At 44.9% G+C, this 60948-nt stretch overlaps 1 protein-coding gene across 2 annotated transcripts; it reads right to left on the bottom strand.

Annotated features, from left to right (window-relative positions):
• Positions 1 to 744: 744 nt before the first annotated feature.
• On the bottom strand, positions 745 to 46520 carry GPR160 (G protein-coupled receptor 160). 2 transcript variants are annotated; one of them, XM_056110747.1, is made up of 4 exons: positions 46405 to 46520; positions 45852 to 45970; positions 4264 to 4391; positions 745 to 1930 (listed from the first exon to the last, which is right to left on the bottom strand). In XM_056110747.1, exon 4 carries the CDS (start codon positions 1860 to 1862, stop codon positions 849 to 851), a length of 1014 nt encoding a protein of 337 aa, XP_055966722.1. In that variant the 5' UTR covers positions 1863 to 1930; positions 4264 to 4391; positions 45852 to 45970; positions 46405 to 46520; the 3' UTR covers positions 745 to 848. The 2 variants fall into 2 exon arrangements, with proteins under 2 accessions (XP_055966722.1, XP_055966723.1); XM_056110748.1 differs by lacking the exons at positions 45852 to 45970; positions 46405 to 46520 and adding an exon at positions 5655 to 5763.
• Between the last annotated feature and the right edge of the window lie 14428 nt (positions 46521 to 60948).

Here is a 60948-nt window from a genome sequence, read left to right as displayed (position 1 = left end):
TCTAGATAGTGTGGTCTTTTCTAGACTTGTGTGGTCAAGCAAACTGTTTTCTTGATAGTGTCAAAACTCAAGGCAAATTTTGAGATATTTATGGGGACTGCATAATTTTAAGTGAAAAATATTAGGCAACAGCATTCTTCACATTTAACTTGAGATCATTCTAGGTCTTTGCTTTATTTTTGTGGGCAGTACCTGGTGGTGCGCAGGGGCTCCAGTGCGTGAGACCCACTCACTGGGGTCCTCGCCTGGTCCTCCAGCCGACCAAGCATGCACACCGGCCCTTTGAGCTATCGTCCGACCTGACTTGAGCTCCATCCTTTTTGTTTTGTTTTGTTTTGTTTTGGGGCCACACCTGGTGATGCTCTGGGGTCACTCCTGGCTCTGCACTCAGTAATTACTCCTGGCGGTACTGGGGGACCAAATGGGATGCTGGGGATTGAACCAGTGCCCTACTGGCTGTACTGTCACTCCAACCCCACATATCTGGGTTTTTTTTTTTTTTAGCAAGTATGATTTTTTCCCCTTGGAATTATTTTAAAATAAATGAATAGGTCGAGAGGGATAGCAAAGTGCCTTGGTTCGACACCTGGCACCACATATGATCCCCCTAGTCCCATCAGGAGTGATCCTTGAGTGCAGAGCAAGGAGAAAGCCCTGCGCACTGCCAAGTGTGACTCAAAAAAACATAAAATGAATGAATTCCATAGCCATCAAAGTATATAAAGATGAAAGCCAGAGGAGGGGTATGAAAAGTTTCAGTTTATTCTTTGTGTATCTGAATCATCATTCCCATTTGTAAAATTAGAACTATGGTTGTTAGTTTCAGTTATTTCAAACAGGGTAACGTATTAACAAACTATTATTGATATAGGCTTTTCAATTTGCTCCAGAGTATTGATTGTAAAGGGAATGAAGCAGCATTTCCAGCTAACAAACGGATCTATAGGTAACACAAGACCTTGTAACGTAAGCTTGTGACAGTTACACCAATAAACTGTAGCAATGAGAAAACTATTGACAAAAAACAACCATGGAATATTCATCTCAATATACGCGGGAATCTGTACTTTAAATAAAAGAATGATTACTTGAAGAAATACAAATGGTAACCAGGTACCAAGGAAACAGACGATGAGCTTGGGCAAAAGCGTTTTTTTACAGTTGACAGTATAAATAGAGTGGGATGGCGCTGGAAAATACAGGATAGTCTCGTTCATGTAAGAAGTGATCCTGATAGCCTGGACCAAGGTGACAACATCTGTCCAACAGGCTAGAAAAGCTATAAATAGGATAATCACCATGAAACATGAAAGCCAGTAGCCCTGCGTGCTGACACAGACAGGACACTGAGAAGAAGTCACATGCTGTGCCTGCAGGCTTTGGTAGATGGCTGGATCTCCCAAAATATAAGCAAGGATAGAAATCCAAATTAAAAGGACTGTAAAGATGTAAAATAATTTTTGCCACTTATCTGGAAGTTTGGCGGTTTTAGAGAAATTCAGGTAATAATCTATACAAGCTATGAAGAAAACTGGGTAATGCAAAAAACCGTAAGTACAAGAAATAATTTGAGTAAACAAGCAGATGTGGTATTTCGTAAACCTCATACCTAAAAGAACAAACTCCCTGGAATAGAATATAACGGAAATATTTACCAAGAGTAAAAGGTCCATGAATGCCAGAGAAATGCAAAAGTATTCCATAAAATTCTGATAGGTGTTTTTCCTTCTCATTCCCAGTGTTAGGATATTTAATAATATTTTCCCAAGAATAATCAAGAAAAGCAAACAGTTACCATCAAGGGGTTGATTTGTCTGAAGTACCTGGTATTGAAAAGAACAGTTCTCTGAAGAAAGAGTCATATCTTCAGTTAAATTTCAGAAGGCCTGCTGAAATGCAAACAATAAAATTGTCACCTTGTTTTTCATGCCTGCAAAGAGAAGTGAAATAAAAACCTCGATATTACCTTGATGCTTTACATTTCAAAACTTTACAGAACAAGTCGGTTCTGGATTTTTAACTATCCAGTTTAATCCAACCATTTTCTAAAACGAGTAGGAATTATTTCTCATAATAAAGACTACGATCAGGGGGAATTAGTGTCTACTTTTGTTGTTTATCTGAATCCCAAATGATCCCCAAATCTTGGATCTATGAGCAAAATTTCAGATAGAAGTTACAAGTGACAATAAAACAAGTTTTAATAATACAAAAATAGAAAGTTTTTCTGTTAGAACCAAAACACAGGCTTAAAACTGCAGTCTGACAGTAATATACTCAGAATAATCACAGACACAGTCAACTATGTTCTACTCCAACTCCAGACAATACTCCATTCCCTATTTCTATCTCAGTGAGATTTCCCAGTTCTTGTTAGGGACCCTGTCTGATAGCCCTTTTCAAAAATAGATACATATCTATTTTAGGGGGAGGGTTTCTTTTTTTTTTTTTTTTTGTCTTAAGCTTTAAGATGCTTAAGGTTTTATTTTCCGAAGATTAATCAAGAGAAAGATTTCCTTTCTTCCTGCCCTTTTTGGGCAGGGCAGTGAGGGACAGGGAGCCCAGAGAGAAGGAAGGACGGGGCCACACAGTGACACCTGAGGACTGGGGGCTGAGATGGAAAACGCTTTCAGAAGTGGGGAAAAGATGAGAGAGAACGTCAGACGATTCCTAAAAGGCAGATAACTTCATCAAAGTTACTTCTGCAAGACTGTCTAACAACCACAGAATCATACAAAACCTGGCAAGATCAAACCAATGACCCTACCCACATACAGCATTTGGAGACTTTAAAAGTGCTGCCCAGGAGCTGGAGGGACAGTGCAGTGGGGAGCCCAGGCTCCATCCCCTGCACTCACCATGGTCCCCTAGGACCCACCTGGAGTGATTCCAGAGCACACAGGAAGGAAAGAAAAAACCCTGGACACGGCTGGATGGCCCCCCCAAAAAACAAAAGTGATATACAGAGGACTGAGGAGAAGGCTCAGTGGGCAGGAGTTCACTCTGTATCCAGAAGCCCCGGGTTCGAGTTTCCAATACACGCCCCAAGCAGTACTTCCCAGCTCCCATGGTGGCATTCCAGATGTGATCCTTATGATACACTATTATGCATTCGTTAAAATATTTCTCAATCTCATCACTAGGAAAAAAGTTACAATAATGTATGGGTAAAACTAGATTTATTGTGCATTAAGTCACTATAATCATTTCATAATGAAATGGGTTATATCACTATGATCAACATATAAATGGCATACCAGCAGCTACATACCTGAAACTAATGGAATGTTTATAAAAAAAAATTACACTTTGGGGCTGGAGCGATAGTACAGCCAGGCAGGACAGTTTCCTTGTAGGCGGCTGACCCGGGTTCGTTTCCCAGCATCCCATATGGTCCCCCGAGCACCGCCAGGAGTAATTCCTGAGTGCAGAGCCAGGAGTAAACCCTGTGCATTGCTGGGTGTGACCCAAAGAAGAAAAAAAAAAATTACACTTCAACTAAAAAAAATGTTTCTCAGGATAGATAGGAGGAAGACAATTTTCATTCTGCCTTTTCTATATCTTGTGAATTTATTTCTTTTTTTAAAAAAAGTAAAACACAATCATGTGACATGTCCACAGTATTGCAGGCTTCTGTGAAATGCAGGCTTCAAAATCACGTGGACAACAAATATCTAATTTTATGACATTATGTGCATATAGTGTACACAAAAATCTTGTAAGGGTGGGAGGGTTGCTGGGAGATAGTTCAGCTGTTAGGGCACATGCTTAGCATACACCTGACCCAACACCACACGGTCCCCTGAGGTCACTAGGTGCAGCCTTGTAAGTCCCCAGCACCCAAGAGTGGCCCCAGGTAATCCGCAGTACCACAGGGTTGAGCCTCATCTCCCCCCTGCTGACCCCCCCCCCCCATAGTGATGAAGAGATTGAAAAGATAAGGCAATTTTCCTGCACGACTTTTTGGAACTACTTAAGAATCAGTTCACATAGTTTAATAACAAAAGTTAACGCAGACATTCTTTTAAAATAATTTTTGGCTTGCTTTGTGACCTGGCCAGCACAGATTAATAAGTTTCCAGGAAAACAAAACTTGATTTCTTCTATCTCTGCTTTTCGATTTAAAATCCATTTCTTTGCTTGTCCTTTTTCCTTTCAGGGCTGGGAACCAAACCCACGTCTTCAGCCAGGCAATGCAGATTCTCTACTGCCGAAATCATCCACAGCCTGCATTAATGTTTTTAAACAATATACCATACTTACTCTCTTTTCTCTGGTAGATCTTAGCCGATGATCTTCCTATTCTATTTCAGCTTTCCCACCTTTAGATGACCGTATTTCTGATTTTTGGCATTTCGTTTTGCTATAGCAAAAAGGCATTTTAATCCGCTCTGTGAAAAAGAACAAAAACATCCATCACTGATAGTCATCTTAATAATGGGAATCCAGTATAACTGATTCTAGATCTCTGCTTAGGGGAATCTGAATGTTTGCAGGATTAAAGCAAATAACCATTTATTTCCTTCCTTCTGGCAAAAGGAAGGAAGGGGATACTTAGATTGAATGCCCATCGAAGACTCCAGTAGTTGAGGATCTTGAAACATTTTCCCGGGCCAGAGAGAGAGAATATAGGGGATAAAGTGGTTGCTTTGCATGCTGCTGACCCCAGTTGGATCTCTGGCACCCATATGGTCCCATGAGCACCATCAGGTGTGGCCCGAGCTGCCTCCCTGGCCCTCACCCCCAATCGAAGGGGATCCTGCATACTCTGCAGTTTAAATTAATAGCTCCCAAGCGGGAAGCTTCAGGGCTTTTGGATACTTGTGGCATGTTAACAAAAATAACATTTTCTTAAATGAAAAAATTATGAAATTTTTCCCTAAACAATTTAGTGAGCAATCATTCCACATTTCACACACTGTTTTCTGTGTCTGACTCCATGACAGACAGCTGTGCTATGACCTACCACGTCACTTCTGGACAGCGCTCTACAAACACGGAAAGTCTGAGAGACAGAAAGGCCACGTTGCCTCCTAACGTCGCTCCACTCAAGCAGCAGTGCTGCTCAGTGGTGTGCGCTCTGAGGCAACGCTGGCCTCACCTCTCTGGGGGAGACGCTGCCACAGAAGGGCCTGCCTGCAAGTCTGGCCCCAGCACTGCTGGCTGGTGCGACCCAATCCCACGCCTCTCCCGTCTCAGTCCCTGGCCCGTGGCAGCGGTGTGAGTCTGTGTGCAAGTGCTCCAACTGAAGTGTCACCCTGGCAAGCACCAACTAAAGGAGCGTGAGCAGGGGTGTGAGTCTGGCATGAACCTGGGCAAGCACTGTGAGCATCGCATCTGCATGCAATCCCCCAGTGGGAGCTGCCCCCCGGGTGCTCCCCAATGAACACCAGACCCACTGCGCGCCACCTGCCATCACTGAAACAACTGCCATGAAGGTAAGACGGGAAGTAAAGCCAACCCCTAACACACACACACACACACACACACACACACACACACGTCTGTACGAAACCATGGCGTGAGGAGATGAAAGTGACCACTTCGGCATGAGTGCTGTCACTCACAGTGCAGAAAGCCCGTGGGAAGCAACGTACTGAGCCTGAGTCACAATTATGTGTGTCAACCCAACCCTATGACAATCATTAACGTACAATATTACTTTCCTCCGGAGGAAACTGGCTCGAGGGTTAATAAGTACTTTTCCCTGTGAAATAATATATAAGGGACGGAACTAGAGTTCATCCTAAGGTCTGATTTCTTCAGTAAATCTCAATGAAGGCTGGACTCACTCTGGAAATGAAGAAAAGAACCCAAGTTACGTCAGTGAAAGAACCTTCCCAGAAGGTAAATGTCCAAATAAAAGCAAGAAAGTTGATTCATGGGTACCCTGATGGCCATGATTAAACTAATTTGCTCATCTGGATAATGTAATTTTATTTCTACAAAAGGTAAATATAAACTAGCTTTAAAATTTTTTAAAAAATTTTTATTAGTGAGACACCATGAGGTACAGTAAACTAGCTTTTAAAAGTGTAGTCCATGCCTGATACGAGAATTCATTGAAAAAAAAAATACCACACTTGATCTTAGTCAAAAGGGTAAGAAGTGATTGAACTTAGTGAAAAAATATGATTCAACCCTGACACATTTTTGTGTTTCTGTTCTTAGGAGGGAGGGGGTTTTAAGGCAGCAGTGCTCAGGGGCTACTCAGCTACTTTTGGCGTTGTGTCTGGGGCTGCCCAGGTCGTGCCTGGGAGACCAGGTGGTGCCAGGGTCAAACCCAGGCAGCTTCTTGCATGCAAAACATGTGCTCAACCTGTTTAGCTTCCTTTTTTGGGGGGGAGGTCACACCCAGCGATGCACAGGGGTTACTCCTGGCTTTGCACTCACGAATTTCTCCTGGCAGTGCTGGGGGCCCTATGGGATGCTGGGAATCGAACCCGGGTCGGTCATGTGCAAGGCAAATGCCCTTCCCGCTGTGCTATTGCTCCGGCCCTTTACCTTCCTCTTGGGACCAGTTTGACAAGTTTTTCTAAAAGTGTGTTGATAAATATAAATTCATTTACAAAGCATAATTAAATCCAGTACAGAAAAAAAAATCAAGTGGAGAAAACAAAACTTTTTATTTCACTTTTAAAAATAGGAAATACAATCTTCAGTCTAAAACTTGAATTATATACCAATTAAGGACAATATTTAGAACTTAGTTGAATTCACTGAAATCAAGAATTACAGAGGACAACTACAACTCTGAACTTTTTTTTTTTTTTTTTTTTTTGCTTTTTGGGTCACACCCGGCAATGCACAGGGGTTACTCCTGGCTCTGCACTCAGGAATTACCCCTGGCGGTGTTCAGGGGACCATATGGGATGCTGGGAATCGAACCTGGGTTGGCCGCGTGCTAGGCAAACGCCCTACCCCTGTGCTATTGCTCCAGTCCAACAACTCTGAACTATTTGTATGTGAGAAGAGTATTTGGCGATAGGCTGAAATGTGTTCTCTGAGTATCTGTATAGTGAAGTCCCACCTACCCCGCCATCTCAGACTGTGACTGTACTTGGGAGAGAGGGCTGATGAAGAGGCGATCAAAAGGTAACGAGGTCAATTAGATGGATCCCATCCAACTGACCCATTCTTTTAAGAAGCGCTGTGGATGCACCGGGGACCTCAGGAGTGTGTGAGAGAGGAGAAGCGCGGGAGGGCGTGGCAGGGAGAGGCGTCAGAGAAGCCTAACTGCTGAAGACCTTTACTGTGCACTTCCAGCCTCAGAATTGCCAGAAAACAGATTTCTATGGCTTAACTTAGCCAAGCACCAGTATTTTATTAGGATGGCCGTAACAGCTCGTATAAATTGCTGGAGAGACATAAGTATCGGGTAGGGCACCTGCCTTGCGGACAGACAACCCGGTTTGAACCCCAGAACCACATATGGTTCCCACGAGCTCTGCCACGAGTGAGCCGGAGTGCAGGGCCAGGAACAAGTCGTGAGCACAGCTGGGTGTAGTCCCCGAATAGAACTAATACAAATAGCTATTTTTTTTCTTTAAAAAAATCATTTTTAAAGTAAAAATACATCAAGATTAGAGATCTTCTCTAGAATTTGCTTCAAAATAACTGGGAAGGGGAGAATGGGGGGTGGGAGGAATACTGGGACCCTTGATGGTGGAGGATGGGCACTGGTGGAGGGATGGGTACTTGATCATTGTATAACTGAAACCCAAGCACAAAAATTTGTAAGTCTACAACTGTACCTCATGGTGTTTCACTAATCACTTGATCACTTGATACCCCGTTACTCATGGATTTACTCTAGCGGGTGCCAGTAGTGTCTCCATTCATCCCTGTTGCGTGCTAACTTTTGGCTATTATTAGGTGTTTCACTAATAAAAATTTAAAAAAAACTGTATATGTGTTTAGGGTGGGAGCGGTACTGATGGGGACACAGAGGTAAATTTGTGTCTTTAAAGTTCTTAATACACTTGTAATCCTGACACCTCTGATCATATTTTACAGTGTAGGTGGCATGATCACAACAGTGTTGACATTTATGGCATTGACTGCTTCACTGCCACAGTGAGCCTAACCCTCCACCAACGTCATGGCGCTACTAATAAATCTCTTCCTTTCTCGCCTCTGCTCCCCCTCACTGCTGGGTCACACACAGTCCTCCCGTTGTTTGCTCGAGCGCGCCCAGTAACGTCTCCATTGTGAAACTTATTACTTTACCGTGTTTGGCATATCGAATACGTCACGGGGAGCTTGCCAGGCTTTGCTGTGCGGGCGAGATACTCTAGGTAGCTTGCCAGGCTCTCCAAGAGGGACAGAGGAATCAAACCTGGCTCGGCTGGCTGTGCGCAAGGCAAACGCCCTAGCTCCAGCCCTGGGTAATCTGAGTTTTTGAATTTTTGAATTCAAGGCCCAGAGTCTGCCATCATTTGAGACTGTCTCAAGGCACTATTTTAAACACGGGCCCCACCCAGCGGTGCTAGGGGAGTTTGATGTCGGGGAGCTGTGTAGTGCCACGGATCAAACTCAGGGTCCTGCCCAGGCTAGGCATTTGCTTGTTCTACTGCTACAGTCACATCTCCAAACCTTTCATAATATATATATATATATATATATATATATATATATATATATATATATATATATTTCTGCTTTTTGGATCACACCCAGCGATGCACAGGGGTTCCTGCTGGCTCTGCACTCAGGAGTTACTCCTGGCGGTACTCGAGGGACCATATGGGATGCTGGGAATCGAACCCGGCTCGGCCGCATGCAAGGCAAACGCCCTACCCGTGCTATCTCTCCAGACTCTATACCTGTGCTATCTCTCCAGCCCTTTTCATAATTTTTTAAAGACACAAACTTACAATGACAAAAAAAATTATCAGGGCCCAGGAGCTATTACAAGAGTCTGAGCACATGCTCTGCGTGCAGGAGCCCTGGCTGGGTTCCCAGTCCCGGATGGTCCCTTGAGCACCACAGGGAGTAATACCCAGCACAGAGCCAAAGTAGCTCCTGAGCACACTGGGTATAAGCCCACTCCCCCCCCCCAAAAAAATAAGAAGAATTGAGAAAAAAATCCAAAGGTCAGAAAATGAATGGCTGAATGAATAAGAACACATAACTTAGCGCCTTGCCACTCAAAGTGTGATTCGAAAGAACAGTCACTGAAGCATTGTCAAAAAGCGTGTTATACCGAAACTCAGGTCAACTCGGACTCGCTGAATGAGCCTGTGATTTCTCACTTCCACTCCCGCTGCTGCTGTTTCTGTTGCTGTTGATTACATACCTGAGCTGGTGCACACCTCGAGCTGTGGTGCTCACTGGGGTTACCTCAGGTTGTGGTGCTCACACACCCAGCTGAGGAGCTCAGTGGGGTGTGCACTTCCTTATTTATAACAAGTTCTTAGGCAATGCGTAAGCTGCTGTTCTTCTGAATCATGTTTTGAGTAGCAAGATGCTAAGTTATCAGTTATTAGCCTGGTGGAGTGCACACCTGCTTGCCGAAGGTTTCGTTCCTTAGCTGTGCTGCTCGCACATATTCTGGCTGTAGCAGCCACCAGGGGTTGTAATTCCTGGCCATGGCCCTCAGATGCATTTTTAGCTGTGGTGCTTGCCAGAAGTTAGCAGCACTCAGACCCTTTTGTGGTGCTTACACACGCTGTGGTGCAACTGGAAATCACTTGCAGCACCAAGGCTCACAGAGGAGGAGACACTAGGCTTGCATGCGGGGACATCAGTGATTAAATTTGACCACGCCGTTGCAAGACAGTCTGCTAAGTCACTGAGCTTTTCCTAATTCTGCATTTTAAATAAAATCCACAAGCCAACTGCATATTCTGATACATGACGGAAGAAAACCAACCAGCATGGAGTAAGGAAAATGGTGATCAAAAGCAAACACAATAGATCCTCATACATGGTAGGAACTGTCGGCTCAGAAAACTTTGGGAAACGGCGCAATGATGCGGCAAAACCACAGGATCATTCGTTGCAAAGGAACTAGGCAGATTTCTGATCCCTTGCTAACCTCAATGCAGTCGAGAGAGGAGCCTTTCTCCCCAGCCGTGGAATAAGAATAGACGTTTTCTCTGTGGCAGGGGAGCAGTATGTGTAAAGACTTGACGATGGAGGGGTACTTGTTGCCGAAAAAGGGGGGTGGGAGTGAGGAGCTGAATGCAAAATATACACCCTAAAAGTCGTCCGGCTTCCCACCCCCACAGTTGGATTTTAAGAATACCAACCTCACAAAATGAAGATACGGAAACTCTTCCGTAGGAATCAACGAGAAAGACATATGTAGAGCCAAATGTTACCTTTTCTGTAATGCCCTACTCATGTAAACTCCGATTCAGAATCGTTTTCCTGCCGCTTAATTTTTTTTGTCTTTGGTGTGGGGACCCACCCATACCCGTTGGTTCTGGCCGTCACTCCTGGTAGTACCACGGGAACACGCAGGGGTCAAACCTGGGTCTCTGGCATGCAGAGATGTGCTCGAGCCCTTTGTCTCCCCTTTCGTTGCTGCTGCTGTTTGGGTGACGGAGTGTCGCCAATCTTGGTTTTGGAGCTTGGAGTACTCATGCTCAGCCTTGGGGCTCACTGCGGACTGCACGCAGTCGTGGTGCTAGTATACAGGACGTGGCACTGCTCACGAGAAGTCACTGTCTGGCACCTCTATTCCTAGCAAAGGGACTCTCACATCTTTGTTGTTGTTGTTGTTGTTGTACTTGACTCACCTGAACTACATCATCACAAAGTTGTTCATGATTGGGTTTCAGTCAGACAAATGTTCCAGCACCCGTCCCTTCACGAGTGTACATTTCCCACCAACAATGTCCCCAGTTTCCTTCCCCTACCCCAGCCTGCCTCTACTGCAGACATTTTTCTTCTCCGTCTCTCCCTCTCCACCCTTTTAGGCACTGCTGGCCTGCAATACTGTTACTGAGAGGATCAGATATATCACTTTACCTCCTGTCAGGACTTCGTTATTATCCAGAGCAATCATTTTTGATGATTGTCACCATGGTCTCTTCTCTGTCCTATCTTCACTCCTCCACAACTTATGGCAACTTATGTGATCATTCTATGTCTGTCACTTCCCTTTGACTCATTTCACTCAGCATGATAATCTTTATGTCTAAGCAGATTTCATGGCTTCATTTTTTCCTAACAGCTGCGTAGTATTCCATTGCGTAGATGTACCATAGTTTCTTAATCCAATCATCTGTTCTCAGAATCTGTTGTTTCTAGATTTTGTGACTAGTGCTGCAATAAACACAGGAGTACAGATGCATTGTTTCACTTTGGGTCACACCCGGCAATGCTCAGGGGTTACTCCTGGCTATGCACTCAGGAATTACTTCTGGCGGTACTGGAGGGACCATATGGAATGTCGGGAATCAAACCCAGGTCTGCCGTGTGCAAAGCAAATGCCCTACGTGCTGTACTATCGCTCCAGCCCCACGTCTTTTTTTAGTTGTCCTGCTCACCAGGGGTCTTTGCTTCGGTTGTTCTCACACACGCTGGCTCTGTTGGGTCAGAAAGCACACTGGCTGTGGGAGGGTCTCACCTCAAGAACCCTGAAGAACCAGCTGAACCATAAAGACTGCACTTGGCACAAGAGGGTGGCACTGGGCTTTGCATCCATGGCCTCATGCTTGCAAGAGCATCTGAGCCACTGAGCAATGCCTTGGTTCCCTTAATTCCTTTAGTAAAAAAAAATGTAAATATCATTACACAGAAAGCAGAAAATGGGTACAGGCTATGCATGTTGCTACTGGAGTGTTATTGTGTCCAGACCCTATTGGTTGACAAAATTATAACTGGTTTCATTATTTTATTTATTTCTTATATTTATTTATCGAATCACTGTGGGAAAAGTTACAAAGTTTTCAGGTTTAAGTCTCGGTCATACAATAATCAAACACCTCTCCCTTCACCAGTACTCATTTTTCACCACCAAGAATCCCAGTATACCGCCCCCTCCCAACCCTCCCAATACCTGTGAGGCAGATGATTTCTACTGAACTCTTCTCTACATTGATTACATTCATTATCTCAACAAATGTTTCATTATTTTAAATCAAAAGTTCATGCTGGTAGTTCCAATTCAAAACTAACATTATTGGCTTCATATAATACCTTATTTCATTCCATATTTTAAAATCTCCTTTTCCCCAGACTGATAAACTGGCTCCTAGTTACATTAGTATATAGTTTATTTCTTCCAACTATAATATAACTGGTTTCTAACTTACTATGCTGATTTTTTTTTTAGAAAGTAGAAAAGTTTATTGGAAAGCAGAGGAACTCCCTTTTTGAAGAGGAACTTAGTATAGGACTAACTGCATTGAGATTAATGCCAACAACTAATCCCATAAATACAGTGCAACACTTCTTTCCCACTCTTTTTGTCCTTAGTAAGTACCCTATTATGGGTATAAAGTCTGAGGAGTTAATCAAGAGGGCTAGAGAGATAATACAGCAGGTAAGGCACTTGCCTTGCACATGGCTGATGCAGGTTCAATCCCCAGGATCCCATATGGTCCCCTGGGCACTCCCAGGAGTGATCCCTGAGCACAGAGCCAGGAATAACCCCTGAGCATTGCCAGGTATGGATAACCCCCAAAAGTTAACTGAATTAATTCTTTTTGTGTACATGTGGTCATATAATGAATTTGCTAAAGCAGTTTTAATTATTAGTTGCTCTTTGCATATTCAATTACTGGGTATGGTTTGGCTTTTTTAATTTAAGCAATGTATACGTAAAAGTTCATTTGCTCTGAAGTCAACAGTCCATAAAAAGAAATACTCAGAAAAGTAGATTTCCCTCCATTCAAGTTGTCTTCCCTTTTCATTTATTTCTGGTATAGTTCCTGAGCACCTACGAAAAAGTATTATCTGTGGAAGAGTTTTCTCTCACTCAGGACTAGAAGTGGGGCTGCCAGATACTTCCCTCAGATGTTGCCAAATTCTCTCCCATACGCACTGCTGAACTCTTGTTCGTGAATGACAATTCAACCAGCATTTAATTCTAAGCTGAAGATCTATTCTCTTGTGTCCTAAATTCTATTGCAGGTGACGAACCTGTAGTCAACGAAACTCACTTCTCGGCAGTAAAGTTAGGTTAGTAGTTCTCAAAATCTGTGTGCTTTTCTTTTTCTCAAACACCTCGCTGACATTCCCAGGCTTGACTGACTTCTAGCCAGAGGGTAAGAGTGGATAAGGTACAGAGACTGCTTTAAAGCTGGGCTCGATTCCCTGCCTCTGGGCACCCAGGGTGCCTCTGAAAGACATCACGATGGGCATCTTCACATGCAGGAGTACCCAAAGGCCTGTGTGACCTACCCAGAACGGTACAGAGAAATAAATCTGTACTGAGCTACTACAACTGGGGGCTAAATTTGACAGCACTTTAGACCACCCTACTCAACACACAAATATTCTAACTGGTTCTTATCTCTATCATTCCCCACTTGCTTATGTTTCTGTGTCTATTTCAAAATTTTTATTCACCATAATCTTTAACTCTTGCCTCTTGCCTGCTTTCAGCAACATGTATTTTTCTCTTTCATTTTCTCTGCTGGCCTCCTCCTCTCTCTCCCTGGTTTTCGTGTCTCTGACTGGACACAAGAGCTCAGTGAAGCAGGCACTGGACCACTGCGCTCTATCTAGGCCCCAAGTAAGAATGTCAAACCAGAACAACAACTTAAAAGATGGTTCTGCATATATTCCAAATAGTATTGAGATAAGTCAATTGCCGTGTGATTTCAGAGTCCAGGGGCTTTTTCTACCAGAAATAGGCATGAAAATAAATTCTCCAATATGTATTTCTTAGAAGATCACCTCTTAGATGTATTTCTACATCTACAATATGTATTTCTTGGAAGATCATTTTCCTCTGCTCAATTTGTAAGTACCATTTATCCAGATGATTTTTTGACTTCTACATCCAGTATTTCTGAAACCCAAATACATATATAGAATATACCACTAAACACGGATTGAAATAATGAAGTTAAAGTGGGTGCTTTTGTGGAGTTCATGCCCAAGCAACTCACTTAATCAATGGCAGAATAAACAGCAGTACTTCTACAGTAAAAAAAAAAAGGAAGAAAAAAAAAGTGGGTGCTATTCAGACCTTTGTAAAGGCAACTGCAAAGTTACCAGCACTAAATCCTCAGTAATGTCTCTGTATAAACAGTCTGCCATCGAACTGTTACATGATCTGAACTGGACTATTTTAGAAAGCAGAAAAAGGGTTATTGTTGATTTAAGTAACTATATATATATGCTCTGCTTCCTCCAGATCCTTGTCTTGAAAAAACTAAATTTATATGAATACGACTTCATTTTCTTTAAAATTATCATTTTTCAAACCCACTGTCCTATGTTTTGCTTGGAAATAAGGATTCTGGTTTTATATATATATATATATATATTCACACACACATACATATATATGTATTTACTGTTGTTACTGTGCTTGGCATATCGAATATGTCACAGGGAGCTTGCCAGGTTTTGCCATGAGGGATACTCTTGGTAGCTTGCCAGGCTCTCCGAGAGGGGCAAAGGAATCAGGCCTGGGTTGGCCAGGTCAGCCGTGTGCAAGGCAAACGCCCTACCACTGTGCTATTGCTCCAGCCCATATATATATATATATATACATACATATATATACACATATATATGACATATATACACACACACATACATATATACACACACATACACGTATACAATCACATTACTTTCTCTTACAAGGAGACAGTATTCTCTTAGTTATTACAAATTCTCTCTATTCATTTCTTCACTTACATTAATTATGTATTGCCACCAAAATCTGGTAGCAACATATAATTAATTTGGTGGCATCATATAATTAATACAAGTACAATGCTAAGAACGACAGAGAAAGAAGTTCACGTCTTGTACTCGCCTTTCCACATTTTTGAGGGAACTTTAGGAAAGATACTAATAGATAGGAAACATAAGGAAGTCAACAAATAAGGAAAGGGTATTCAGAAGAGTAATAGTTGAGGGACTCTAAAAAAATGGGAGTTGTTCAAGAGTAGGACACGTCAGTTTGGGAACCAGCACTTGCACTCCCACCAGTAATGTCCACCCTCTCACTGAATGACTGCTTAGCAAGCATAATTACAAAAGAGGCTCCGTCTTCAAAGGACGTTGAATTAGGGACTGCCTTCGTCTCCTCAATGATTATCATCAGCTTCAGTCTCGGCATTAAGCAAAGGAAGGCAGGAAGCATATAATGACCCGGTAAGGACCATCAGAAATCTGTACTCAATAGCCCTTGAGACCCCGCCCACAGGCTCAGGGTTCTGAACATGGCCTCTGGGATGATGGAGAGAAGGACGCTGCTCATATTCAGTTACTCGATTTCTAAAACCCTGGTTTTATCAGTGCTAAGAAAGTAAACCTGCCTACCCCTGAGCAAGAGCCTTTCCTTCGCATCACCTCACCTGGGACGGCCTTCCCAGGCAGCCAGGTCAAGTTCTCCCCAGAGTCTCTCCCAAGAGCTTCCTAGACTGCACCTGGAACAACACAGTAGCTTGTTCTACTAATCCTCACCTACTTGTTTCTATTCCTTTGGGAGTCAGAAAACACCACATAAACATCTCCTCAGCCTAACTTTGTAGTTTTTGATTTTGGGGCCACACCCAGTGGTGTTTAGGGGGCAACTCTGAGCTCAGTACTCAGAGTATTCACGAGGTACTGGGGATTGAACTCATCTCCTGCACACAAGGTCTGTACTCCAGACCCCTCTAAGTTATCCTCCTGACCCTATACTTTCTTTTCTTTTTTCTTATTACTTTTTAAAGCAGTAGACAAATATGGGAAGTTTCAGAGCTTGAGAAGCTTTTATTTTTCTCTTTCTTTTTTTTTTTTTGTTGAGGATCATGCCACTCAAGTCAAATAAGCCCGTATCTATAAAGTACTTTTTAAAAAAACTTATAATCTATACATAAAATCAAAATATTCAAATGTTAGAAGTGAATACTAGTATTCTTTCCCTTACCTTGAGGTGAGGAAAAGTACCAACATATGAAAAAGAGATATAATCACATAAAGAGAAAAACAAGAATGATCTCGAAAGCTTTTGATGAAATTCAATACTTACTCATGATTAAAAAAAAATCTCCCAAGGAAAGCCCATCAAGATTCACAGCAGAATAAATGGGACCTTATGAGCTAGACGGGAATGGAAGAACACAGTACAAAAACTCAACGAAATGAGCACCTGAGCAAGAATCCTCTAACCAGCTAAATTATCACTCAGATCTGAAGGAACTGTACAGAGCTTCATGGACAGGCAACAGCTGAGGAACCTTGGAACTCAGTTTTGCAAGAGGCATTAGAGGAGCTTCTTAAAAGGACAGGACGAACTTCCCAGCACATGCCCCGAGTGTGGTGCTCAATCACGGTGCTTATGGAGAAAGAAAGGTATGTTCACTCCTAGTTTGTTAGGGGATTTCATACACTTCCAATAAACATCTCACTTATATTGATTGTTCTGTGCTTGATCAGTTTTACATCCATAGAGATTTTTATTATAATCTTTTGCTTAATAATACACTTAAGCAGTAGCCATAATATATTTTCTAATATAAAACCAATATTCCTTTTTTTCAGACGAAACGCTGTACTTTTAAAGGCTGATCATATTTTCCCATTCAAATTTTCTTAATTCTCTTTACTCTTACTAAAATTTACATTTGTAAGTTTTATTTCATGTAAACTCTTAGCCCAGAATTTTTAGAAAAGTTTTATTTATCATAGGGAAGACGTGATAATTACCACAATAAGATCCAAGAACAAAATAAAATTTAATGCAATATATTTTAGATGCCAGAGTTGAAAACTTATTTATGTAAATGACAATAGGCACTGTATAAAATTGTATCAGACAATATGAATTTCATTATTTACACAGGTTAAAATCATGCAACAATCAATCATCACAAATTGACTTTTATTGATTTATTTTTTTGGTAATTCCTTTTGCCATTGCTTTAAGTTTTGTTCCTGGAAGTAATATGAAATAAATTTGTTTTATGATAGCCAAGGGGACCGGCTGGTGGGTGGGAAAAAACCTGGGGACATCGGTGGAGGGACACAGACACTGGTGGTGGACTGGTGTTGGGAGATACTACATGCCTGAAACAACTCTTAGGTACAACTTTGTAAGTCATAGTGTCTTAATAAAAATAAATTGTAAAAAGGACCCCCTGAATCTCTCAACAAAGTGAAAACTGAGTGATGTTCCCTGCCTCTATCAAAGCACCTATATGGAAAAGCTACAGTGATCATTAAGCTGAACTGTGAGAGACTGACTGACCTTGGTGCCGCCAGCAGGTCAACCTGGACGTGTGGGCCAAGTGCATCAGCCACCTGATGGTGCCTTCAGGCTTCCTGATACCCCAAAATTGCTGCTGTGCCTTGGTAAACTTGGGGCCAAGTTTACCAAGAAATTAAATGGCCAAAAGTTAGGTATGTGGGAGTCACACCCACAAACCACCTCCGGCTCAGCTATACAAGCTCATTTATTGGCCTTATTTCAGAGGCCCATAAACCTTGAAAGAGATCAAAAGGGCAGTTAGGGCCAGCAGTGTGCTGTGTTCAACCAGGCTCGCCCTGCCTGGCATATGCCAATAGTTTATTTCTCTGGAAAAGATGGAAACAATGATGAAACAAATGAAACAAATGATCCAGGGACAGATAAAAGAATCTCAGAGCCAGGCAGCTCACTGCAGAGATGCCTCTGGACTTTAAGCCAAGTCGACTTCACCGGGATGTCTCAGATGGGGGCAGGCATTGTCTCTCCACTTGCCCCCTAAAAACCCCAGCGACCGCCAACTTCCAGAACTCAATGAGAAGTGCAGGTATGTGGGTTCAGTGACGGCAAACTCCAGGTTTCAAGGGATAAGGGATGGGCCGGTCCCTCTCATCCCCCGTCCCCATGGGACGCTGGAGGTCACGTCCACACAGACTGCCTCTGGCTGCTACCTAAGCTCCTTAGTGGCCATGATACAGAGACACGCAAAAGAATCTCCAAACTGAGCAGCTCACTGCAGAGATTTCTCCAGACCCTAATTATCTAACTTTTTAGAATTCCAGGAGCATGCGGCCGCTCCTGTGGCTGCACAACAATGTATGCTATTCATAACAAGCAATACAACAGAGAGTATGGAGGATACTGTCTGCCACAGAGGCAGGGGGAGGGGTGGGATGTGGGGAGGATACTGAAGACCTTGGTGGTGGAAGATGTGCACTGGTGGAAAGTTGGGTGATTGATCATTGTGTGACTGAAACTCAAACAGAAAAACTTTATAACTGTATCTCACAGTAATTTTAAAATAATAATAAAATAATAAAATAAAATTAACATTCTGAATAAAAAAAAGTAATGTGGAGTTCATGCCCAATTCAATCAGTTTAATCAATGGCTGAATAAATAGCAATACTTGTACGTTAAAAAAAAAAGACTGATCACTTTACCATTAAAAACAAGAAACATGGCCAGGCTGTGATCTATGTGATCACCTGCAGTCAACATTTTAGGATGTCCTAGATATTCAGTACAATAAGAAAAAAGGGGGTCATGGTCACGGTCCTCCTAGGGGTGGGGGAAATAAAGATTATAAAGAATGAAGTAAAAGTACTTGAAATATTTACATCTACAGTAAGTTCTAAGACATCTATCAAAAATTTCACTTAATCACTTAATCACTTAACTTCCCGTTAGTCGTCGATTTGCTCGAGCGGGCGCCAGTAACGTCTCCATTTGTCCCTGTCGCGTGCTAGTGTAGCCCAATGGCATCTCTTCGCTCCGGGAACATGGAGGGCCTCAAACCGATCGTTCATGACCTTGACAAAGAAGTCTGACCATCTGGTAGGTGGGCGGCCACGCGGTCTCTTGACATCCCGTGGAATCCAATCAGTAACAGCTCTAGTCCAACGGTCGTCTTTAAATCTCATTACGTGACCAGCCCATCTGATTTTCGACACCTTGGCAAATGAGACAGCGTCCCTGATCCTTGATCGTCGACGGATGTCAGAACTCCGGATTCGTTCTCTCATTTGAGTGAAACGTGATATTCCAAGCATAGCTCTTTCTATTCTTCTTTGGGAGACCTGAATGGCGTTCTCATCTTGTTTGCGTAGGGCCCAGGTCTCTGAGGCATATGTTAATGCAGGAAGAACAGTGGAAACAAAGAGATGTGCCCGGAGCCGGAGGTTCTTCGTCCTCTTAGCTATTTCTTCGACGTTCTTGAAGGCGTTCCAAGCCGCTCTCTTCCTCCTGCGCAGCTCGGGTGCCAGGTCATTTGTCATGTTGACCTCTCGACCTAGGTACACATAGCTGTTGCATTCGGAGATGGTCGTTCCATTGAGAGCGAATGGGGCGTCAGGAACAAGGCTATTTCTCATAAACATTGTCTTCGTAAGATTCAGCTGTAGTCCTACCTTTCCACACTCACGGTCAAAGTCGGCCAGCATTTGTGCCGCTTGGCTGATGTTTGGTGTTATTAAAACAATGTCATCAGCAAAGCGGAGGTGGTGTAGTTGCCGACCATCTATCTTCACTCCCATTCCTTCCCATTCCAGTCGTCGCATGATGTTCTCGAGGGTGGCACTGAAGAGTTTTGGTGAAATGGTATCACCCTGCCGCACCCCTCTCTTGACATCAACGATCACTTCTTTGTAGAATGGTGAGATCCTGGTAGTGAATCCGCAATACAGCTCACGGAGGATCCTGATGTATTGGGCTTGTATGCCCTGATTGGCTAGGGCTTCAATGACCGCTTCCGTCTCAACAGATTCAAAGGCCTTCTTTAAATCAATGAACGTTAAGCAGAGTGGCATCTTGAACTCCCGAGAAACCTCAATGAGTTTGGTTATCGTGTGGATATGGTCGATGGTGCTGAATCCTTTGCGGAACCCTGCTTGCTCACATGGTTGTCCTTCATCTAGTGTTCTGCCAATCCTATTCAGGATGACTCGAGTGAACAACTTGTAGATGACAGACAATAGGCAGATCGGGCGATAGTTGCCAATGTCATGGATGTCTCCCTTCTTGAACAGTAGTACGGTCCTGCTGGTTTTCCATTGAGATGGAACCTTGCATTCAGACAGGTAGCGAGTGAAGAGCCGAGCCAGTGTATTGATGAGTACTGACGGCAGGTTCTTCAGGTGTTCAGGTCTGACCTTGTCTGGGCCGGGTGCTGTTTGCTTCTTTACTGACGAAATGGCGTGTCGGATTTCGGAAGGGAGAACGTTGGGAACGACATACCCATCCTGTGGAATTTGGTATGTCGGCAAGTGGACATGGCTATCGAAGAGATTTGAGTAGAAGTCATGGATAATCTTCTCCATTGCCGTTCTGGAGGATGTGATGGATCCATCAGGACGTCGGAGGGCAGTCATCTTGGTCTTATAGTTGGCGAAGGACAGGCGGGCGTTACGAATACTTTTCCCGGCTTCTGCCGCATCTACCAGTACTTCTGCTCTTCTCTCTTTGAGGTCTTCCTTGATCGCATCTCTGCACTGCTTTGCAAGCTCGGACGTTAGCTTGCGGTTGCCTGAGGCATGCGCCAAACCACGCTGGCGAATTAGCTCAAGAGTTTTCGAAGATAGGCGACTTTTTGTGGCTATCTCTCTCTTGGCGTTCCTCGCACATTCATGGAGGTGCTGAACCAGTCGATCGTATTCCTCGTCAATGTTGTCAACAATGGCATCTTCCCATGTTGCCGCAATAGTACCAAAGAGTTCCCAGTTGGTGGTCGTTCTGGGAGTTCTCTTTTTGAACTTTGCAGCCCTTTCTCCCCGCTCTGTGAAGTAGAATTTTGCACGAAGGAGACGGTGGTCCGATCCCGTTCGAAATTTTGGGACAACAGCGACATCAGTCAGGCAAAACCGTCGATTGAATATGATGTGGTCTATTTCGTTGTGGAATCGTCCACCGGGAGACTCCCATGTCCATCGTTTAGATTCTGCCTTCTGGAACTGTGAGTTACCATGAATGGTCTTGGTCGACATGATGAACTCAGACAGTCTCTCACCCTGTTCGTTCCATTCTAGGCCATGGGTTCCGATGTGAAGTTCTTCAGCTGATCTTCTCGGTCCTATCTTGGCATTAAAATCACCCACAATGATCTTGTAGAAGGTGTGGTCTTCTTTATAGAATTTCTCTAGCTCCATGTAGAACTTCTCGATTTCTCTTTCATCATAATGAGATGTTGGTGCGTAGACAACGAAGATAGAAACTGCAGGCAGTGAGCCACATCTATTCAAATGTAAACGTCCGATTCGGGTTGTTAGGCATTCGAATGAATCAATGCTCTTGGCCAAGTTTGTGTTGATAAGGACACCGACGCCTCCAACACCTCTTTTATCGCATGTTCCGAGGAACAATTCTTCTCCAGTGTCGAAAACGGCATGGTGAGATTCGTGTCTTCTTGTCTCGGTCAGACCAATGATGTCGTACTTGATCATTCGCGCTTGTACCATCAGGTCCTCGATGGATGCATCTGATGCTAGCGTACGTGCATTGAAAGTACAGACGATCATTTTTGTCTTCCTTCGTTGTGGCAGCCTAGGTCGGCCTTGAGATTTTGTCGGCCTCTCCTTTCTCATCCTTCTCAGTGCTGCCATGTCGGTGAAGCCTTCAGGGTCAGGTGAATGAGACCAGTTGTAGTTACTGGTTTTGGCATATCGAATACACAGCGGATAGCTTGCCAGGCTCTTCCGTGCGGGCGGAATACTCTCGGTAGCTTGCCAGTCTTTCCGAGAGGTATAGAGGCTTTTGGGGTGACCTCTAAACACCCTTGTAGGTGTTACCATATTTGAACCCTATCAAATATGGTACGACAATTCCAGAAGACGGGTATTTAGTGTCTTATGATGTGTCGCGCGGCCGCTTGCGGCCGCGCGGTTCCGGAAAGCGTCCTGGAGTGTGGCGACGGCTGGGTAGTGGAAGTAGTGTCCAAAAATTTAATTTTAAAAATTGACAGGGCTGCAGGTCAATTTTTAAAATTATATCTACACATATAAACATCTGAAAATGAAGTTTTAAAATATCATTTATCGGGGCAGAGAGACAACAGAGCACAGTAAGGTAGCTTATAAGCATCGAGATATTCCAAGTCCACGGATAACAAGATATTAAGATGCCTATATCCCTTAGATTCACAGTTTTGGTGGATCAAAATTCAACCACACTTTTTGAGGGGGGTAGAAATTGGCAAGCTGCTTCTAAATTGCATATGGAAATGCAAAGAGCCATTAGTAAGCACTGCATTGTAGCACTGTCCTCCTGTTGTTCATCGATTTGCTCGAGCGGGCCCAGTAATATCTCTATTGTGAGACTTGTTGTTACTGTGTTTGGCATATTGAATATGTCATGGGTAGCTTGCCACGCTTTGCCGTGGGGGCAAGATACTCTCAGTAGCTTGCCAGGCTCTCTGAGAGGGGCGGAGGAATCAAACCCGGCTTGGCCGGGCTGGCTGCATGCAAGGCCCTACCGCTGTGCTATCACTCCAGCCATTAGTAAATTATTATAAAATTATTTGTCGTAATCAAAATTATTAGTAAAATAATAATTTTGAGAAAGAACAAAGTTGGAATATCTACACTTTTTTTCCTTTGGCTTTTCAGGTCACACCCAGCAATGCTCAGGGGTTACTCCTGGCTCTGCACTCCAGAATTATTCCTGTTGGTGCTCAGGGGACCATATGGAATGCTAGGGATCAAATCCAGGTCTACCATGTGAAAGGCAAATGCCCTACCTGCTGTGCTCCAGCCCCACTGTTTTTTTTTTTCCTCCCACTTTTTGGGTCATACCCGACGATGCACAGGGGTTACTCCTGGTTCATGCATTCAGGAATTACTTCTGGCAGTGCTATGGGGACCACATGGGATGCTAGGAATCAAACCTGGGTCAGGCAAGGCAAACGCCCTACCCACTGTGCTATCGCTCCAGCCTCCCACTGTTTTCAAGACTGATAAACTACAGAACTGAAGCTAGTATGACAAGCACTGGTGTAAGAACAAACAGATTGACAGCACACAGAGAACTGTATTCCAGGAGATGACATGACTTACAAGAAAACACCAAAGTACCAATGGAGAAAAGGAAAATATTTTACATAATATCAGTGAACCAACTGTATAACTATGAAAACAAAGACTCTCAAATCCTCACATAATACAGATAAATTAATTCAGAAAGACTCACAGGCCTAAACAAAATGTACCTTTTAAGAATACATCCTTAAGAAATCCCTTATAAGATAGACAATAGAAAGATTGCATTCATCTGGGGAACATAAAATAATAAAATAGGAGACTAACACCCAAGGATAGCCGAGATAAGTACCAGAAGGTTTGCTCCATGGCTTGGAGGCCAGCCGCACACGCTAGGGGAAAAGGCAGCTCCGATAGAGAAGGGAGCACCAAGTAAAGGGTGTTGGGAGGATCTTCCCAGGATGGGAGAAGCATGCTGAAAGTAGACTATGGACCGAACATGATTGCCACTCAATTCCCCTTTTGCAAACCACAGCATCTCAAAGGAGAAAGAGAACAAAAGGGAATGCCCTGCCACAGAGGCAGGGTAGGATGGGGGGTGGGGGGTGGGAGGGATACTGGGATCAGTGGTTCTGGAGAATGGACAGTGGTGGAGGGATGGGTACTCAATCATTGTATAACTGAAACCCAAGCACAAAAATCTGTACGTCTACAACTGTACCCCATGGTGTTTCACTAATAAAAATGTAAAAAAAAATCCCTTATAAGAAAAAACAAGGTGGTTATCATTCCAAACTTGGACTAGGTAATGAATGCTTTAGCAAAACACAAAAACACCAACTATAAAACTGAAAATTGATAAAGTGAACTCATTAAAATTAAAATCTTTCTTTCACGTATGAAAATAAAGAAAAAAACACTAGAAAAAAATATTCACAATACATATATTAGCAAAGAACTTGGACACAGGTTGTATTATATAAGTGGTGATTATAAAGCAATAGTAAAATTATAAACCATGTGAAACCAAAGTAGGAAAAATACTTGAAAAGATATTAAAAAGAATATAATAAAAGATAATAGAAAAGATAATAATAAAGATAATAAGAAAAAGATTTTAAAAAGATAATACATAGCTGTCAGGGAAACACCTCAAAGAGACACTTTGTGAGGAGTCTAGGACTTGAACCCCAGCACTATATGGTCCCCCAAACATTACCAGGCAGATCTCCAGAGCACTGCCAAGTGTGGAACAAAAGCAAATAAATAAGAAAACATGCAAACAGTCAACAGTATGTGAAAAGGCGTTCAACATCATTAGTCATCAGGATAAAGTTTATTAAAACCACAACAATATATAATTTCATGTACATCAGAATAGCTAAAATTAAAAATACCACTTCCAGGGATATGGTGCCGCCAGCAGGTCAATCTGTACCTGTGAGGTGAGTGCATCAGCAGCCTCATGGCGCCTTCAGATTTCCAGATACCCCAAAATTGCTGCTATGCCTTTGGCCAGACCCCAAAAACTTGGGGCAAAGTTTACCAAGAAAGTAAACGGCCAAAAGTTAGGTATGTGGGAAACACACCCACAAACCACCTCCAGCTCAGCTATATAATTGGAGGCAGGGCCTCTTTGGTTCCTGATTGAACTGCTTAATAGACATGATCCCAGAGACTCAGAAACGAATCTCAGAACCCAGTGGCTTTAGGTAGAAATGCGTCTGGTCTCTGCAGTAGGCCACCGGTGCTGGGCCAACCCAGGTGGGAATAGGTTTCGTGCCTTGGCCTATTCCCCCTGGCGGCCCAGTGGCCGCCATCTGTCTGAGGCCACTGGATAGTCACATTTGGGCCCCCAGTGACGAGACACACAGGGCCTCACGAGATGAGGGTGGAGCCGGGCTTGTCCTCCCCACCCTAATGAGATCCCGAGTCATCGCCCACGAACGGCCTCTCTGGCTCCTCATCAAGCTGCTCAACGTCCTTGATCCCAGATACTCAGTAACAAATCTCAAAACCCAGCGGCTTCTGTCAGAAATGCATCCGGACCCCGCAGTAGGTTACTGTCGCCGAGCCACCCCAGGGGGGAATGGGTGCTGTCCCTCCGCCTGTTTCCTCTTGGCAACTTGGTGGCTGTCATCCTCCAGAGGCCATTGGACAGTCAGGCTTGGGCCCGCAGTGACGAAACTTGTTGGGTCTCACAGGATGGGGTGGGAGGTGGAGCCGGGCCTGTCCTCCCCACCCTAACGAGACCCCAGGTCATTGCCCACAAACGGCCTCTCTGGCTCTTCATCAAGCTGCTCAACGGCCTTGATCCCAGAGACTCAGAAACAAATCTCGAAACCCAGGGGCTTCTGTCAGAAATGCATCCGGGCCCTGCAGTAGGTTACTGTCGCTGGGCCACCCCAGGGGGGAATGGGTGCTGTCCCTCCGCCTGCTCCCTCTTGGCGACTTGGTGGCTGTCATCCTCCAGAGGCCATTGGACAGTCAGGCTTAGGCCCGCAGTGAAGAAACTTGTTGGGTCTCACGGGATGGGGGGGGGGAGGTGGAGCCGGGCCTGTCTTCCCCACCCCAATGAGACCCCAAGTCATCGCCCACGAATGGCCTCTTTGGCTCCTCATCAAGCTGCTCAACGGCCATGATCCCAGAGACTCAGGAGGAGATCTCTAAACCCAGTGGCTTTTGGCAGAAATCCCTCCAGATTTAAGTGTTAAAATTTCAGAATTTCAAAACCACATGGCCCTACTGCAGCCACACGACATCATATGTTAGTCATAACCAGCAATAGAACACAAATTGTCTATTGTTGCCTTTTCAGCAAATCTGAGTGTTGGGGTAAAATCTCAAATAATGGTGGGTCTGGTGTCGAAGTAGTGAATGTGATCAAAGTAGAGAGAGAGTAATGTGGAGATCATCTGTCCCACAGGCAGGGGGAGGGTGTGGGATGGGGGTATACTGGGATTTTTGGTGGTGAAGAATGGGCACTGGTGAAGGTACGGGTGTTTCATTGTATGACTGAGACTTAGACCCAAAAGCTTTGTAACTGCTCTCACGGTGATTCAATAAATAAAATTATAAAAAATGGAAAAAGAAAAAAAAGTAAGGTGGAGTTCATGCACAATTCAATCAGCTAATCAGTGGCTGAATAAATAGCAGTACTCCTACAAAAAAAGAAAAAAAATAAAAATACCACTTCCAAATATTAGAAAATATATAGGAATGTAAAAAGATATGACTCCTTAGAAAGTAGCTTGTCCTTCAGTCAACATATCACAGCCCATGATCACTTCGAATGTTTACTTGAAAGAAATTTAAAAAATACATTCACATGGAAACAACCCAAATGCCCAACTATGGATGACTGTATCAGGAAGTTGTGGAATACTATGCAGTTGTTAAAAAAACAAAGTCACGCAATGTGCAGCAACACAGATGGAACTAGAGGATATCACTAAGTGAGGTAAAAAAGAAAGGAACAAATCGCTCTTATTTGTGGGACTTAAGGTAGCAAGAAATGTCCAAAGGCAATGTAGCAGGAGAACTGATCCACACAACTGAATTGTTAGGGGAGGGGGGTTGGAAGAAAGAGGCATTGGGGTCCTTGGGGGCAATAAGTGGGTACACTGGTGATGGGTGTGGTATTATAATTATGTGCATCAGAAACCATATTCACAGTACTGTAAACCACAGAATCTCAATAACAAATAAAAAATTACATCCATCCATAGAAAGAACAGTGTGACGGTACCAAAACCTAGGACCATGCGGGGCAACAGGAACTCTTATTGCCAGGGGAAAGGTAAACTGTGCACCAACTCTGGAAGACAGTCTGGCAGATTCATAGAAAACTCAACGTATTCCCATCATAGGATTTAGCAATCATGTTCCTGGGTTATTTACTCCTAAGAAATGTAAACCTGTGTGCACATAAAAACTTGCACAACATTTTTTCCCCGTAACTGCCAATGTTTGAAGCAACTAAGATGTCCTTCAGGAAATGAATAGAGAAGCTATGACTATTGGGCTCAGATCTCTGCCTAACACCATGCACAAAAGTAAGATCAAAATGGATTTATGACCTCAACATCAGACCAGAATCCATAATGTTTATTGAAGACAAAGTCGGCAAAACTCTCCATGATATTGAAGCTAATGGTATCTTCAAAGATGTCACGCCACTGGCCGAGCAAGTGAAAACATGGATAGACAAATGGGACTATCTTAAACTAAGAAGCTTCTGCACCTCCAAAGAAACAGTGACCAAAATACAAAGACAGCCTACAGAATGGGAAAGGATATTCACCAAGTACACATCCGACAAGGGGTTGATATCAAGGATATACAAGGTACTGGTTAAACTCCACAAGAAGAAATCACCCAACCCCATCAAAAAATGGGGTGAGGAAATGAACAGAAACTTTCGCAAAGAAGAAATTCGAATGGCAAAAAGGCACATGAGAAAATGCTCTACATCACTAATCATCAGGGAGATGCAGATCAAAACCACAATGAGATATCATTTCACACCACAGAGACTGGCCCACATCCACAAGAACAAAAGCAACCGGTGCTGGCGTGGATGTGGCGAGAAAGGGACCCTCCTTCACTGCTGGTGGGAATGCCGGCTGGTCCAACCCTTTTGGAAAACAGTATGGACGACTCTCAAAAAATTAGAATTTGATCTGCCATTTGACCCAGCTATAGCACTCCTGGGAATATATCCCAGAGAGGCAAAAAGGTATAGTCGAAGTGACATCTGCAATTGTTTGTTCATTGCAGCACTCTTTACAATAGCCAGAATCTGGAAAAAACCTGAGTGCCCAAGAACAGATGACTGGTTAAAGAAACTTTGGTACATTTACACAATGGAGTACTATGTAGCTGTTAGAAAAGATGAAGTTATGAAATTTACATACAAGTGGTACTACATGGAAAGTATCATGTTAAGCGAAATGAGTCAGAAAGAGCGGGATAGACACAGAAAGATTGCATTCATCTGGGGAACATAAAGCAACAAAAAGGGAGAGTGACACACAGGAATGGCTGAGATTAGTACCAGGAATTTTGCTCCATGAATGGAAGGCCAGCCACAGGCTCTAGGTGAAAAGGAAGCTCAGATAGAGAAGAGAGTACCAAATGAAGGGTGTTGTGAGGGCCCTCCCAGGGTGGGAGAAGCATGCTAAAAGTAGTCGATAGACCAAACATGATTGCCACTCAAAGCCTCTCTTGCAAAACACAGTACCCAAAAGAAGAGAGAGAGAACAAGGGGGAATACCCTGCCACAGAGGCAGGATGGGACGGGGGGGGGGGGGGGGATGAGGGTGGGGGGGATGCTGGGACCCATGGGGATGGATGACGGGCACTGGTGGAGGTATGGGGACTTGATCATTGTATAACTGAAACCCAAGCACAAAATTTGTAAGCCTATAACTGTACCTCATGGTTTTTCACTAATAAAAAAAAGAAAAAAAAAAGAGATGGGGGGTGGAGCAATAGTACAGGTGATTTGCCTTGCATGTGGCTATTCCAGGTTCTCTCTGCCATCCCGTACGGTCCCCTAAGCACTACCAGGAGTGATTCCTGAGTACAGAGCCCCTGAGCATCACCAGGTGTGCTCCCCACCTCTCCAAAAAAAAAAAAAACACTACACATGCGAGAATTCCATTTATTGGAAATATCCAGAAAAGATGAGAGATGGTAAACTCAATGGCTTCCTGGGCTTGGGGTGGGACTGACTTAAATCAGATCAATAAAGTAGGGGGTAATAAGATATGATATTAAAACAAGATCATGGGGAAAATTGTCTAAGTCTATAAAAATCACAGACTCAGTGGGACAGGGCAGGTAGAACAACCGGTAGGGCGACTGCCTGTACACAGCTAACCCAGTTCAACCCCCAGAACCCCATATGGTCCCCGGAGCACCACCATGACTAATTCCAGGGTGAAGAGTCAAAACCATCAACTATCAACAATCCCCAGCACCCTACATGGTCCCCTGAGCATCCCCAGGAGTAACCCTGAACATCCCTGGTATGGCCAAAAAGCAACAAAAATCACAGACTCGGGTATTTACAATGGATGGGCTTTCACAAGCATTCACACTGAAATGAAACTGCTCTTTAAAAAATGGGCACTGGTGGAGGGACGGGTACTTGATCATTGTATAACTGAAACCCAAGCACAAAAATTTGTAAGTCTACAACTGTACCTCATGGTGTTTCACTAATAAAAATTAAATAAAAAAATAAATAAAATAAAAACGTGAGGTAAAACAGACACACACACACACACACACACACACACACACACACACACACAAAACCAAAACAAACAAACAAAAAAAACGGGAACCGGGCAGAGAGAGCGCAGAAGTTAAGGTGCTTCCCGTGCACACGGCTGGCTACCACGTATGATCCCTGGCAGTCATGATGAGCACAGTCAGGAACGAACCTGAAACTCCCCGTGCCCAATTTTTTTTGGTCTTTTTGGTCACACCCAGCTCTGCTCAGGGGTTCCTCCTGCCTCTGTACTCAGGAATTACTCCTGGTGGTGCACAGGGGATCATATGAGATGCCAGGGATCGAACCTAGGTCGGCCGTGTGCAAGGCAAACACCCTACCCGCTGTGCTATTGCTCCGGCCCCCCATAACCTTTTTTTTAAAAGAGCTCCTTTCATGCAAAAAATGTTTTTTTCCTCTGAAAAAGAGACAGAGGGAAAGAAGTTCAGACTGAGTCCAGAACTAAGACAACAACCTGGTGATAAAGATAAAAAAAAAAATAATGGAGCAAACCACAGATGTTCTGTCTCAGAGGGCACAAAGTCCAAGAGATGAAATAACGTTCCCGGCGTCTGTCTGACTCAAATAGATGGTCAGCATCTCACTCAATTCTAGAGAGCGTACGTGCATATTGAACTGCCTCAGGAAATGGAAACATGCTGAATTAGCTATTCTTCCCCTTCTTCCTTCCTCCCACTTTCTTAGATGAGCACTGGTCTCCATACAAGGGAGTGGGGGGGAGGGGAATTGGGACAGGAGAACCAAAGCATCCACAGACAGACTCAGCATTTCCTGGTTCATGCAAAAATTTTAAATAAGCACTTTGACAGCAGTTTCATCTCTGTTCACACCAATGCGAATATAAACGGCCTTTCCATGAATAAACTACGGCGTACTAATTGTGCAGGGGCCACCCCAGCTCTGCGCTCCGTGGGGCACTTGCAGTGCCTGGGATCAAACCAAGGCTCCCAAATGTCATGCCTAGAGATGTTAAAGTATTAAAAATGTTCACGTTGGTTTTGGGGAGTTGGCTTGTTTGGGGGCCACATCCACTGACTCCGGGCTCTTTTCTCAGGGATCACTCCTGGTCCTGGTGGTGCTCAGGAACCCAATGGGATGCTAACTGCATGCAAGTGCCTTACACACTGTCTACCTCTCCAGTCCCTGTTCCTGCCTGTCCTCTACTCCCTCCTCCCACTTTAAAAAAAAATTTATTTATTTCAAATACCCATCCTTCCACCAGTGCCCAGGTCCCACCACCACGGATCCCAGTATCCCTCCCACCCCCCATCCCCCCATCCCACCCTGCCTCTGTGGCAGGGCATTCCCCTCTGTTCTCTGTCTCCTTTTGGGTGTTGTGGTTTGCAAAAGAGTTAAGTCTGATTTTCAGGGAGAAACATTGGATGATTTACTTTCCATTGATCACTCTGTATATAAGGAGATGTCACACAGCTGCTCATGTGGCCACGTGGTTTGGAAAAATTGTCCTGGTACCCGCTTGCAGGCTCATGGTCACCAGAGTTCCATCTGGAGAAGGCGGGATGCAGCACCTACCCCGTCTGGGACCTCCCGGTGATATTGGCTCTACTTGGGACCTGAAGCATTCTCTGGGAGCTGTGGGGCCCTCCAGCCGGTTTTCTTCTTTGTTGCTGTGTGCTGTAAGATGGCGCTCCCCTGCCCACTTTTTTAAACCTTTGGGGTCACACCTCCCGATACTCAGGGGTTACTCCTGGCTTGGTACTCAGGAATACTCCTGGCAGTGCTCGGGGACCATGTGGGATGCCAGGGATCAAACCCTGGCTGGCCGCGTGCAAGGCAAATGCCCTACCCTTACTGTTGCTCCAGCCTCCTGTTCATGCCTTTTGACTCTCTACATCCACTTGAGGAGTTCTATTCGAAAGAAATGATCAGAACTGCAATAACAGTCCACTTCAGTGTGCTTGCGCTAGCCTAAGGAACATTCTCCAGGCTCAGAAGAATGAAAACAACTGAAGTGCTTAGGAAATAGGGAGGCAGCCAGAGGAATCCTGACGGTAATCGGATGGACTGCTACTGGCACGCGTGGAAGAAAAGCTTTTCAGAAACATTAAAGAAAGCATGAAAGGACAGTCATGGAGGATCTTGGGCACTTCGAGGATTGCAAAGGTGCAGTAACTGTACATCGAAACTATGAACATTAACACTGCTTTAATCTAATACCTAAATGACAATATGAAACCTTTTAAATGAACCAAAGGATCAAAAAAAAAATAAAATGTTGACATAATGTATACTGAAAGAAGCAAGATTAAAGTTTGCGCTCACAGCCTCCTCCAGAGTTCGCTGGTAGCCGGAACAAAAATGCCTGAAGAGTGGATGCACTTATCCTTGATAGTATGAAGTGAAACCCAGTGCTCGGATCGGGGCTGAGCATCCTCCACCCAGATCCTCCATCTTCCAGTAGGCAGGGGTCACACCCACCAACTGGCCCCCTGGCGCCGTGTAATCCCATCAACGGCCAAGACCCAAAGACTATAAAACCCAGCTCCCAGAAGCGACATCTATTATATCATTCTTACTTGGACAACCTGGCAGGCTACCAAATGTAACCTGCCCACATGGCAGAGTCTGGCAAACTCCCCGTGGTGTACCCAATATGCCAAATACCAGTAACAATGATGGGTCTCATTCTCCTAACCCTGAAAGAGCCTTGAATATGGCACTTAAAAAAAAAAAAATCTCAGGGCTAGGATGAAGGAGACGTTACTGGGGCCTGCTTGAGGCAATCGACGAACAACAGGATGGTCGTGATGGTGATCGTGAAACCCAGTGGGATACGCAGCATTAGCCAAATACTGGGTAAAGAAGGAAGATGAATATATGTATATATAAGAGAGAGGTGACCAGGCCACCAGTGGCTGGAAAGGACACTGCCTGGTTTAGCCCTCCCAAAACCTGGCTATTCAACAAACTCTGGCCTCTCAATGAATGCCTGGAGGGTCTTCAGTCTCGCCTTTTTAACCAGCTCCAGGGGTGATGCTGCTGGAGCACCCCCAGGACAGCATGCGGCAGGGGGAGGATGGGAGCGCGCCATTCCCACACCGCCACTGTTTCCAGTATGACAGTGCATTGCTTCAGTAACTGGAATGTCTGAGACAATGAAGCCATTATTCTAATTGGAATCCATTTTGCATAATGTGAAGTATAACTGAAAGCAAAAGCCCTGTCCCTAGTCACCGTACCTCAGGACAGTAAACGTATGCATTCCCCCCCCCTCCCCCGCCACACACACACACAGACACACCAGATACTCCTGATGCCTGCGTCCCAGTGGCACGGAAGCCCCAGGTGAAGGGTCCAGTCCCACACCAGTTTCACACCACCTGCACTCTACCATGTGTCTAGGAATCGGGCCTTCCCATGACCTTTGGGCTTGATGATTTGCTTAAAGGCTCACAGGACTCCAGAAAACTATTTATGTACCATTTTGGTTTATTATAAACAGCACAATGTTAGAGCAGCCAAGAGGAAATGCTAGATACGGCAAGGGACCATGAGCCTCAATGCCCTGGCCAGAAGCTCTCCAAACCTCACGTGTAGGATTCACTAGTTTCTTTTTAATTGGGGATTTACTATTTTGTTTATTTTTTTTTAACTGGGGCTGGGCAGAGAGATAATACAATGGGTAGGGTGCTTGCCTTGCATGTACCAGTCCGGTTTTGGTCCCTGACACTACATATGGTTTCCCAAGCCCCTCCAAGGGTAAGCCCTGAGCAAAAAACAAAATTAAATTAAATTTACAAATTGATAAAGGGCCATATTTATTGCTGCTTCGGAGACCTGGACCACACCTGATGATGCTGGGGACTAAACTACCACTTGAGCTAGACCCCTGGCTCTGCTCAGTGATTTGCAGAGAAGTGCCATTGCATAGGTATAAGTGATTAAATCAGAGCCTTTGAGGGCTGAACTCAATGCTCAGTCCTCCGCCCCACTTTCTGGAAGTGTGAGGGAGACAGTGCTGGAAGCTTCCATCCTCTGATCACTGGGCTGATTTTCTGGCAGGCCCCATCCTCGAAGACTCTTTTTATCAGCATAAACTTAGGTGTGGTTGAGAGGGCTAACTTCGAATAAAAGATAATCCTCTCACCAGTAGCTCTGTACCAGGAGCCAATGATAGACAAAATATTTTTTATCTCTTACTATAACACATAATCAATGGGTTAGATATATTAAACTAAAAGTGATCTATAGCACACAGAAAAGTACCTAAGTTCCTAAAAATCAGAGGAAGAACCTGAAACAGAATGCCATTATTACAAATGACATTGATAAGTATGTGAAAAACACAACTATATTTTAATCACAGAATAACAAATTTGGTTAAAATGCTAATACAGTCATCCGCACAGATGACTACGCACCAAAAATATATTACGTGTATAAAAAACTGGAAGTAAATGTTAAAATGTCTTCGGATTTTTGGATATTGAGGCCATAAACGATTTTCTGAAATGAAAACAGCCACCACCCCCAGCTGCGGCCATGCTGACTGACACACAGTCCTGCTCGACCAATTCCTGACTGAAGCTCCGAGGAGATGCAAGCCAAGGGGCTAAACTTTAAGGACGCACCATCTTCAGGCTGATACCCCTCGGGTGCCCTTGGGGGGGGGGGGGGAGCCAGCCTCTGCCTTGCTGAAGCCCAGGCAGCAACATCCACACCCAACCACAGCTCAGCTACAGTCTCACCAACAGTCTCTGCAGACGCCAGGCCGAGGAACATTTCAGCGACTCCAGGGTCTACGCTGGGACTCAGGGGTCTTCTCGAGAGGGAGTGGGAAGCCTCCCTCCACATCCCTGGAATTTCTCGAAGCCCTGGCAGCCACACTCACCCCACCGCCTGTCACCTGTCAGCCCACTGGCCCAGACTACAGACCCTGAAGTCGCTGGCCCTGGTGGTATGCCCCACCTCCAAATTCCACAATACTGAAATCCTAGTAGGAGCACACAAAACCAGATGGGAAAGTGAGCTGATTTGGTGTGTTACAGAAGCAAACTTAACTCAGCAAGCAAAAACAGTAACAGGGAAGGTTCAACTAGCAACAAATAAATCCCCAGACAAGGACTTAACAACGCTGTAGTGAGATCTAACGATTTTCATGAACTCTTTTACTGAAGTATTTTTGATAATTCCAGTTGCCATTTCGCTGTAACACGTGATATAAAATAAATTACTGTGTACCTGCTAAGGGGGCAGTCTTGGGGGTGGTCTGGAAAAGGGGGACTTCCGTCAGAGTGAAGGAAAGTCACTCTGATGGTGGGATTGGTATTGGAACAGCAAAAGCTGTATCAAAAACAACTGCATGATCTGAGTATTGGGGTAAAACCTCAAATCTTAATTATGGTGTGTCTGGTGTCAAAATGTTGAATGCAATCAAAGTAGAGAGAGAGTAATGTGGAAATCATCTGCCCCACAGGTAGGGGGAGGGTGTGGGGTGGGGGTATACTGAGGTTTTTGGTGGTGGAGAATGGGCACTGGTGAAGGTATGGGTGTTTCATTGTATGACCGGGAATTAGATCCAAAAGCTTTGTAACTGCATTCACGGTGATTTAATAAAATTATAAAAAATGAAAAAAAAAGTAAGGTGGAGTTCATGCACAATTCAATCAGCTAATCAGTGGCTGAATAAATAGCAGTACTTCTACATAAAAAAATAAAAATAAAAACAACTGCATTAAAAACGTTGGAAACCATGGTGTTGAAATAAAGCATTTTATTTAATATTTTTTCTACTAATTTTTTTAAAAATGAAATAAAATAAAGGGGCTGGAGATATACAATGTGTACGGCACTTGCTTTGCATGTGGCTGGCCCGGTTTCAATCCTCAGCACCACATGTGACCCCCACCAAGGACCACCAGAAATGACTTCTGAGCACAAAGCCAGAAGTACACCATGGTTACCACCGAGTATGGCCCCCAAAGCCCCCCAAAATAAAGTGAAAATAAAGTTGAGGGACAGAGGAATGCATCAGTGGCATAAAGTGCTGCCCTGTAAATGGGAGTGAGGTCTCAAGAAGTCTGAGCCCAGGCGTCACCAAATGCACCCAATACAGTCCTTGAGGCTTTTTTGTCTGGACGCCCCGGAACTGCAAGGAAGCAGATCTTTTCTGACTCGCCGCAGCCGGGTGCGAACCACCCCTCCACAAAGGTCCATGACGCCTGCAAGCAGATGTGTGAGACCCCCACCAGGACTGTGACCCCGCTTAGCATACAACCAGAATGTGTAAGCACACCATGACTAAGTTTTTGAGCCCCCGAATGTAGCACAACTGTGTGAGCACCAACACAAGGAGCCTGTGTATGGCCTCGGGCATCACAACTTCAGCGAAAAGAAGAGCAGGGAAAACTACTCAAGCAGGAACGGAGGAGAAGCCAGTGTGGATGGAGGAAAGAGAGTGAGGAACAGGTGGGAAATGCCGGCACAGAGAGACCCATTCAAGGGGCCCAGCGCGGGGAGCAGGGCATGGGCGAGGGCTGTGGGTTCCTCATGCCCACGGGGTGACAGCCGAAGGGAAACAGGAAGAGGAGCAAGGCACGGGGTTTAGAAAGGGGCCTGCCCGCCAGGAGTAATTCCCGAGTGCAGAGCCAGGAGTAACCCCTGTGCATCGCAGGGTGTGACCCAAAAAGCAAAAAATAAAATTAAATTAAAAAGCTGGAATGATAGCACAGCGGGTAGTGGGTTTGCTTTGCACGCAGTCAACCCGGGTTCGATTCCCAGCATCCCATATGGTCCCCTGAGCACCGCCAGGAGTAATTGTGAGCCAGGAGTAACCCCTGTGCATCGCCGGGTGTGATCCAAAAAGCAAAAAATGTAAATAAAATAAAATAAAAAAGCTGGATTGATAGCACAGTGGGTAGGACGTTTGCCTTGCACGCAGCCGACCCGGGTTCGATTCCCAGCATCCCATATGGTCCCCTGAGCACCGCCAGGAGTAACTCCTGAGTGCAGAGCCAGGAGTAACCCCTGTGCATCGCCGGGTGTGACCCAAAAAGCAAAAAAATATAAATAAATAGAACGGGGCCTGGGCCTCCCCGCTGACCTCCTCCTGACCTCAGACACGTTCACACGTCCCATACTAGTCTGAGCAGATGTCTCAGAGTGACCTCTGTCCTGAACCCCGGCTGCCCCTCCAGCCCACCTCCCTTCAGGTTTCTGGAGAACACCTCCTCGTCAGAGGCTCAGCCCTGTCTCCCCAACGTCACAGCTAAAGGCCACAAACTCCCATGACCTGCTTAAAGAAACACACAGAGCCCATCCCCGAGTTCCCGTTTCTGGCCTCGATCTTAATCCAGTTTTGTGTGTCTTCTGACAAGCGGCAAAAGGCAACAAACACAGATGCAGACGAATGACGCTCCCTGCTGACGGGAAGATTCAATTAGCCCCCTGCCAAGCCCACAGCGCTCTGGAAGTATTCCTCAACAGAATGCTCTATCTCATGATGATTCAATAAAAATAAACAAAAATAAAATAAGAAGAAAAAAAAAAGAATGTTATTATAAGTTCGGAGAGAAGCATCCCTCACCCGGCGTCTCCCCAGAGGGCCGGGCGGCTGCAGGGTTGCCCCAGGCTGGGGTTCGGGACTGGGGGCACCTGACTAACCTTCTTAGCACCCCTAGGAGCAGCCTGTAGAACACAGCCCAAGCCCACCCACACCCTCATGGGAGGCATGCAGCACTGAGAGGGGCCGGGTCCCTGCACCCAGGCTGGGCCTGACACCAGCAGGCAGGGGAGGCCCGCAGGGACTCCCACGGAGCCGGTGTGGGCTGGCTCCCACAGAGCAGGAACAAAGTCTGCCTCCAGAGCGGTGGGCTCGGACCCAGCTCTCCTGGGCAGCTCCAGAGCGGCAGCTGCTCCTGCTACCATCTCCTCGCGCCCCAGGGACGCACAACAGGAGCACAGGACAGCGGGGAGGGCGCTTGCCGCGCATGTGCCCAACTCTGGTTCGATGCCCCGCAGCCCTTAGGATGCCTCCAGCACTTCCAGGAGGGATCCTTGAGCACAGCTGGGCATTGCCCCAAATAAAATAAACCCCAAAGCAGGAATGCTAGGGTAGGACGCATATCTCCCTGTAACTGTTCATCCTTTTAAGGTGAAGGGGGTAGGGTGTTTGCTTTGCATACGGAGCATCCCACAAGGTCCCCTGGGCACTGCCAAGAACGACTCCTGAATGCAGAGCCGGGAGTAAGCCCTGAGCACCACCCAGTGTTGCTCTAAATAAATAAATAAATAAATAATAAAAGTAAGGGGAATCCCCTCAAATAAGGCAAAAGTGAAGGAAACAGGATTCAAGAAATGCTGTTGAGAGCAAACTCACAGATCCTGTGCTCCATGCCGGGTACTCATGGCCAAGTGCATCCCACAGTCCCACAACCGAGGCATCATTGGGGTTGTGGGCATACCTTTTTCCCACTGTCGAGTCCACGTGAGGACTTCTGTGTTGCATGTCAGCACTCTAGGGAAGTGACAGAAGCAAAGTGAGAGACAAAGGGCGGCACCCCAGCATCTCTCCGGCGGCGCAGAAGCATCCCGCAAAGGTCTAGGTTCTTTCCCATGGGGACTGGAGGAGACTGGAGCCTCACAAGTTTTTTGTCCCGTTGAGGGTAGAGGTACACACAGAGAAACAGCAGGGTGCTGCAATGGTGCTGCCTTGGGTGGGGGGTAGGAGGGGGGAGTCTTCTGGAGCAGAGGAGATGGGTAGGGAGTGTGATCGTCTGGATCACACAATGGAGTGTGTGATCTTCTCAAGGAAGAAGGTTGCTCCAGTTCTGCTGTTAGAGATTCTTGGGGGCAGACTTCATAAATTTTTTCAACTTGGCCTGCTTTCAAGAGGGGCTGTCTTAGTTTTCCACTTCATGCTGGCCTGATAACATTTCTCTGTCACATCCCCTGCTCATGGGTTGGGAGGGTTAACATCATCAAAATGGGAATACTCTCCACAGCATTACAGAGATTCGACATAGTCTCTATAGGATGCCCATGACATTTTTCAAGGAAACAGATCAAACGCTCCTGAAATTCCTAAGGAATAATTACCCATCCCTAATTCCCTGCCCCTGCCCCACGCCACCCCTGGCAATCCTTGGGGAAAAAAAGATGGGGGGCATCACTTTCCCTAACTACAAACAGGACTACAGAGTGGTAGTAATTAAAATAGCACAGGGCTGGAGAAAAGACAGACACTCAGATCAATGGAATACAACTGAAAATCCAGAAACAAATCCTCAGGCATATGGTCAGATATGAATTTTCAATGAAGGAGCACAAAATATGAAGTGGAGCAAAGAAAGTCTCTTCAATAAGTGGTGTTAAGAAAACGGGTCAGCCTCATGCAAAAGAAAAAAAAAACTCAGACAGCTTTCTAATGACACACAGAAAATTCAAGGTACATAGAGGAACACACAAAAATAATTCTCCATGATAATGAAATTAAAGGTATCTGTAAGGATGACCAAGCAAATGGAAGCAAAGATTTTTTTTTTAAAGTGGGGGGGGGGGGGTACTACATTAAAGTAAGAAGCTTCTGAAAATCAAAGGAAATGATGACCAGAAAACAAAGGCAGCCCACAGGATCGGAGAAGTCATTTTGCCCAACACTCATCCCATAAAGGATTAATATGTAAGATAATATAATATCCAAGCTCTGGTAGAACTTTACAAGAGAAAAAACATCCAACCACACATCCAAACACATCAAAAAATGGGAAGAACAATGAACAGAAACTTCCTCAAAAAATAAATACAAATGCTGAAAGGCATATAGGAAAAAAAAAAAAGCTCTATATCACTAATCATCAGGGAAATGCAAATCAAAACAACAACGAGGTATCACCTCATGCCACAGAGACTGGCACATATCAAAAAGAATAACCAGTGCTGGTGTGGATGTGGGGAGAAAGGGATTCTCATTCACTGCTGGTGGGAATACCAACTGTTTTGGAAAATATGGATATTCCTCAAAAAAATAAGAAACTGAGCTTCCATATGACCCAGTAATACCTCTCCTGGGAATATAACCTATCTACTGGCCCAAAATACAATGCAGAAAAGCCATCTGCATTCCTATGTTCATTGCAGCACTATTAATTTTTGGGGGTTTCAAAAAAATTTTTTTAATTGAATCACTGTGAGATATAGACACAAAGCTTTCATGTTTGAGTTTCAGTCATACAATGATTGAACACCCATCCCTCCACCAGTGCACATTTTCCACCACCAATATCCCCAGTATCCCCCCATCCCAACCCTCCCCCTGCCTCTATGGCAGACAATTTCCCCGATACTCTCTCTACTTTTGGGCATTATGGTTTGCAGTACAGATACGGAAAGGTTATCGTGTCCGGTCCTTTACCTACTTTCAGCACAGATCTCCCATCCCTACCGATCCTTCCAAACATCATTGACTTAGTGACCCTTCTCTATCCCAGCCATTGCAGCACTATTTTCAAGAGCCAGAATCTGTAAACAGCCCAAGTGCCTGAGCACAGATGAGTGGCTAAAGAAACTATGGTACAATTCTGTACAACCTATGTACACACAATGGAACGCCACGCAGCTGACAGGAAAAATGAAGTCATGAAATTTGCTTATACATGGATGGCTATGGAGAGTATCATCAAGCTGAGTGGAATCAGAGGGAGAGGGATTGTACTCATTTGAGGTACACGCACACACACAACCAAACATAGCATGTGAATAATTCCCAAAGACAGTAGAAACAGGGGCCAGGAGGACTGGTCCATGGTAGGAAACTTGCCACAACAGTGGAGGGAGAACAGAGAAGACCAGAGAAGGGACCACTATGACAATGATAGTTGGAAATGATCACTCTGGACAAAATCTGAGTGCTGAAAGGAGGTATAGTGAGATGTGTGATATCTTTTCAGTAACATTATTGCAAACCACAGTGCCTAAAAGGAAAATGAGAGAGAGAGAGAGAGAGAGAGAGAGAAGGAAGGAAGGAAGGAAGGAAGGAAGGAAGGAAGGAAGGAAGGGGGAGGCAGAGACAGACAGACAGACAGATATCTGCCATAGAGGCAGGCTATAAGGTAGGAGAGCAGGGCGCGGATGGGAGAGAAACTGAGGACACTGATGGCAGAAAATGTGCACTGGTGAAGGACTGGGTGTTGGAACATCATAGGACTAAAATTCAATGGTGAACAACTTTGTAACTATATATCTCACAATGATTCAATAATTTTTTTAATAATTAAAATAAACAATGAGATGTCACCACACACCATAGAGACTGGTAAAAACAATCACACTGGTATGGATGCAGGGAGAAAAGGACCCTCCTTTATTGCTGGTGGAAATGTTGGCTCCTTGAGCATTTTGGGAAGATAATATGAACATTCCTCAGGAAACTTGGAATTGAGCTTCCATTACAAACCAGTAATTCCACTATTAGGAATATACTCCAAGGGCCCAAAAACACAGTACAGAAAAAACTCACTGTTCATTGCAACACTATTTATAGTAGCCCAAATCTGGAAATAACCCACCTACCCAGGAACAGGTGACAAAATGAAGAAGCTATCGTACATATACCTAATAAGAAAAGATGACGCCATGTAAGTTACTGAAGCATGGATGAATTTGAAGAGTAATGCTCAGTGAAATGAGTCAAGGGAGAGTGACAGATACAGAAGGATCTACTTACATGTGGGATATAAAGGAACAGAGTAGAGGAATAACTAATGCCCAAAGGCAATAGAAACAAAGAGCATAATGAACCAATCCTCAGAGGAAAACTGGCCACTATTGGGATAGTGGGACTAGGTCAGGGCAGGGACTACCATGACAATGAGAGCGAGAAGTGCTCCCCCCCCCCCCCCACGAGGATTTGGTGCTGAAAGGAGATAAAGTGGTATGCACTATGAGTAACTGTACTATAAACTACAGTGCCTGATTGAAAAAAAAAAAACAAAAACAAAAAAAAAAGAAAAAGAAAAAGGTGGCTGCCACTGAGGCAGGTTGCAGTTCAGGGGATGTGGGGACACTGGCGGAGGATTGGTATTAGAACACTATTCCTGAATACCTTAGCAACGCTGCAGTCTATGGTGATTCAAAGACTTTTTTTTAAGAAGAAAAAAAATTGAATAAACTGGGGCTGGAGTGATAGCACCGTGGGTAGGACATTTGCCTTGCATGCAGCTGACTCGGGTTCAATTCCCAGCATCACATATGGTCCCCTGAGCACTGCCAGGAGTAATTCCTGAGTGCAGAGCCAGGACTAACCCTTGTGCATCGCTGGTGTGAGCCAAAAAGAAAAAATAAATAAACTTCTCTGCTTGGTGGATATGGGTCTTGCCCCCAATTTCTAACCAGGGCAGTCGAGTGTGGTAAGAGGCTCTCTAGACTAGTCAACTCTCGTGAGTGTAGGTATGCTCTCTGCCCAACTGAATGTGGGACAGCAAAGGCTGGAAATAATATAAAATCTGAGAGGCAACAAGTCCAGGTCTGAATCAAATGAATGATCTTTAAACTCCGATTCTAGGGGGCTGGGGCGATATCACAGCGGGTAGGGCGTTTGCCTTGCACGCAGCCAACATGGCCGACACAGGTTCGATTCCCAGCATCCCATATGGTCCCCCGAGCACCACCAGGAGCAATTCCTGAGTGCATGAGCCAGGAGTAACCCCTGAGCATCGCCGGGTGTGACCCAAAAAGCAAAAAAAATAAAAAAATAAACTCCAATTCTACCTACAAAAAATTAGCTAATTTATTTAAGAGACAGTAACCACACAATTGTCACTGTCCTCCCGTTGTTCATCGATTTGCTCAAGCAGGCCCAGTAACGTCTCCATCATGAGACTTGTTGTTACTGTGTTTGGCATATCGAATACGTCATGGGTAGCTTGCCAGGCTCTGCTGTGCCGGCGAGATACTCTCAGTAGCTTGCCGGGCTCTCCGAGAGGGGCGGAGGAATCGAACCCAGCTTGGTCGGGCTGGCTGCATGCAAGGCAAACGGCCCTACTGCTGTGCTATTGCTCCAGTCCACCTGCAAAAAACGGGGCTAGTAATGCGTAGATTTGATTGGTGAAGGAATAAGATGTATAAAAATTAGCATGAATTCTAAATGGATGTCAAATGTTCTCTCCATATAGCTAAAGAAACAACTTGTTTAAGTCTTCGCTTTAGATCTCAACATTCTGATCCCTTATATATTCGAGAATCCTCTAGCACGGGCAGCTTCCTCCGAAAGGAAGAAGAGGACAGATGAAAGCAGATGCTACAACTGTGGACAAGTGCAGTGGACCGATGGCCGGCACCTTTTCCTCTCAGCGTGTTTCCAAGGTGAGCACTACTGTACCGCAGGGAGGGGAGAAGCTGGAGCAACCCAGAAGAATAGTGAAGCCTCGGGTATAACTGGCGGGAATTTACTGTTTTGCTCATTTAAAAGAGGTAGATTTGGTGGGGGGAGGGGGAGGGTAGTGAGAGGGGTTTTTTTCCCCTGAAAAGAAGGCAGTAGGCCAAATACATTAAAATAAATCTCTGCTCTTAAGTCAACAGAACAGCAATTTGCTTTTCTGCTGTGCTTACATGTTTACACCCTTTAATAATGTGAAGCAAGGTGCAATTGTGAGGGCAAAACTAATGCCATGACAAGCGGCAGTTAACATTAAGTCTTAGCTAGGCCTCAGTTTCTCTTTCCCCGGAGCAGGACTTGCAGTTGCTGGTAGACTCCCAGTTGAGTAATGCGCCTAGATAAGGAATTGGGCAGTTGGGTCTGGCCGATCATGAGGGGTCACTGTACCCCCCCTTAGAAACTGTTGCTAATCATTGCCTAATTGCTGACCACCATTGGAATAGGGCCGATGCTAAAAATAGACCCGTATATAAATTGCCTCCTAACTCTGAATCCTAGATAAACTGCTGGTGATTTGGAGTCGGGGTCCTTGTCAAGACTCCACTGTGTTGTATGAGATTTGGACCCTACACTGTGTTGCATGAGAGTTGGACCCTAGCTCGAGCTAGCGCTGGCTTGGGTTAGTCATAAAGTTCCTTTGCTTTTGCATTATCGTGTGTGGACTTGGTCTCTCCACAAGTGGGGATCTGAAACCCGGGCAAGACACGATGGCGTCATATTTGTGGTAAATCCTTACGATGACTGTTCACAGTCAACTCCCAGAGTCCCGTTCCATCACCCTTACACAAAGGAGGGCAAACATGAGGCCACTGCTTGGTCACTGGAGGCCCAGTAAGTTTTTGTCATCTCTCCATGTACTTCTCTTACAGATATGAGGCAGAAAAGAAAAACCACTTCACAGGTGCGTATTTCTTTCATTCATACACAAAAACCTGAATCCTAAGACATTTTTAAGAACCATCATGAATTTACAACGCTTTCCAACTATAAAGGGATTTTTATAGGTTCTCTCAAATTTCCCCCATCGCTGCAACAAAACTGAGACATGCTTTGTGATTTCTCAACTAAATCTACTTAAAGCATCTTTCCAACTCACTTCATTCCAGTGAATCTGCATATAGAAAGTATAGCTAAAAAGACTCATCTCCAATTTTAACTTTCTCAGATGTCATGAACTTATTATTTTCTTAAAATTAGAGGCATTCAAATCAGTACCACATTGTATGGCTGAAACCCAATCATGAACAACTTTGTAACTGAGGATCTCACAGTGATTTAATAATAATAAAATAAAAATACTGAAAAGTAAATAAAATTAGTTCCACTGAACCAGCTTAAAAATGTGAGTTTATCTTTCAAGAGTGTATCTCCCCTTCCTCATCCAATTAACTTTAATAACTTCTTGGGGTCAGAGAGTTAGTACAGTAGGTATGGCACCTGACTTGAATGCAGCTGTCCCAGGTTTGATTCCCAACCCCCTATATGGCCCCCCATGCATTACCAGGAGTAACTCCTGAGTGCAGAGCCAGGAGTAACCCCTGAACATCTCTGGGTGCTTCCTCTCGCTCTGCTCCACTCCCCCCCCCAAAATAATAGAGCTTCCTCTACCATTACTTTTCTGAATTACCAACAAGCAAGACAGAATAAACAGAGATATAATAAGTCCAGAGAGAAAAATACATGCAAATCGGATCAATGCAGAGATATTACTCCCTGCTTCCCTTCCCTTCAAAGCAGCTTTAGAAAAGGAAAAGATTTTTTTAGGGGGGGCAGAGCAATAGTGTTGGGGGTAGAACATTTGCTTTGCATGTGGCTGGCCTGGGTTTGGTCCCGAGCATCCCATATGGTCTAACAAGTCCACCAGAAGTGATCCCCAAGCTGGCCACAAACCAAAATGAAAAAAAAAATTTTTTTTTTCAGGAATCAGTTCTTTGCTAAATGTTTATTCAAATACTTAAAGCAGACAAAGAATTCACAAATAAGGAACACAAACAGACAAGAGCTTTTACAGGTAACAAATCTCCACTCACCTTGGACTTGTTTTTCACAACGTATATTGCAGTATACAATATCCTTAGGTAGTAAACCAGTTGTAGGGAACTATATTTTGATGAACAAAACTAGGAAAGGCTTGGGCAGTTCAGGAAAAACAGCTCAACCCTGTTTGGCCTTAACTCACCCTCCAGACCAGCTAATATCCTACCGGCAGCAAAAGCTGACAAGGCATCCACTGGCATCAGTGTGATTGGCTCAGCTTTGTCACACTCAGCAAACAACACGGGCCTTTTATTCAAATACAGCAGCACCTCAGGAGGGAGGTAAAGACCATTTTTTAAAATGTGTCCAAAGAAGCATCCTTTACACCCTATTTATGAAGGGCGAGTGTCTGCTTTGGATCACGAATCTGGAATCACCATAAAGTGGTGCTTTCCAAACCCAACTCAGGGAAAAAAGCTTCAGGGGTGGTGAAGAGAGGGGGGCTCTCAGGAAAATGCCAGGGGCTGGGGTTCAAGGACCATCACACACATAAGCATGTGTCAGGGTGTGTAAGGGTGCTGGGTGCACACCCCGGTTGGGTCTCCAATCAGATACACACACACACATGAAATGCCAAACCAAAGTAGAAATTTCATACCAATATCCTTCACCCAACTTCAACCTTTAACTCGTGACGGGTCTCCTTTCACTCCATCCTCGCCTACCTCACATCAGTAAGCAGCAGAGCTCCCCAAACTGGACTGTTTTGCAGCCAATCATGCCCCTAGAGTTCAACGAGGATTTCAAAGAGACAAGGCTTTGCAAAATACCGCAAGTATGCTATCTGTCCTAAAGCATCGAAATGCATGTCTTTAATACCACCAAGTCACTAAAATAAATATCCTCCGAGGCCTCTCATCGATTATCGATCTGCTCTCGAGCATCTAATCACCCTACCGTTTTCATTTTTCATTTCGGGGCCACACCCTGCCGTGATCGGAGCCTACTCCCGGCTGAATTTAGGGATCCCTCCTGGCGGTGCCAACGTGGCACCAGGGACTGAACCTTGCTCAGCGCGTGCCAGGGGACCGCCGCGGCCGCCGTCCTACCCCTCCAGCCTCTTACCGTTTTGTGACTGTTTTTTTCCAAAATTCGAAAAGTCAAAACGGACAGCAGTGAACCAACCAGTTCTGCTCCCGACGCGTTCACCACCTCTGAGCTCAGCTACCGGGTCCTCGACAACTCTGATCGATGGAGATTCAAATGTGTGGGTTCACCCCTCTCTCCCCCCACCCTCACACCCCCGGGTGCGCACACACACACACACACACACACACACACACACACACACACTCGCGCACACAGACGTCGGCGCGCACACAACAACATCCACACGCGCACACACACACATGCACACGCACGCACCCAGCCTCACAAGCCCACAGCCGCACGCGCGCACGCATGCACACCTGCACACAGACACGCACGGACACAGACTCACACACGTGCACACACACACACGCACGCACACAGACGTCGGCGCGCGCACACAACATCCACACGCGCACACACACACATGCACACGCACGCACCCAGCCTCACAAGCCCACTGCCGCACGAGCGCACGCATGCACACCTGCACACAGGCACACACACACACACGCGCGCGCGCACCCACCTGCGTCCGCGGAGCGCGCGCGCGCGCGCGCGCGGGCCCTCGGGCGGGGTCGCCGCCGCCCCCCGAGCCCCGCGGGAGGGTCGCCCGGCGGCGCGTGAGGACGTCTCGGCCCCTCCGCCCGCGGCCCCGCGACCACCTGGCCCGTCCGCGCCGACCCCTCGGCGGCGCCGCGCCCGCCCGCACCTGCCGCGCTCCCAGCGGGGCCCAGCAAGACGCGCCCAGGGCGGCGGCGCCGAGCAGGAAACGCGGCCCGGACGCGCCCCGGGGCGACCCCGGTGGCCGCCGCGCGCTACGGCGCCGCCTCCTGGCGGGGCGGGGGACTGGCGGCGGCGCCGGCGCGGAGCCGCCCCCCTCCAGGAGTCCCTGTGCTCCCAGGCTCCCAGGCTGGGCAGGGGTCCTGGCCCTATGGACTCTGGAGAGTAGCCCTCGGCAGTTGCGTCCAAGACGGTTTACTGGGAAATGCACGAGCTGGAAATGGGCCCTGCGGTGGCTGCCCTTGTTCTTCTATTCATTTCGGTGTTTCAGTTAAAGTCTAGGAGATTCACTCTCTGGCTTGGAGGCCAGTCACGCATGCTAGGGGAAAGGGCAGCTCCAATAGAGGTGGGAGCACCAAGTAAAGGGTGTTGGGAGGATCCACCCAGGATGGGAAATGCGCTGAAAGTAGACTTTAGACTCAACATGATTGCCACCCATTGCCTCTTTTGCAAACAACAGCACCAAAAGGAGAGAGAGAACAAAAAGGAGTGCCCTGCCACAGAGGCGGGGTGGAGTGGGGGTGTGAGGGTGGGAGGGCTACTAGGATCGTTGGTGGTAGAGAATGGGCACTGGTGGAGGGGTGGGTACTCGATCATTGTATAACTGAAACCCAAGCACCAAAATTTGTAAGTCTACAACTGTACCTCACGGTGTTTCACTAATTAAAAAAAAAAAAAAGTCTGCAGGAGTTTGCACCCTGCCATGACCGGAGCTCACTCCTGGCTGAGTTTAGGGATCCTCCTGGCAGTGCCAAGGCATTAGTGTGTGCCAGGGGAATACCTTAGCCGCCTACCTCTCTAGCCTCTTGCCATTTTATACTTGGTGACATGGGAGACACTGGTGCTGGCCTTGCATGCGACCGACTCGGGTTGGATCCCTGGCACCCCATAATGTCCCCCCGAGCACCTCCAGAAGCCACCTCTGGGCACAGAGCCAGGAGGAAAGCCTGAGCACAGGTAGGTGCAGCTGCCAAACCAAACTAAAATAATAAACAAAAAGAAATCTGCAAATAGTACCGTTCCCTTGGTGCTGGGTTTTGCCAACAGCGCTAATTTGTTAAGTTCATGCAATAAGTATTTGTTGGGTAGCTAAAAGTTGCCATTTTAATTTACAAGTACCACACCATCTCTACCTCCCCTCCGTGCTGAGCCTTGGAGCGAGCACGTGGCCTGGGGCCTTGATCTCTAGAGAGCATGCAGTGACCTCTGAGATCCCTTGGGGTGCAGTGAAGGATGGCAGGCTGCAAGGGGGGACCAGGAGAGGCCTGGACATGCCGACTCCCAGGAGGTCAGGGAAGAAGTTTCTGGGGAAAGGAAGAGGTGAGCTGAGTCTTGGAGGTCTTGGGCTTCACATGAGGGTTTTCCCTCTGGAAAAGTCACCACAAGCAGAAAGCAGGCCGAGTGGATGATCTGATGGAGGAACAGCTGCAGGAGGGTGTGGCCCAGTGGCAGCCTTCAGGCGTTTCATATGTGACGTTCTGGGCTAGATTCTAGACCCCTACCCCCACCCCCCACACACACTCCTATTTATTTTGTTGAGTTTTGGACCACACCCGACTGTGCTCAGGGCTTACTCCTGACTCGGTGCTCGGGGGAATCACTCCTGGCGGGGTTCAAGGAACCCTATGCAGTGCCAGGGATCAAACCCAGGTTTGCTGCACACAGGGCAAGTACCCACCCTGGTGTATTATTTTCACCCCCACACACACCCAGTTTAACACCGGTGGAGGAATTTAGGTAAGTGGAGGAGTCTAGGCAAGAAGAGGCTGAGAGAACAATTGCTTGTTTCTGCATCAAAAACATCAAAAACCCAAGGGAGCACCAAGTAAAGGGTGTTGGGAGGATCCTCCCAGGATGGGAGATGTGTGCTGAAAGTAGGCTATAGACCAAACAGGATTGCCACCCAATGTCTCTTTTGGAAACCACAGCACCCAAAAGGAGAGAAAGAACAAAAGGGAATGCCCTGCCACAGAGGCAGGGTGGGATGGGGGGGGTTGGGGGTTGGGAGGGATACTGGGATCCGTGGTGATGGAGAATGGGCACTGTTGGAGGGACTGGTGTTTGATCATTGAACAATTGAAACCCAAGCACAAAAATTTGTGAGTCTATAACTGTACCTCATGGTGTCTCACTAATAAAAATTTAAAAAAAAACCATGTCTGTGAAGGAGGTGGAACTCAGGGGCAGGCAGATGCCGACACATCAAACTGAGTTGTCACTAACTTGGGGAAGCGGGTGGGTAGGTGCTGTTACTTCCCTTTTCAGAAGAGGAAGACCAGAACAGGGTACGTGAAGTGCTGCGCTCCCCAGAGGGCCCAGGGAGGTGCTACTTCTCTCTGGGTCCATCCACGCGGCAATACTGGGTCTTCAGATGCTGCCAGAATTCTCAGTAACCAACCCACCGCACTCCCTCTCCTGCCCAAGTGTTCACAGTCGCCCTCACCCCTCCTATCTAAAGGAATCCCCAAGCACATACAATATGCATACAATATACAAGCTACATACAGTAGACATCAGACTTCTTCTCAAGGGGTTTTTGTATTAATCATCACCTCAAGGGAGATGAAAACACACCTGACTCCCCTCACCCCACAGAGCAGCGCTTATCGGAAGAAGCTAATAGAGATTGGCTTGGTAGCTCCCCCTACCCCACCCCTCCAAAAGCAAAGCAGTTTACCAGGCCCATTTGCACAGGTGGGTCATTCTCAATCGCAGAAACCAAAACTGCATCTGAAGAAAATAAAAAAGTATTAGTCATTGGACAGACTTGGGTGATTCAAACGTCCAGACTGAAGCACCTCCAAAAAAAAAAATAATAACCCACAGAAATGCCAAGCACCATCCTGGCAATTCTGAGGTCTGTGATCCTCAGTGTCACAGTGATTTCCAGCCACATCCCAGCCAGGTGTGTATGTGAGTGCCACAAGAGGGGTGCCTTGCTGCCAACACTGGAACTAAGAGGCTGTGCAGTCATCTCTGCCGGGAAGGCATGACCCTGGGGAGCACATAGTCAGCATGACAAGGGACCCCCTCAGCCAGCAGCACAACCATAACATTTGTTCTTCTTTCTCAAACATTTTATTTGTTAAAGCACCATGGATCGCAAAATTATTCATAGTTGGGAATTTTGACGTACCAAGTTCCATCACCAATCCCACCACTGCTGTCAATTTCCCCCCACTGGTACCCCCAGGTTCTCTCTCCTCCCCCACAACCACAGCCTCAGTCTGCTATTTTGACAGGCACCTTTGAAACCTGATCGTTAAAATTTGGGTCTTGCAATTTCAGTTCTGTTGACTCTGACTTGGATATTAATCTCTATCGTTCTTTGACACCACCCCTCTATCTGAGTCTCCTTGACCCCTGATCCCATTGCTTGTCAGCTATCTCCTCCCCTCCTCCCCTCCACTCTATTTCTTTCCTTCTCCTTCCTACCCCTTGCAGCCAAAGGTGATGTAGGCATCCTCTTAAAGAGGATTGCCTTTCAGCTCAGATACCGAAGGGAACACCAAGTAAAGGGTGTTGGGAGGATCCTCCCAGGACAGGAGATGCATGCTGAAAGTAGACTATAAACTGAACATGATTGCCACTCAATGTCTCTTTTGCAAACCATGGCACCCAAAAGAAGAGAGAGAACAGAGGGGAATGCCCTGCCACAGAGGCAGGGTGGGATGGGGGGCTGGGCGGTGGGAGGGATACTGGGATCCGTGGTGGTGGAGAATGGGCACTGGTGGAGGGATGGGTACTTGATCACTGTATAACTGAAACCCAAGCACAAAAATTTGTAAGTCCACAACTGTACCTCATGGTGTTTCACTAATAAAAATTTAAAAAAAAGAGAATTGCCTTTCCTCATCCAGCTCTCTCTCTCTATATATATATAAGATATAATATATATAAAATAATATATATGTGTGTGTATATATAATGTATATAATATATATGCGTGTGTGTGTGTGTATGTGATATCATTCTGTATTAGTCCTTCTTCCGGCTTACTCCACTTAACATGATATCTTACGTCATTTAACATCAAGTTTTCAGCAAATTGCATGATTATATCATTCATTCCTTACAGCTGTGTAGTATTCCATTGTGTATATATACCACACCTCCGTGATCCACTGATCTGTTGTTAGACATCTAGGTTAATTCCAAATCTTAGCTATTGTACTGAGAGCTGCAATGAATAATCCCAACCACAAATTTTGTGTCTCAGCTAAGAGCGGGCCTCCCAGCGGCACATATGCCAACATCACAACTAAAAGAGTTGTGGTTAGGCAACAGCATAGCCAAGTGTCTCAGCTCCTTTAACCTGATGTACTACCACCAGCGCGTGGAGCTAAAAAATGTGTGTGCATCAACCCGGGGGTCAGTTCAGGGCTAGGGGTCACCTCCCTGCCAGCCTGTTTGAGCCACTTTAACGCCTCTCCCCCTCCCAATCCCCAAGAGAATCTTTTGATGTGACCCCGGTGTCCATGGGACCACAGGGCCTGAGTACCAGCTGGATTGGTTAAAATTGTAGAGAAGTGGCCTGGAATCCTCCAACACACACACACACACACACACACACACACACACACACACACGCACACAATGTGTGAGTATCACAGCCAGGGTTGTTCATGCAAACCCTGATCATTGCAACATTGATCATCAACAACACTAACAAAGGGAAGAAAATGAAACAGGAAGAAAATGTACATTTGGACTTTGGGTGATTCATTACCCGAAGAGGGAAAACTCTGGTGTTAACAATTCCCCCAAGCTGTTAGACGGACACCTGGCCCAGACATCGCCCCTCCCAGTCCTACAGGCTGCCCCACTCTGCTCCTGGCTAGGGACTGGGACATAGATGGGCACAGATGCCACAGAGTTTTCTAGTCAGAAAGGGTTCATTTGCTTTCACTCTAAAAATGACAAAAAACAACATGAAAAATTCACCTTTACCCAGATTTTATTCCATAAGGGGAATATCTCAGAAGCAGGTAGAGAGACTGTGACAGAAACTGGTGGTTATTCTCCAATATTTCTTCTCTGTGCTCTAGGAGAAAAGAATTAAAGCTGTGGATAGGATTGCTTAGAATCACGATTTTATTTCTCTGCCACCCTTGTACAAAATCTATCAACAGTGAATTCCCAAAGTCACAGAATCTTTTGTTTCAGTAGCACTTTTGAGACAGGCTTTCTCCAACCTCCTGGGTCTGTCCGATAATACGCCTGGAACAGGCACTGCTCACTGCCTGCTCCCCTCACTTCTCAGAGAACACACACTTCCTTCAGGGACGAAGGAAAAAAAAATTTTTTTTAAATTGAATCACCGTGAGATACAGCCACAAGCTTTCATGTTTGAGTTACAATCACACAATGATCAAGCACCATCCCTCCACCAGTGCACATTCCCCACCACCAATCTCCCCAGTATACCCCCTCTTCCCCACCCTCCTACTGCCTCCATGACAATTTTCCCCCATTCTCTCTCTCTCTCTCTCTCTCTCTCTCTCTCTCTCTCTCTCTCTCTCTCTCTCTCTCTCCTTTTGGGCACTGTCCCATTGTTCGTTGATTTGTTCAAGTGGCCCAGGTCTCCATCGTGAGACTTGTTGTTACTGTGTCTGGCATATCGAATACGTCACGGGTAGCTTGCCAGGCTTTGCGGTGCGGGCGGGATACTCTCGGTAGCTTGCCGGGCTCTCCGAGAGGGGCGGAGGAATCGAACCCAGCTTGGCCGGGTTGATTACGTGCTAGGCAAACGCCCTACCCGCTGTGCTATCGCTCCAACCCACTTTTGGGAACTATGGTTTACAATACAGATACTAAGAAGTTATTATGTTTGGTTCTTTATCTACTTTCAGCACACATCTCCTATCCCGACCGATCCCTCCAACCATCTTTTTCTTAGTGATCCCTTCTCTATTCCAGCTGCCTTCTCCCCTTTGCTCATGAGGCAGGCTCCCAGCTATGGAGCAATTCTCCTGTCCCGTGTATCTACTATCCTTAGGCGTCAGTCTCATGTTATGTTTTTTTATATTCCACAAATGAGTGCAGTCCTTCTATGTCTGTCCCTCTCTTTCTGACTCATTTCACTTAGCATGATACTCTCCATGTCTATCCATTTATAAGCAAAATTCATGACTTCATCTCTCCTGACAACTGCATAGTATTCCATTGTGTAGATGTACCAAAGTTTTTTTTTAACCAGTCATCTGTTCTAGGGCACTTGGGTTGTTTCCAGATTTTGGCTATTGTGAACAGAGCTGCAATGAATATATAGGTACAGATGTCATTTCTACTGTGCTGTTTTTGCATCCTTGGGATATATTCCCAGAAGTGGTACTGTGGGGTCCTATGGAAGCTCAATTTCTAGTTTTTGAAGGACTGTCCATATTGTTTTCCAGAAAGGCTGGACTAGTGGGCATTCCCACCAACAGTGAAAGAGTGTCCCTTTTCCCCCACATCCACACTAGCACTGGTTGCTTTTGTTCTTTTGAATGTGTGTCAGTCTCTGTGGTGTGAGATGGGATCTCGCTGTTGTTTTGATTTGCATCTCCCTGATGGCTGGCAATGTGGAGCACTTTTTCATGTGCCTTTTGGCCATTTGTATTTCTTTTTTGAGGAAACTTCTGTTCATTTCTTCTCCCCATTTTTAAATGGGGTTGGAGGTTTTTTTCTTGCACAATTCTACTAGTGTCTTGTATATTGTGGATATTAATCCCTTATCAGATGGTTATTGGGTAAATATTCTTTCCCATTCTGTGGGTTCTCTCTGTATTTTAGTCACTGTTTCTTTTGAAGTGTAGAAGTTTCTTAGTTTAATGTAGTCCCATTTGTTTATGTTTATTTCCACTTGCTTGGTCAGTGCTGTTTCATCCTTAAAGATTCGTTTGACTTCAATGTCATGGAGGGTTCTGCCTACATTTTACTTCATGTTCCTTATGGATTCAAGTCTGATATTGAGGTCTTTAATCCACTTTGATCTGACTTTTGTGCCTGGCATTAGACAGAGGTCAGAGTTTATTATTTTTTCCTTTTGCAGGGACCTGTCCATTTCTCCCAGCACCACTTGTTGAAGAGGCTTTCCTTGATCCATTTCACATTTCTTGCTCCTTTGTTTAATTAAGTGTTTGATTAAGTGTTCATATATTTGGGAGTCTGTGGCAGAATACTCAACTTCATTTCATTGGTCTGCAGGTCTATTTCTAGCCCAGTACCATGCTGTTTTAATTACTACTGCTTTGTAGTACTGTTTGGGGAGGGTGATGCCACCCATCTTCTTTTTCCCAAAGATTGTTTTAGCTATTCGTGGGGGGTTATTGTTCCATATGAATTTCGGGATTGTTTTGTATATTTTTGAAAAATATCGTTGGTTTCCTGATAAGGAATGCATTGAATTTGTATAGTACTTTGGGCAGTATTGCCATTTTGATAATCTTAATCCCAGGGAGGAAGAAAATTACCTGAGAAAATTAACACCTTCTGGAAGGACATTGTGGGGCAGTCACATGATGGGTATCGGCCAATGAGAAATAGGAGAAATAATCTAGTTTTTTTTAATATTTTATTTTATTTTAGACACCATGCTTTACAATAACGTTAAGAGTAGGGTTTCAGGCACAGAACATTCCACGACCACACCCCCTACCCGAGTGCTTGCTTGCATCCACCATTGTCCCAGTGTTCCCCTCATTCTGTGGTAATCATCCCATCCCAACTCCGCACACTGTGATAACCATTCTACTGAAGACTGCTTCTCAGTTCTGATTGCTTTTGACTTTCCCTCATCCATCTTTCTTTCTTTCTTTCTTTCTTTCTTTCTTTCTTTCTTTCTTTCTTTCTTTTTTCCTTCCTTTCCTCCCTTCTTTATTCCCCTTCCTTCCTTCCTTCCTTCCTTCCTTCCTTCCTTCCTTCCTTCCTTCCTTCCTTTTCTTTCTTCTTCCTTTCCTTCCTTATTCCTTCCTTTTTATTATTATTATTTTGCTTTTTTGATCACACCTGGTGATGATCAGGGCTCTACACTCAGGAATTACTTCTGGTGATGCTCGGGGGACCATATGGGATGCTGGGATCAAACCCGGGTTGGCCTCATGCAGGGCAAACACCCTACCCGTTGTACTATCGCTCCAGCCCCCCCTTATGTTTCTTTATATCTTGCATGTTTCTTCAAGTTTATTTATATGAGAGAAATTGTTCTGTATCTGTTCCTCTCCTTCCGGCTAACTTTATCCAGATCCATCTACATAGAAGCAAATCACATGCCTTCAGCTTTTCTCATGGCCAAGTAGTATTTCATTCGGTATGTCTACCACAGTTTCTTTATCTAGTCATCTCTTTTCAGCCACTTGGATTGCTTCCAGATTTTGGCTACTGTGAATAGCGCTGCAGTGAACACAGGAGTGCCAATGTCTTTCTGAATAGAGTTTTAGGGCCCTTAGGGTAAATGACCCAAAATAGACTTGAGGGGGCATAATGAAGCTTGAATCCTAGTTTTTCTGAGCAGTGTCCATATTGTTTTTCCCCAAAGGCTGGACTGTGGGGATTCCCAACATCAGAGAATGAGGGTCCCTTTCCCCGACATTCACATCAACACCATTTTTTAATGCTTTGTGATGTGTTCTAGTCTTGTTAGTGTGAAATTATATCTCATTGTTGTTTTGACTTATATTTCCAAGGTGATAAGTGAGCCTAGAGATTTTTTGCTTTGCTAATGCAGAAAACACCCTTATTCTATTTCTTTCCTACTGTGCAGTTGAAGGAAGTTCTTGAATGATGGAAGAGCATTACACAGGTGCGTAGCTCCTAAAATCAACAGGAAAAAAACAAAAAACAAAAAATAACCCCCTTACAGATTAAGGTATTGTTTGGTACTGGTCAGAAATTAGTAGATCTTGATCAGGATTGTTAAACAGCAAATATAATCCTGTCACTGTCACTGACACTATCCTCCTGTTGTTCTTTGATTTGCTCCCGCGGGCCCAGTAACGTCTCCTTTGTGAGACTTGTGGATACTGTGTTTGGCGTATTGAATTCTTCACAGGTAGCTTGCCAGGCTTTGCCGTGTGGGCAAGATACTCTTGGTAACTTGCCTGGCTCTCCGAGAGGAGCGGAGGAATCAAACCTGGCTCGACCAGGCTAGTTGTGCACAAGGCAAACGCCCTATTGTTGTGTTATCGCTCCAGCCTGAGTAGTTATTTATTTTTCTTTTTTGGGTCACACCTGGTGATACTCAGGTGTTACTCCTGGCTCTAAATTTAGGAATTACTCCTGACTATGGGACCATATGGGATGCTGGGATTCAAACCTGGGTTGGCTGTGTGCAAGGAAAACCTATTGTGCTCTAGTCCCCAAATTTTTAAATTTTTATTTTTATTAAGGTGACATTGACCTATAACATTATATAAACTCTAAACATTACATAATTCTCAATGTGCATCATTGAGAATTAACTAAATCAACTAAGTTTACCAATGAAAGTCCTCTTTTATCCTTCAGTACCTATTTGTTCACACTGTCCTGATTTATTCTTTCTACAGAAAAGTCTCAGAGCCATTTTAACTATGTTGTACAATCCAGCCAACACCCTAAAATGTAGAGTGTGGTTGCAGAAAGAGGTTATTGTTGGCATAAGACAATACAAATATAAATTAAAGCTCTTCAATTTTGTTAGCAAATGACAATGGACAAATAGTGGGATGAGACTATAAAGTGAGATGTCTTCTCAAAAATAAAATACACAGAAGCCATTCTTCCTTATATTCTTCAAACAAAAATATCATATCACAACAATTTAAATGCAGAAACAGATAACTACACTATCTATCTATCTCCTATTGTGACATAATGCATTAAATTTTTTTCAGAAAACTAAAATAGAATCACTCATCTCACTGTCTATTTTTTGTTTTGGAAAACTACATACATTCATGGGTATTCATATTTAATGGGTATTCATATTTAAAAAAAATTTTAATTGAATCACAGTTAGAAAGTTGGTTCATGATTGGCTTTCAATCATAAAATGTTCCAACAGCAATTCCTTCACGACTGTACATTTCCCATCACCAAGGTCCCCAGTTTCCCTCCCAATCCCCACCCCCACCTGCCCCTGTGGCGGGCACTTTTCTTCTCTCTCCTCTTTTCCTCTCTCTCTCTCTCTCTCTCTCTCTCTCTCTCTCTCTTTCTTTCTTTCTCTCTTTCTCTTCTTTTGGGCCTCATAGTTTGCAATAAAAGGTAAAGGCCCTCCCATTGATCATCGATTTGCTCGAGCGGGCCCAGTAACGTCTCCATTGGAGACTTTGTTGTTACTGTGTCTGGCATATCGAATACCTCACGGGGAGCTTGAGGCTCTGCCGTGCGGGCGAGATACTCTCGGTAGCTTGCCGGGCTCTCCGAGAGGGGTGGAGGAATCGAACTCGGGTCGGCCATGTTGGCTGCATGCAAGGCAAACGCCCTACCGCTGTGCTATTGCTCCAGCCCATGGTTTGCAATATAGATACCTAAAGGTTATCAGGTATATTCCTTTACCTTTATCCCTTTATCCACTCAACACTCAGTTCTTGTCCAAAATGATCATTTCCATCTATTATTGTCATATTGGTCCCTTCTCTGTCCTAACTGTTCTTTGCTTCCCAGACACTCTAGTGGCAAGCTTCCAATCACTGACCAGTCCTTCTGGTCCCTGTTTTTAGTCTCTCTCTCTCTCTCTCTCTCTCTCCGTATATATATTTGTGTGTATTTGTATTTATATGTAATAATACCACAAATGAGTTCGGTTATTCTCTCTCTGCTCCTCTTCTGACTCATTTCAACATTTCACTCAGCATGATACTCTCCATGTCCATCCATTCATAAGCAAATTTTGTGACTTCATTTTTCCTAATGGCTGAATATTATTTCATCGTGTAGATATACCATAGTTTCCTTATCTATAGGTCTGTTCTCGGGCATTCAGGTTGTTTCCAGCTTCTGTCTATTGTGATTAGTGCTGCAATGAACACAGGAGTGCAGGTGGTGTTTCTGCGGTGTGTCTTTGGATCTCCAGGGCATATTCTCACGAGTGGTATTGCTAGGTCAAATGGGAGTTCAATTTATAGCTTTTTGAGGGCTGTCCAAATTGTCTTCCAAAATGGCTAGACCAGTCGGCATTCCCACAAACAAATGAGAGAGTCCCTTTGTTCCCACATCCTGCCAGCACTGGTTGCTTTTGTTCTTTTGAATGTGTGCCAGTCTCTGTGGTGTGAGATGATATCTCAGTGTTGTTTTGATTTGCATCTCCCTGATATTACATAATTTTTATTTGCCTATAATTTTTATATGAATTTCTTCTTTGAGGAAGTTTCTGTTTATTTCCTCTCCCCATTTTTTTTCACGGTTTGGATATATTTTTTTTTCTTTTTGGGTCACACCTGGCAATGCACAGGGGTTACTTCTGGCTCTGCACTCAGGAATTACCCCTGGCAGTGCTCAGGGGAGACTATATGGGAGCTGGGAATCGAACCTGGGTCAGCCGCGTGCAAAGCAAACTCCCTACCTGCTGTGCTATTGCTCCAGCCCCGGGTTTGGATATATATTTTTGTAAAGATCTACCAGTGTCTTATGTAACTTTGATATTTATCCCTTATCTGATGGGTATTGGGTAAATACTTTTTCCCATTCCATGGCTCTCTGTATTTTTGGCAATGTTTCTTTTGAGGTACAGAAGCTTCTTAGTTTAATATAGTCCCATTTCTTTATCATTGTTTCCATGTGCTTGATTAGTGGTGTTTCATCTTTGAAGATGCCTTTAGCTTCAATATCATGTAGGCTTTTGCCTACATTTTCTTTAATGTACCTTATGAATTCAGGTCTGATATTGAGATCTTTAATCCATTGTGATCTGACTTGTGCATGGTATTAGAAAGAGGTCTGAGTTAATTATTTTTATATATAGCTGCCTAATTTTCCCAGAACCATCTGTTGAAAACACTTTTCTTGCTCCTTTATCAAAGATTAAATGACCATATAGCTGAGGGTTTGTGTCAGGATATTTTACTCTATTCCTTTGGTATGTGGATCTGTCTTTATTCCAATACTATGCTGTTTTATTTGCTACTGCTTGAAGTTGTACAGTTTGAAGTTGAATAAGGTGATGCCTACCATCTTCCTTTTTCCAATGATTGTTTAGATTATTCATGGGGGTTTATTGCTTCATATGAATTTCAGGGGCTGGAGCGATAGCACAGTGGGTAGGGCATTTGCCTTGCACACACCTGACCCGGGTTCAATTCCTCCACCCCTCTCAGAGTGCCTGGCAAGCTACCAAGAGTATCCCGCCCACATGGCAGAAACTGGCAAGCTACCTGTGGTGTATTCAATATGCCAAAAACAGTAACAACAAGTCTCACAATGGAGACGTTATTGGTGCCCTCTTGAGCAAGTCGATGAACAACAGGAGGACCATGCTACAGGACAGTATTATAAATTTCAGGAGTATTTGTTCTATTTCTTTGAAAAAATGCCCTGGGTATCCTTATAGGGACCCCACTGGATCTATATAATGCTTTGGGTAGAATTGCCATTTTTATAATGTTAATTCTCCCAGACCATGAGTTGGGTTGCATCTCCATTTCCTCGTGTCTTCTTTTATCTCTTGGAGTAACTTTTTGCAGTTTTCTTTATGAAGGTGGTATTCGTAATTTTTAAAGTATGTGCAGCTTACCAAAAAATGTAATACATGGTTCCTGGCACGTAGTGAGTAATTAAAAAATGATCTCTAAGATGTTCTACCAATTTTCAGCCTCTGAGAATGGATTTCGAGCCAATATGTAGTTTCGGAATCACATATCCACTTTCAAGTTTTAATCCTTAGACAAATATATTTGTCTTTTCAGATTCTAGAAACCTTGAATCCAAAAAGTTTATCTTAAGTTTCATTTTAAAACTGCTAACCACTTGGTTCTGATTTCCCAATTTCCTGAACTGTATCTGCTCTACTGAAAATGTTTAAAAGGAGAAGGGTAAGAATAGAAAAACTTATTAAGTAGTGACCCATCATGAACTCCAGTCATAGTAGTTTAACAGGTTCTGGTGCATACTTTTGTTTGACTCATAACTCTCAAAAACAATAAACTGTAAAGGCCAGACAGATAGCACAGGGCCTAACAAACAGGACTTGTATTTGCTCGATTCCAGTTCGATCCCTCATATCATGTAGCTCCCGGAGCATCCCTGGGTGCAAACCTGGATGCCCCCAAGCACACTGCTGACCCTCTGGATGGCCTGAGTTATTCCTGGCCCTGCAGGAGGAGCATAGCGGTTCCTCATTGCACCACCAGCATGGTTAGCCAAGAATATGGAGGACTCTTGGCCTCCTGAGAATCACTCGGGAGACTACCTCCACCTCCCAAATTATGATAAACAGCAGTTTCAATTCATCTAGGTTTCCATTTTTATTCACAAAAGAAACTGTTTTAAGGGCCCCCAAATATTATTTTCTTCAAACGACAAATGTATCCCTCTATGCTGAAACTGAATTGAGTAGCATTAAAACTAGTTTTTTGTTTATTTATTTATTTTTTGCTCAGATCTTTAATTCTATAATTAGCACAGGCCTGGGGCTGGCATGGCTCCACTGTTAGGTTGCAGCCTTCCAGATACAGAAGCAGCGCTGCTGTCCAGGACTCTCAGCAACACAAGGCCTTTCCAACTCCCGGCCCCACCCAGATGTGTGCAAGTACTCAGGGAAAAGGAGTGACCCCCGGGAGCGGCAAAAGTTGAAATCCAGGCACAAAAATTTGTAAGTCTACAACCGTACCTCATGGTGTTTCACTAATAAAAATTTTAAAAAAAGAAAAAGAAAAAGAAATAATAGGAAGAAAACCAAGGAATTTCTAAATACACACATACTAACAGCACAAAAAACCCCTCTTGTTTTCTCTATATCACATGGCTTAATTTTTTACCTCCTTTAGGTTTTTATTCACGTATGGGGTGTCCTTGACCACTAATCTCAAATTTTATAATGTCCATAACTTCTAGACCTATTCCTCCTCCTTCCCCTGCTCTTTTCACACTGTATCTTTCAAGTATTTACCTTCTGTCGATTTTCCCTCCACCTTTTCACCTCAGAACGTGAACTCCAGGATACTAAGGACTCCCCCCCCTCCCCCGCCCCATGTGACAACCTGCTCCAGTACCCAGAGTCCGTAGGCAGAGGCCAGGGAGTGGTTTGGCTTCAGTTTTCTCTGGCATGGGGCGCTATGAGATTCCCAGGGAAGCCTTAAATCTAAGACTGGGGATTTTATTTTGGAAGGTTATG

This window comes from Sorex fumeus, unplaced genomic scaffold, assembly GCF_029834395.1.
Source record: "Sorex fumeus unplaced genomic scaffold, SorFum_2.1 ptg000010l, whole genome shotgun sequence".
NCBI lineage: Eukaryota > Metazoa > Chordata > Mammalia > Eulipotyphla > Soricidae > Sorex > Sorex fumeus.
This window is presented reverse-complemented; position numbering and strand designations above follow the sequence as displayed.

Bases quoted from the DNA above. Each gene is read 5' to 3' on its own strand.
- GPR160 (XM_056110747.1), bottom strand. From the start codon at position 1,862: ATGACTCTTTCTTCAGAGAACTGTTCTTTTCAATACCAGGTACTTCAG.